The sequence below is a fragment of the Rattus rattus genome, chromosome 7, assembly GCF_011064425.1.
Source record: "Rattus rattus isolate New Zealand chromosome 7, Rrattus_CSIRO_v1, whole genome shotgun sequence".
Classification (NCBI taxonomy): domain Eukaryota; kingdom Metazoa; phylum Chordata; class Mammalia; order Rodentia; family Muridae; genus Rattus; species Rattus rattus.
In genome coordinates, this window is record NC_046160.1 from 40558759 (window position 1) to 40630847 (window position 72089).

Below are 72089 nucleotides of genomic sequence, written 5' to 3' on the forward strand. Positions count from 1 at the left end.
AGCAAGTTTGTTTGGGAAATTTAGAACTACCGTGTTTTGTGTGTTGTATTTACATCTTTTTAGTGAGCTTAAAATATTTCTTGGATCTAAAAAAAAATTTGGTGATGTTTTTGGATCTTTTTTCCTGAAAGTGTGAATAAATTCTTTTTTACTATTTCTAACCTTTACGTCCCTCACTTATGTTACTTCTGTAGCTAAGACTTCAAGAAGTATATGAACAAGAGTAGTAGGAGTGAAGCTCTCAGCTCAGTCTTGATTTTCAAGGAAATTCTTACAGTTTCTCCCAATTTAAAAAAAAATGCTGGCACTGGTGTCTAAAGTGTGGAGGTATGGCCTTTCTAGACATGGATTTTTAAAATGTCTTAAATGACATTTCCATGGTTCTTTAGCTGCAGAAATGTTACCAATATTTTGATGCCTGGTGGAGCCAAGAGAGAGTGCCCTGACTGCATGAAGCACATTGAATTCAATATTCCTCACTCCAGGACAGAATAAAGTAAGACACTGTTGTCCCCTTGGTTTGCTCATCCTGCCTTTCTAACACTGTAATTTTCTTTCCTTCATAGCAAGCACTTCCCATGTTGTTCTAAATGTTTCTGTTCTTAACAATCACAAAGTCCAGCAGCTGTACAATAATAAGCCATCAGGCACAGAGACTTCCTTTACTTCAAATACCCTCTAAAATGGAGGACTTTCACTCTCATTTTATTTTTCATTAATCGTTTTTTGAGATTAATTTGTCATGACCATCTTCCCTCCTCTGACCTTCCCTTCCCATCCCCACCCTGCCTCTGAAATTTATTATCTCTTTTATAATTACTGTTCATAGTGCTTGTTCCAACATAACGTAAGAGCACTTACCTCTCTCAGAAGACCATCTATAGTTCTTCATCTATGGGTAAGACCAAGCAGAATTTCCTCCCCCTGACACTAGTGTATCAACTGGTGGTATTATGTGTTGGTCTTGTTCACGAAATCTTGCCATAGCAATTTTAATAAAATCATGTCTGATACTGTGTCTGTGTTGGGCAAGTGAAATTTGGAAGTTTAGTGTACATGACATTTTGATATTTGTATGCACAGACCATAACCTGCTTAAATCAGACTAACTGATACACTGGCATGATTAGCTTTAATTTTACTTCTACTAGTGAAATTCAATGAGTACATGTTTCACGATTTAACAAAATTATACACTATTTTGTTTTAAGTCTTTGCCTTGACTTTTTAGCTATACCATTGCCTGGATTGTGTGTGTGTGTGTGTGTGTGTGTGTGTGTGTGTGTGTGTAAATCATGTAGATCTGCTATAATTAATAGAATCTTTGTTTACTATAAATAATTTTCTAAAGTTAAATTGCATCTACATAGTGCTATTAGGATTAGTCTCAATAGGATATTAAACATTCACTCAAGACTCATATTAATTCCTTTTGAAGAACCAACTTGAATTTTGCAAACCACAAAGCATCTTTGGTCCCTGCCCTGTAATGTTCCCTCCAAGTATAACAACTATCAACCCATATTACTATATGTAGCAGAGCTGTACTTTGTAACTGGGAAAAGAAAAAATATTCCAATAAAAGCACAAACTAAGGTATTTATGATTCCTAAGCTAGCAGAGGGGAAGATAATTGAAAGGAGCCTACACAAGGGAAGAAAAGACAAACAGATGCGTGAGATCACAAAAAGAATGAACAGGAACTGAACTAAACAAAATGAGGATGAGCAAGGTAACAAACATTTCACCCAAATATCAGTAATTAATATATAATTTTCAATAATAACTATAAATATCAATGGTTTAACTCCCCAACTAAAAGGCACAGACTAGCTGATTTCTTTTTTTGAAAAAAAGAGTAAAATAAATACAAAAGTCCACATGTTATATGAACTTATGTACATGCTGCCTTTAAGAAATGCACCTTACTGTCCGAAGCAAACAACCTAGGGCAGAAAATACAGAAAGATCCAAGAAAAGGGAACCAGACAAGAAGCAGTCATGGCTATAGTAGTAGATTTCAAACATCATTAATCAGAACATATAAAAGAAGGTCATATAATACTGGTTAAGGGAAAAATCTGTCAACAGAACATTATAAACCCAAATATATATGCACTGATCATTGGTGCACCAAAAATTTTGACTTGTTTTTAATTAATTAATTATGTGCATGAATATTTTGTGTGCATATATATCTTGAACCATGTGCATGAGTATTGCCTGAAGAGGCTAGAAGAGGGTGCTGGAACCTTAGAACTGAAATGTCTGATCATTGTGAACTACTGCGATGCTGAGGATAGATTCTGGATCCCCTGTAAGAAAAACCAGTGGTCTTAACCACTGAGAGATCTTTTCAGTTTGAAGTGTACCTAATTTTATAAAACAGACATTATTGGATATAAAAACACAGGTTGATATGTACACAATAGTAAGCAACTTCCATAGACCTTTCTTGGCAATAGCTCAGTCATCCAGACCACCCAAAAATCAACAAAGAAACATCAGACTTAAATGGCATTCTAGGTCAATGAGACTCAAGAAAAATATATAGACAAGTTTATCTACTCAAGAAAAGTAATGTACCCTCTATTTGGCTGTCCATAAAAATCTATAAGATACCTTTAGGATACTTAAGCTTGAATGTGGACTAGAAAATTGAAACAATTTTTAAGCTCTATCTGATCACAATGGGGTAGAACTTGAAATCAACCCTAAAGGAAGCTGTAAAATATAAAATGTCCTGAAATTAAAGGGCATACTTTTGAATAGTAAGTAGCCTCTGAATAAATCAAGAATGGATTTTCTAAAATCCTAGAGTCAAATTAAAATTCAAATGCCACATGTTAGAGCCTGAGGGTAGAATGACAGTGGTTCTACGGGGGAAGCTTATAGTTATAAAAAAAAATGAGTCAACAAATCAGAGAAATCTAAAATGTCATTTAAGGATGCACCCCAATATCTGTGAGAAAGAAGAATAAGCCAAATCCCAAATCAGTGAATGGAAAGGAATAATAAAAGATCAAAACAAAGCACAAGGAAATGAAGCCAAGCAGTACAAAGAATCAAGGAAATATAGGATATATCTTTGAGAAGATAAAAATGACCAACAAACCCTTAAACAAACTAACCAAAAGAAAGAGAGTAAATCCAAACTAACAAAATACTCTTGCCTTCACTGTTTTAGAGGATGGAGGGAAGTCAACAGGATGAAAGGGAGGATGAGAAGACAGGAAAGTTAAATAAAGTTTGGTGTATGGAAGATTGAGATTCATGGAGGATCATGGATTGGCCTGTTGAAGCAGCTCTGAGAGCCACATTGATCATTGACACCATCAAATTTCTGAGCAGCCAAGTAGAAAGAATGAGAGATTATTGTGCAGAAATAACAGCCAATGCCTTTCCAATCCATCAAACCTTTTCACTGTAGGAAAAGAAATGTTGTACAAGGAATGGATACAGAAAATGTAGTACATCTACACAATGGAATACTTCTCAGCTATCAAAAATAATGACTTTATGAATTTCTTTTATGAAATTCATAGGCAAATGATCTTGCTGCTGCTTGATAAGGACTGTTTCTCCCTAAAAGTTGTGTGAGCTAAACCTGAGCTTAGGTGTTGAGCCAAGGCAACCTCTCAATGGTTACACAAAGACATCAGTGAATTCTTAAGCCAGAGTGTGGTTACTATGCATTCAACTTAGTAACAGAGAACTATCTCTACTATCCAAATCACAATATCTCAGAACATAATAACATAGGGAAAAAAGAGAAATTAGCTACAGGAATGCTATTAAATGTACATTGGGAGCACTTATACTCACCAATAATAAGAAGGGAACACTGCTAAAGAGATGAGTTAGCAGTTAAGAGCATGCATTGCTTTTCCGGATGATGGGAGTCAGTTCCAAGCACACATGTTGGAAAGCTCATAACTGCCTGTAATTCCAGCTCCAAGAGATACCACAGTCTCTTCTATTGTTAGGCATAAACTCACACATACACATGTGCATGCATGTAAAATAAATTAAATCAAATGTCTTTAAAGCTTTAAGAGAGAAGGAAACACTAAACTAACACTATGTACATTCACGCAGACTGATGACCCAGGTAGAATCTTGGGTTTGTGAACTTGGTTCCTTTGGATGTCATTTTGAGGAGGAGTAGACACCATACATGTATGCACACTGCCAAAAGGCAGACATGGGCAACAGGAGTTGTGCTTACTGAAACCAGAGAAAAAGGTTCATGAAGAATCTATGAGGCTACAAGTGCGTATCTGGGCTGTTTGTGTCTCTGTAGAAAACACACTGGAAAATACACTTTGGAGGAAAATCATGAAGAAAAAGTCTTGTAAACTTAAGGCTTAATTACTTCTAAGTCTCACCCATATATCTGAGTGGTTAATACATGCACAGATGACTCGCACTTACTGTGCCCATCTCCCATATGTGACAGTTACTTAGGGAAGAGTTGAAGTGAGGGTAGGCAAACACTAAATGGTGATTCAATTAATTTTCCAAACAGCCTTTCAAAATAGACCAGCAAAGGATCAGCGTCGTGCCTGCTGCTCTAACACAACATTTGTTGTACTTGATTATTTCTGTCACACATCTTTCCAGGAGGGGTGGGCCTTAGGAATTTGAAGCTGCAGAAGCACAGTGTGATGGATCTGAATCCCATTCATGTTCTTGGCACAAATTCAACTCTAAAGTTTCCATCTCACCCTTCATTTCCCTTTCTGACACTCACTAATGCCAGGGTTCTTAAAGTATGACTTTACCAAATCCCCAAAATACATGTAAAGCAATAATCTGTGATGTATAAATGTATTAAACGGTAAGTATCTACAAGAGACTCAAGCCTGCAGCAAATCTGCTTTCCAAGGAAATAACATGGCTGTTATTTCCTTTGCTCATATCAACTAGTTTCAGATCTAGGTGGGGATGGAAAGTCCATACCCACAAATTAGAAAAAGAAGGTGAAAAAGAAGAAAGAAAGGAAAGGGGAAAGGAAGGAAGGAAGGAAGGAAGGAAGGACGGACGGAAGGAAGAAAGGAAGATTAATTTAATATGCTTAATTGAAAATAGCAGTGAGGTATTAGCAAGACACAAACCTCAGCCCCTCAAGACTTCTAAACTCAAACCTGCCTTTGCTACTCACAAGCTCTCTGATGTAGTTAAACTTAGAGTCTCGGATTCTCCCCAGAAAATATAAGTACATTGTGAATGTAAAACCAGACAATCAATGTGAAGTCCAGCCAAGAGCTTGGCTCACATGCAGGACACTGTCCCACTGTCCATGCCCTCGCCTAGATCTTATATGAGATGTGTAGGCTCCCACATTTCCAATTTCAAACCCAACTAAAAAACAACAAAAAAAAACCCTAAAACTAAACAAGCAAACAAAAAATGAGAAAGAGACCTAGAAATTAAACAGCAGGGAATTTATTACAGGTGACTCAATGGACTTCCTAGGCACCAGACAGACATGTTGCCAACATAGTCACACTCGAATCTCAGAGTTGCCCCTCAAGAGTCCTCCAATGAAAGGTTTGCATCTGTATTGCATCTGTAGGCAGACGGAGCTGAAGGTTTGTCCCATTCTGTCTCTAAAAGAGAGGGCAAAAAAGAGGCTGACTCTGTGCTTAATTTTATAAGGAATTCTCGAAAATAAAGATGAGATGTTCCTACTTCTTTCAGAGCATAAAGAAGAAGGGGTGGAAGAGTGGGAGAGCGGGAGAGCAGGTAGGTATGAGTCCGTGGATCTGGGTGTGACGAAAAGCAAAGGCTCATGCACCATGTCCCTGTTATATAAACAGAAATGCAGAACTAACTTTGCTTAGAGCAGGGCCTCCTTTAACCTGGCTTCTGCCAGCTCTGCTCTTACAGCCCCCTTGGTACCTCAGCACTCACACCATTGCTGGCTCCACTCACCCACTGTTTCCTGTGTGTCACCCTTCTGCTTTCCATTCTCTGCTCACAGTTAGCCTGATGTACCTGGATACCCAGTCTTGTCCCATTCTTCTATCCACTCCTCGTTTTTGTAACACCAATTCCCCTCCATTCCCATCAGTCAGATTTTAAAAATCCCTTGGAGTCAAGAGATGACTCAGAAGATTAAGGGACTTGTCATTCAAGCCTAGTCATCTGTATTTGATCTCCACAATCTAAGAAAAGGTAAGAGAAGAGTATTGACCCCGCCATGTTGTCTGCTGATTACCTAATGTGCACTGTGACATGTGTGCTCAACAATAGCACAATATAATTAATAATAATAATAATAATAATAATAATAATACAAACCTATCCATTTACTATTTTTCTTTACTTCATGGCCAAATCTAGTTTAAAATTAATCTGATAAAATTATGATTTATTCATAACAGCAGTGCAAAACAATGAGCCACCATACATTACAAGTTGACATTGGGTGTTATATTCAGTTGTTTTTGTTTTTGTTTTTTTTTGTTTTGATTTTGTGTTTGGCAGGTTCCTCTAAAAAGAAAAACTTTCATGTATCCTTGTCTGGCATCAGGATGGATTACCTTATATTTCTGATCTTCCTGCTTCCACCTCTCAAGTTTGTCAATAACGGGCACATTCTACCATGCCTGGCTAATATAGCATTGAAGTGGAATGTAGGATCTGGTAAATGATAGGTAAACACACTAGCAACTGAGCTACATTCTCTACCTCATATGCTAAATATTTTTACAAATGCTATTTCATGGATTTCCCAAACTTACCTAGAGTTTAAGAGTGTATTTTTATGTCTATACTGGGCTATCTAAGGCTTAGAAATGTTACTCCATCCAAGGTCATAGAAGTATGATCCCTAACTTGACCATAGCAACCGGGTAGTCTTGGATTAGCGAAACTTGTTTCTGATTCCCATCTGGACCTCACTCTTGCAAAGGAGTTAAACAATTGCTCAGAAAAACTGTGAGGACCTTACTTGCATGTCAGGCAGGTGACTAAATATCTATATTATCCAAGAATGCTGGGTAGAAGTGAAGAAACTGGAGATATACCTTGTGAATTTCTAAGACATTTCCTGTTGAATTTGGTCACTTGGATTATACTATGTGTAATACAATGTTTCCCCACAGTTACTTCTGTGAGACCCAGACAATTGTATTATGTCTTGTTTTGTTTTGCATTGTTTGTGTTATGAGATTAGTCTTGTACTCAGCTTCAAAATTAGCTAGTTTCAAGTTTGTCAAAATATAGATTTTGTGACACTTGGTTTTCTGATCCCTACCAAAAATAGGAAACAGGTTTATTTATACAAAAGAAGGGGGTGGCACAAATATTGAGAACACTATTAAACAGTTCTGTATGTGTCTGTTGCTCTCTGAGAATGATCAGGAACCAACAAGGCTGGAAGAAGGCATACAAGATGGGTTTCCGCACAGTTCAATGCTGACAAGGGGAGTACAGGGAGTCGTCTCTAAGGGCAGGCTCCACTCAGCTGTAAGACATTCTCTATGTGCTCTAATTTACGTAGATAAAGGATAAGTAAATTAATCTTCATTATCAACCCACTAGATAACAAGAGTCAAGCCTTTACCTCCACTCCCCTGGTGCAAGAAGGGAGCCACCTCCTTTGCAGAGTATGGGCTTCCTTACAGAGCCAGGTGCACCCCTGACAGGTTTGGCAGGGAGAATGATTTTCAGCCTGCAGGTTGCTTCTGCTTACATTTGCTCATGGCTCTTGACGAGGGGCAACTGCGATTAGACAAATCGCATTGTCTATAATCTGGTCCCCTTCCCCTTAGCCATGATTCATTCTGACAAGGAAAGTTTAAAAGCAACAGGTAAAATATGATAAACAGCATCCATCATTGCAGAGGGAAGCCAGGCTAAAAGCTTTCTGTCACTGCTAATAACGCTGTTTCGTTTTTCTGCCTCCCCTCGGGTTGCATTAGTGCCAAATGGGACCAACTGGAGTGGTGGACTTTCACAAAATGACTATCCATGTGATTTTGGGCTGTAACAGAAACTTCTCAGTACTGCCTTCGTCTTTGAAACTGCCAGATGTCATGTGAAAACTGATGGATACAGCAAAGACTCCATTAGTCAGTTTTTGTATCTGACTTATTTTACCTAAGCAGCCCTTGATGTTGTTCTTGAAAGCTAACCCGAGTCTTCCTGGCATCTGTTCTCATGTGGAATGTTCCCCTGGGTCACAAGACTGACTTTACTTTTCCCTTAGGATGTTGAATTCTTCTTTCACCCCTCTCCGTGTTCTAGATACCATGGGAAGAATGTTCCACCTGGACCTGTAGAAGCCCACCTCTAAACCCAGCAATGGGGTTTTACAAGACAATGGCAGTTACAGCCACCCTTAGAGAATTCTATAGCACATGAATTTTTTGTCTTCAATAAGAAAGGACCTTGCAGGTTATTTACTGGGTCTGTGCTGTCAATCTGCTGAGCATATGGGCTACCCATTTTTCATTTCTTCATTGAGGAAAGTCTCACTTATCACCAACAAACATTTCTGCTCTGTGAGGTTCCATTTAATCACTACTTTTGCATACAAGTTACTTTGCTTGCAAAACAATTAACACATAATTACTTGGTCCTATGGAGTGAGGAAATCACATCTAGACAACAGTGGCAAGGAATAAGTGCCTGGTCCTTTTTGATCCCACCCCACAGCTAAGGACACTTGCCAAGGACCAGTCTCAGCTTGGAGAGGGGTTCTGAGAGTAGGAGTTTCTAGGAACAGCAAAACAAATGACTGAAAGTCAAATCACGGATTTACAAGTTGATGACTTATGTTTAAGTTTCCAGAGCTCACTTGTTCTCTGTTGTTGGACTCAAAAACAGGTTTCTCTTGCTATTCTAAAAACTCTCTGATAGCTCATCTCTTGCAGAGCAGAAGCCCAATTTTTGTCTACATATCAATTGTGCCATTACCCCAGGGTCCCTTATGATTATCACATGAATCAGCATCCCATGACCCCAGCTCCTCTTTCTTAGAAAGAAACAGCAAGCACAAGCACAGACAATAAGATAGCAGGATGGGACCCACCCTGAAACTACTATTCCTACCATGCCTGGGTCTGGATCTCTGTCCCTCTGCCCCAGACTGACAATGAACTCAGAAATCTGCCTGCTTTTATATACATAAACAAAAAACATAACTGGGTGGGAACTTGCCCTGACACCACCACTCCCTAATTCTATTTATCTCCTTCCTTAGTATCTTTCTGACAAACTGTTCCTTTAGATCTGTTTAGCTCCTTATACAATTCATATTGCGTCCTTATATTTTGCACAGTTGATAAATCCTCATAGGTAGCAATGAATATCCTAGTAAATCATATATTTTTAATTCATGCTTTTACCATTTATTCCCACAACCTTAAGAGCTATAATGAAGGTCACGACTTTCTACCATTTTGCTGAGACATTAGCCACACCCTTGCCTCTCACACTCAAGCTGCCTTTTGGACTCATGCTGTCTCTGATTATCATGGAGGCATTAATGTTGGCAGAGAAGACATTTCTCCAAAGGAGGAACACCACACACACACATACACACACACACACACACACACACACACACACACACACACACGTATGTGTGTGTGCCTTACACCTATAGCAACCATCAGCACTCATGGAAGCCCACGCCCTGCTGGTTCTGTTCCAGGGACAGGAACCATGTCACATATCCCTTACACATGGCCAAGCAGGAGTCAACAGACACTGAAGACAAAGGACATAACATCAAGGCTAGCACTTTGTTTTCTCATTTTGCTAATGGATTCATTAAAGACTAAGACTATGAAAGATTCATCTGTTACCTCAGTATTAGAGGATGTCTTCTCGCCTTGGAGTTCTGTCCCTCAATTCTCATTTCAGGCTGCAGCTTCTTTTTGTAAGACCTTGACACTGGCTCCTTAACACCTCACTCAGGTGTCAGAGAGACAGTTTGGACTGGCCTAACTCACTTAGTGTGATTGTTTACTGAAGGCAATAAAATTCCAGGAGGCTAGATGTCCATAATGACAGGGAAAGCATGGTGAGAGGAGCAAGAGACAGCCCATCCCACACACTTCAACAACACACAGGAAGTAGAGAGCAACCAGGTATGTATGGAAGCTATGACTCTCAAATCCCACCCTCCAGTGGTGGACTTCCTCCAACAGGGCTCTACCTCCAAACAGTCCCACAATCTTCCCCAAACAGCATCACCCATTGGAGACCAATTGTTCAAGTGCATGAATCAATGAGGACATTGTTCACTCAAATAGCCACAGTCCCCATGTGGTGGTCCTATCTTAGGAGCTGTTGGAAGCTTCAGGGGTTAGGAAAAATTGGAAGAAGTAGATCATCAGAAAATGGTCCTTCACTGTCATTGAGATGGAACAGAAACCAACAGATTGGGAAAAGGTCTTTACCAATCCTACATTTGATAGAGGGCTAATATCCAAAATATACAAAGAACTCAAGAAGTTAGACTCCAGAGACCAAATAACACTATTTAAAATGGGGTACAGAGCTAAACAAAGCATTCTGAGCTGAGGAATATAAAGTGGCCGAAAAGCACCTAAAGAAATGTTCAACATCCTTAGTCATCAGGGAAATGCAAATCAAAACAACCTTGAGATTCCACCTTACACCAGTCAGAATGGCTAAGATAAAAACTCAAGTGACACCGGATGCTGGTCAGAATATGGAGAAAGAGAAACAATCCTCCATTGTTGGTGGGAATACAAATTGGTACAACCACTCTGGAAATCAGTCGGGAGGTTCCTCAGAAAATTGGACATTCCACTACCTGAGGACCCAGCTATACCACTCCTGGGCATATACCCAGAAGATGCTCCAACATACAACAAAGACACATGCTCCACTATGTTCATAGCAGCCTTATTTATAATAGCCAGAGCCTGGAAAGAACCCAGATGTCCCTCAACAGAGGAATGGATTCAAAAAATGTGGTACATCTACACAATGGAGTACTACTCAGCTATCAAAAACAATGACTTCATGAAATTCATAGGCAAATGGAATGAACTGGAAAATAGCATCCTGAGTGAGGTAACCCAATAACAGAAAAACACATTTGGTATTCACTCATTAATAAGTGGGTATTAGCCCAAAAGCTCGAATTTCCCAAGGTGCAATCCACAGACCACAGGAAGCTCAACAAGAAGGATGACGAAAATGTGGATGCTCCCACTCCTTCTTAAAAGGGAGAACAAAAATATCCATAGGGGGGATATAGAGGCAAAGATTAGAGCAAAGACTGAGGGAATGGTCATTTGGAACCTTCCCCACATGTGGCCCATATATATACAGCCACCAAAACTAGGTAAGATTGATGAAGCTAAAAAGTGCATGCTGAAAGGGACCGGATATAGATCTCTCCTGAGAGACACATCCAAGAGCATGTCCAATATAGAGGCCAATGCTAGCAGCAAACTACTGAACTGAGAACAGGACTCCCTTTGGGGGAATTACAGGTAGGATTGAAAGAGCTGAAGGAGCTTGCAACCCTATAAAAGCAGCAATGTCAACCAATCAGAGCTTCCATGGACTAACCACTACCCAAAGACTATACATGGACTGACCCAGGGCTCCAACTGCATATGTAGAAGAGAATAGCCTTGTTTGGGCACCAGTGGAATGGGAAGTTCTTGGTCCTGCCAAAGTTGGACTCCCAGTGCAGGGGAATGTTGGAGGAGGGCGGTAAGGGGGGTGGACGTATGGGGGAGGGGGAGGGAATGGGAGGCTTATGGACAGGAAACCAGGAAAGGGAATAACATTTGAAATGTAAATAGAGAAATATATCTAATGAAAAAAAGAAAAGAAAAGAAAATGATCCTTAAGGTTTGTGTCTTATCCTCAGGTCTTTCTCTGCCACCTTTTCTTGCAGCCATGATTTTTGGCTTTACCATATGCCCCAAACACAGAAATAATTGACCATGCACTGAAACCATAGGATAAATAAATAAATAAATAAATAATCCATTCGTTTAATTTGAGGTACTTTGATCACTGCTATGCAAAGTGTGACCAATACACTATTACATTAAAAAATATACTTACATTGTAAAAATGGAAGAATATTTGTGGATTAATCAGATATGGTACTTGTGGTTGTTGTTGTAGTAACACTAGACTTACCTCTGACACCTCAGTAGGTCTCCAATGTGGAAGCTTGTATTGCTCTTAACAAGATTATATGCTTTGCACTGTAATAGTCCCACTGGGGAAGGTGAAAGTGTTAAGATCTTTTGACAGCCTGCATGGGCAGGTGCTTCAACTTTTCCCATCTCCAAGAAAATTGATTTCTGGTCACAGCTGCTTAGTCTCTCTACCAGCTGTTTGAAACTACTAACAAATCACCCACAAACCCAGAGGCAAAAACAATAAACTTATTTCTCACACTTCCCTGGCAGTTACCAGTTTTTTCTGCCTCAGATTTGGTGTCTGTACAGTGCTTACATGATTTGTTTTTGAGAGAGAAAGGGCTGGTCCATGCCATCTCTATCCTTCACATACTAGTGAACATCTTCCTAAGGTCCTTCCTGGGACCCAAATGCAGAAAAAGGAGGCGAGAGCTAGGAGCAAGAAATTACTTTCACCATCGCATTTTCTAATGTGTTCTTGGTCAGAGTGAATCAGATGCTGAGCCCCAATGCAAGGGGCAGTGGTAGAGAAATCACATCTGTTCACAGTCCTGATGCCGGACTACTAAAATACACACACACACAAAATTACATAGTAAGTGTGAGCTTGCAAGATCAAGATTGCATAAAAGAGTTAGGTCCATCAAGATGGCTCAGTGGGATAAAAAAAAAAACACCTAGCCGAAAAGCCCAATGACGTGAGTTCTATCCTAGGGACCCACATGGTAGGAGACACCCAACTTCTGCAAGTTGTCTTCTAACCTACACACACACACACACACACACACACACACACATACACACACACACACACACACACACACAGAGAGAGAGAGAGAGAGAGAGAGAGATACACAATACAATCATGTGCACACACATTTGTGCACATATCCGTGTGTGTGTGTGTGTGTGTGTGTGTGTTCAGTGTCCCCTCCAGAAAACCATGATACAATTTGTGCTAAGGTTTGACCATGAACCTTACTTATCCCTCTAGATCCGCACAGAGATCAATGAAGGAAACTCCATCCTCCTTAGGCAAAGGCATGTTGGCAGAAGAGAGGCATCAGTAGCCAGCTGGAAGCTTGTCTAAGACTCAGAAGAGAAAGAAGCCCTCACTCCTTTGAAATAAGAACTGCCAGGATGATGAGGTGGAAGAAATCAGTGTAAAATAAGATCACAGCAGCAGTCAGGATCTTCCACCAGTCTGTTATGGGCATCTCCTGGGCATACCTACTGTACCTCAAACACGGTCACGGCCTTGGAAACTCATGCATCCCATGAAGTGGAATGGATGGTGGGATACTGCTGAAAAGTGAACAGGTCCTGAGGGATTTATTGTCACATCAGAGTTAATGATGTTCTCAGAAAACCAGTTCAATCCTGAGGAAGCCAGCAAATTCTTGCTGGACTGGCTTAGTTACAAAGTGTGGATTGTCAGAATGAGAGTCCACACCAGGTATTCTGTCTTTTCTGTACACACACACACACACACACACACACACACACACACACACAGAGAGAGAGAGAGAGAGAGAGAGAGAGAGAGAGAGAGAGAGAGAGAGAGGAGCTGCTCATATTCAAGACTATGCTACGAGATATCACACATTCAAAGACATCATCCTGGACTTCCCCTATAAATTACTCACCTCAAATATTCTTCCCAAACCAGAGGAAATAGAGTGGTACTTTCAAATGAAATACACCTTATCTCTTAATTAAATGAAGATATTAAAGGACATCATTGTTCAAAGTAACACTATTGAGAAATAAACCATGATGATGTGATTACATAAGGAATTTGGAGTCTGACTCTGTCACCCAAAGGGCACTATGACCCTAGTGACATTATAAGTCCTAAAGAGCAAAGTAGCCACAGTGACTTCTATACACATCCCAAAAATGAAATTTTGTGTGTGGACCTGAATCATTGACTTAACCCCGACTTTGGTTCTCCTGTGTGAATCAAATGTCTATAACAGACTTCGTGTCCTCCAACTTCAATTGTCATTATTCTTGTTACAACTTCTATTTTTTAGTAGAGGACCAGACAGAAGTTAGACTCTAGACATTTTCAGATCAGGATTCTCTGTTTCTAGGTGAAGCAGGCAGGACCTGCCATCAGCAGGTTGGGTCAAACTGAATTCAAGACCCTGAGTTAGGCAGCAAGATTCCACCTACTTTATGTAGACCACAGAGGCTATCCATGTCCCACAACACTGTCCTGACCTTCCAAAGCTCTGGAGTTTGTGTCTCATGGGAACTCACATGCTGTTTTCATGTCAGGTACCTATCACCCAGCAAGGTTAGAGTTTCAGGCCCATAGAACTTTGTTTTGTTTTGTTTTTCTTTATTTTTCTGTGTGTATCCTTCCATATAAGTGACAACTGAATGTCAAACCCTTTGAACTGGGAATTTGCAGGTGAAATTTTTGTTCCTTATTTATATAGAAGCCATGAATAATTTCTTGTAAGTTGATAATAAAAGAGGTTCCCACTAGTCTTGTTTGCTTATTTCCTTGTGTCAAGATGTCAAGCATAGATTGTCCTGTAACATAGATTGGTCCTATACTTAACTGCCATCGTACTGTCTTAACCTCCCGAGGGCTTGGCTTACATATCTGACTCAAGAATTTTAGTCCTTTTGAGTTGTGTTATCTGGATTAGAAACCTGGGTCTGGGTAGAATGTAAGAAATAGCCTATGAATGGTGACTGGGCTGCACAAGGACAAGCAGTTCATTACTTGTTATCATACTGCAAATTCCCAGGCAGCTGCCTGGCTTCATGCTGTAGGCATTGGAGAGATTTGGTGGCTTCCGAGGCTATAGCACTGAACAACCCACACTGACAACTACTACTTGGTTGAGGATTGGCCATTTTGGAGTTATACCACATCCTTGCTTTCAGTGTTTCCTGGATTCCTCCTCTTTGGCCTCTTTCCAGCCTGGTGCTCTGCACTCAGGTTCCAGCCACATGTGTCTTCGTTTGATAACACTGTCACATCCTAATGTATATCAGAGAAGTGAAACGTTGGGGCTTGCTTTGACATTAGGCTCGTGCAGTGTTTAAGAGACCGTGTCAAAGACAGTGCGTATAATTTAGGAGCTCTGAGGATGTCACAATGCCATTCAATTCTCATACAAATATAAAGTGAAGTCAGAGGCCTGTTGACATTCATGCTCCTTAAGGAAATCACCCCTTGCCTACTCAAGGAAGTAAAAGCCCCTTATAGAGACAGGATGCATGGATGGGGTTGTCCTTTAGCCAATGGGACAACAGTGTGCTTCCATGATAGTCATTAGGACTTCCTCTTAGGCCATTTCCTCCTAAAATGTCAACTGTGTCTGACTATAAACATGAAGATGCCTTATTTGTACCTCAGAGTCCTTTAGCCCAACAAGCACATAAGGTCTGTGTCCACCAGCTGTGTCAACAGATCAGGGATCAGACGGGGAGCAAGGAGTGTTGTGGAATTATGCTGCAGCTACTCAGGGTGTACCACAGAGCACCTTAGGGACTCACTGCGGAACACACCAAGGTGGAGGTTTAGTTGGTGCCCCTGAGTGTTGGCAGAGGGTCCTTGAAGATGACAATAAGTTTGCCCCGAAATCGAGAATAGATTTATTAGATTTGAGAAAAAATAGGTAACCCTGGTTTCAGGGCCAGGGGCAAGAGAATGAAAGTTCAACAGGTATGGGAACCTAGCCTAGAGATTGTAGAGGAACAAAGAACTTTGTGACTACAACCAAGACTTCTTTGGAAGCAAAAGAGAGGGGTGTGTTGGACACACAAAAAGAACTCAAAGCCTGTTCTGTACATTCTTAGAAAGACCTCTGTCCCCTTCTGAGGGCTGAAGAGGTTAACTCCTAAAGGTATAGTAAACAATGACTGACGATACCAATTTTATTTTGAGGAAATCCTTATGCAGGCTTGCATGGGCTTTTAGCATCTGCCTTTGTCAGCAGATATGGGTTGATGTAAGTGAATCTCTCTAAGAATTTGTTGAACAGCTTCCAGACAATGGGTCTAACTGGGGCAGACAGCCATTGGAAAAGAAAACCCCATATTCTCCTGAGTTGTTTGAAATACTTAATATTCTCATATTTTTCTACTTTTTTGAGACATAATTAAGTGCATGTATTGCTTATTTTGTAAATATTGACATCTGACATATTGGTTATAGAATCTGCTTAAGATAAATGGTGCCACAACTGTTGTGGGTAACACTTTATTACCAATCATTTTGCGTATGAGCCACAGTATAAATAAAAATGTTACAAGCCTTTCTGCCTAATTGATTATGCACACTGAATAGTTTTACATTGTTGGCTCAGTTTTCAAGTAAATTGTACCGGCTTCATGTATAAGTTTCTAGTCGTTCAGAACAGGATCTGTAAGCCCACAAAGATGAGTATGGATTTGAAGGACAGAGGACAAATTTGGGTATCATTCCTCACTCTCTGTCCTGCTTTCTTTTAAGACAGTCTCTGGAAAGCCTGGAACTCACAAGTAAGCTAGACTGGCAAGTAAGCTACCCTGTGGGTCCTGTGGGTTGGGATGATGTCTGAACAACATCACACCTTCCTTTCTCTTTTTAACATGGATTCTAAGGACCATATTCAGGTTCCTATCATTGCAAAGCAACCTCTTTACTCACTGAGCCATCTCTACCTTCCCTAATATGTAAATGAAGACAAGCCCTCCTCAGTGTGGCACATCCACACACACCTCCCTGGGCATAGGTGTGGTCAAGCCTACCAAGGTTACCCATCCTTGTCCACACTTGTACCTATGCACACCATTTTAAAATTTTGGTCTCCATTTGCATGATGCAAGCAGACTGATATCTATAGTGACAGAAGAGTAGATAAACAAGCAGACTAAAACATACTCTAAAATTGGGATTATGGTACATTATTTTTATAAAAATATTAATTTTTTTCTATTTTAACCTAGCACCACAAAGGCAGTTCATGGCATGGGCTACTCTCTCCCAAGTATTTTTGCACCAACAGATGTCTGCAGAACAGACTTTCAGTGTTCTAAACATGCTTATGTGAAACAGTCAATGGTTGCCACTGTCATGTTTCAATTTAAATCTTTGTCTCAATTTTACACAGAGTGGGTTTCCCATGTGGTGAACCTAATGAAGGAAACAGCATTAACACACACCCCTTCCTTGACGCCCGAGGTTGAAGTTATATTTAGTCTGCCCTACATTAAAGTTAAGTTCCGTTAAGTGTTTCCCCCCAAAGTGCCTCATTCCTTGTTGACTTCCATCTTTAGTCTTTATTCTGTGTGGGCATCTCTTACCCATATGGAACACTCACACATGCGCACCACCCTTAGTCTGGAAAAGGAGCCTGGGTCTCCTTGCCTCAGACTCTTATGGAGAGAGCCCTCTCTCTGTCCTCATGTAGTGCTCAGAAGCATTCTGTGGGTCACTGTGTCTTTGTGGATAAGTTAAATTTATTAAACAGGGATTTTTCTAAAGAGAACATATGGGGCTTCCTCTGCATCCTCTGCGCCCTTCGTCTTTAAGGGGTGTTCTTTTTATAGTAAGAACATTTTTTCCCTTGTTGGCCATGTAGTATTCCTGGCTCACTCTTTCTTCCTCTAAGAAATTAGTAGAAATGACTGTATCACCAGACTGCTGGCATCCAGGCGCATTGCTAGAAACAAACGTGAAGCAAGACTAATTTCACCACTCTTAGAGAGCAGGAGTTTCCTGCTCAGAGCACTAAAATAATTTTCTCGTCTCCTCTCTTCCCTCCCTCCCTCCCTCCTCCTGTTCTTTCTTCTTTTCTACTTTCTGAATGTCAAGTGCACACACCCAGATTGTAGATTCATCATCGAGGTTCGCAAGAGCACAGGGGTTCACACACAGACCATGTCATTTATTTGCCAAATTATTTATTTAGTGTCTTTTCATAAGTATGCATGCCATGAAGAACAGATGTTGGGACCTGGAACACAAGCCAGGTCTCACCATTCCATCTCCTGCTCCTGAGCTTTGAAGGCCCTGTGAAGGCAGCACTCGGGTGTCCGTGCTCCCTGTTCTTGGGGAGACTGGCCACAGGATTTTAATATGTAAATACTTTCGGGTGTTTTTATCTTATCGCTCCTAACTCACAATATGTGCCATACACAGCCTTTCAGGATTTCTGGGTCTGTTTAAAATGGTATTGCTAAGGTTTAGCCCCATGTCTGTGTAGCAATGATATTAACTCAGTTTGAGTGGTACAAAATGTATTGTGGTTCACTTGTCTTCTTCTTCAAGATTGTTGCCAGGGCATAGCCTGGTGATAGAGTGCTGGCTGGCATAATGGAAACTCAAGTCAGTAGAACTTTATATGTATATATAATCTTTTCCAGATTTTTGCATTATGAGAGTCCTGGTGCCAGTATACTCCTGTGATCTCTTTAGATCATAATAGAATGGGCAGGAGGTTTCTGTGTCTCTTGACTTAATGTTTTCTTGACCACTACAGACTTGCCTCCTGTCTTTGCAGACTTGTTCAATATCTTTCTTTCATCTTCTATCAGATCCTTCTTTGTTGTTCTGTTGAGCTTATGCCTTTCTTACCAGTTTTAGAATTTCCACACAAGTTCTAAATTATTATACTTTTTGTCAACTGCAATTAAAGAAAATCTCCCTTCCATGTTGAAACCTACTACTCAAATGTACATCAGTCTGAAAATTCTTTCTTTTTTCGGGGGGTGTGGTGTGGGTGGGTGGGTAAACTTAGCAAGATGTAGCAGGAAAAAATAAAATCAAGGAAGAAAAACTAGTTTGTAGGAACAGATTTAAATGAGTAAGAGAAATAGAAATCAAGACCTTGCAGTATAAACAATCAAAAGCTTTTACCCTCTTTTCTCTAGAATTAATACGAAATCCACAGTGAGGCAGTCAATGGGAGAGACAGGCTCACTGAATGGTGGAACCTGAGGATCCCTTGACTCTGAATATTGCAGTCCACGCCAACAGATGGTAGGACTGATGGTGAGGTCTGAGAAACAGTAGCATCTAGAGCTGAACAGTATCTCAGCTCCAGATTAAAAATGGAGGTCTGATTATCCCTTTGTCTGCCTTGCTACGTTGGTCCTCAGCACCTTGGATGATAACCATGCACACTCTACTGGGCTTACAGATTGAAGTACCAATCTCTACCAGGAGCAGACATACTCAGAGTAACGTTTATCCAGAGATCTAGACACCCATTACCCGTGCTGATACGTAAGTTTAACCATTACAGACATTAAATAGCCTGCTTTGTTTTAGGGGTTAATTTTGTTTTGCTTTCTTTTGTTGAGAGAAGGTCTCATGTAGCTCAGGCTAGCCTCAAACTCTCTGTGTAGCTAGCTGGTTGGCAATGTCTGAAGCTCTAGCACCTTCCAAGTACTGGGGTTACAGGTGACTGTTGCCACAACTACCATCTGCAGTGCAGTGCAGAAGGCTGAGCCAGGGCAAACACTCCACTCACTGAAATGTATTTTCAACCCACATTCAGTATTTTTTTCCTTTTTTTTTTTTTGTAGTCTTTTCTCATACGATTCGTCCTGATTACAGTTTCCCTTCCTCCACTCCTTCCAGTCACCCCTACCTCCCCTTTCTCCTAAATCCACTCCTACTCCATTTACCTTCAGAAATAAGCAGGCCTCCCAGTGATGTCAACTGAACATGGGGGAACAAGATGTAACAAGACTAGGCACAAACCCTCATATTAAGACTTGATGAGGCAACTTAGTAGAAGAAAGGGATCCCCAGAGTACACGGGAGTCAGAGACAACCCCCACTCCCATAGAACACCAAGCCATACAACAAACATATGTGCAGAGAACCTAGTATAGGCCCACACACGCTACTTCAGTCTCTGAGCCCTGACAAGCCCTGCTATATTGATTCTGTTAGCCCTGTTTTCTTCGTTTCCTCGATCCCTCCAACTCCTACAGTCATTCCTCCCTTTCTTCTACAGGATTCCCCTAGCTCCACCTAATGTTTGACTATGGGTCTCTACATCTACTCCCATCAGCTGCTGGCAGAAACCACTCTGGTGATAATTGGGCTAGGCACTGATCTCTGAGTATGGCGGAATATCATTAGGATTCTTAATATAGCTTTGAAATACAAATACCCAGTCTCATAAACACTAAATTGTAAGTTGAACAGAATCATCTGTCCCCTCATTTGATAGCAGATTAAAGATTGGGAACAAAGGGATCTGGATAAAGGTATCGGAAGGGACATACAAGAGTGGGCAGCTTGGAGACAGTTGTGGATCTCACAGAAAATACTTGGAAGACCAAATCAACTAAAGGCTCTTTCCAATTTACACAGTTAGTCGAGCCTCCAGGACCTTCCACATCAGCTCTTTCACATGGGCACATGGACAGAGGGACCATTAGGGAGCCCATAGTGGTCTAAGGGCTTTGCAGCACATGACACCTGTCCCAGAACAATCAAGGAATAGGTTAGAAAGATTTCAGGCAGACCCCTACACAGGTGACACTGGATTGTGAAGTCATATGTAATCTGGCCAGGCATGAGGCTTGCTTGAATCACTGTCAAGCCAGGGCTGTGTTACGTCATTGATATCACACAAGGCACTTTGGAGTTCTTCAGCATTGATACAGACAAATGCCTTATACAGCATGCATAGAGACCTATGAATGCCTTTATATTGCACGCGTGTGGACTCCTAAATGCCTTTTTACATCATGAATGTAGATCCAGGTACGCCTTTGGATAACATGCATATAGACCTACGTATGCCTTTGGATAGTATGCATGTCTGTCCTCAGCAAAAAGAGGAACTTAGCTCTTGGCAGAAATTTTGACACCTTCCAAAGGGACACAGGATTGCTTCTTGGTTCCTTTCTTCACAAAGTGTTAATTAGCCCCGGGGGATCTAAACCACGAAGTGGCTTACAGCTTAGGCAAGTAGTGCTTTGACTCTTCCTGTTGGCTAGAGTACTGATAAATGCTTTTAATTAGTCTTATGACTCTCTTATTGAAATATATGTCACTGATACTAAGTACCAATTGTCAGAGAGCCTCCGGTTCTCAAAGAAGGCTACTAGGGCACTGAGTTAAGACAAAGCTGCTTAGCCTACCAAGCAAAGCCTTCAACTTCCTGCTAATCCCTCTAGCTGACTCCCTGGTAGACTGACTTCACTTCCATTTCACTCTGCTGTGCAGACCTGGTAACAGTTCTTACACCATGTAGTCCCTACGATGCATGCCTTTATATTAGTAGTAGTTCTCAACCTTCACAATGCTGCGATCCTTTAATACAGTTCCGCATGTTGTTGTGACCCTCCCCAACCACAAAATTTATTTTCATTGCTACTTCATAATTGTAAATTTGCTACTGAATCAGAATGTAAATATGTGTGATTTCAACGGTCTTAAGCAAGCCCAGCAAAAGGGTCACAACCCAACAGGTTGAGAATTCCTTTTCTTATGCTTAGAAGCACATTTTCCCAAAACCCCTTCCAGAAGGAAGCCTAGTGTCCACCCCTCACCAGAGTACTCCAGAATTCATGGACAATAGTGATATCATCGTAAGCCTCAGACTTACACCCTCATCTGCCCACAGCAAGGATGCGAGAGTATATTAAAGAACCTACCACTGCCTTTTCTGCCAGTCCCCCCATGCAGCCTTGACATCGAGGGAAACAGGATCCTGAAAGTTAGGTAGGAAGTTTGTCTAAAACCCAGGACTGGGGTTAATTTGAAATATTAGGCAGTGTCTTGGAATCCTTTCTCTGTCTCCATTGTAGACCAAAGTGTTTATTCTTACTTTTGAGGAGTTTGGAATAAACCAGTGGTTAGAGTAAACCCAGTCTGCATTTCAACAGAAGTAGATTAGCTGTTGACACACTCTGTGGGGAGGTCAGCAAGTGCCCTAGGCTCTCCCTTCAAACCTTACTTCCTCTCTAAAGTGGAAACTGTACTGTGGTGAGTTTTACACAACTGTCTTCTGATAATAATTTGTGTCTGGTGTGATGCATACTTGTGATCCCAACACTCAGAAGCTCTTAACAGTCACACTCAGAGCCAGCTTCTGCTTTATAGTGAGGAGGAGGAAAGAGGGGGAAGAAGAGAACCAGGAAAGCACTCAGATGAAGAAAGGATGAATGAATAGAGGTATACAATGATTGACACAACAATAAGGATGAGCTGTCACTTATTCAACAAAATTAGTCAAATATCTGATAGTTCCGTTTCTTTTTTCTCTTTTTATGATGTTTCTCTTGGATGTGTACTAAGAATCATGCTTGTGTTTAACATTTTTATCTTTGAATGTTGCAATGAGTTTTATTTATTTTTATTTTTATTGCTTATTTATTTACATTTCAAATGTTATCCCCCTTCCCAGTTTTCCCTCCACAAGCCCCCTTTCCCCCCATACCTCCCTCTTGTCTCTATGAGGGTGCTTCCCACCCGCCCAACCACTCCTGCCTCAGCGGCCTAGTGTTCCCCTATCAAACCTCCACAGGACCAAGGGGCTCCCCTCCCAGTGATGCAAGATAAGGTCAACCTCTGCTACATATCTAGCTGGAGTCATGGATACCCACTGTGTACTCTTTGGTGATTTAGTTCATGGGAGCACTGGTGTGGGGAGTCTGGTTGGTTGATATGATTGTCCTTTCTATGAGGTTGCAAACCCCTTCAGCTCCTACAGTCCTTGCCCCATTGGGGTCCCCACACTCAGTCCAATATTTGGCTGTGTACATTTGCGTCTGTATTGGTCCAGCTCTGGCAGAGCCTCTAAGGAAACAGCTATACTGGGCTCCTGTGAGTAAGTACTTCTTAGCATCGGCAATAGTGACTGGGTTTAGTTATGGGATGGATCTCTAGGTGAAGCAGTCTCTGGATGGTCTTTCCTTCAGTCTCTGCTCCACTCTTTGTCCCTGCATTTCCTTTTGACAGGAACAATTTTGGATTAATATTTTTGAGGTGGATGGATAGCCCCACCCCTCAACTGGGGGCCATACCTATCCATTAAATATGATCTCTACAGGGTCTATCTCCCCTTTTTTGGGTAATTTGGTCAAATCCTCCCTGTTGGATCCTGGGAACCTCTTGGGTCCCTGGAATCTGGGACTTTCTAATGGCTACCTCCAATCCCCCCCTAATGCTAGACACCTACTGTCAAATTCCTGACCGGCTGTGCTTCTCCCCATCTCCTCCCATATTTCCCCCCTTTTGCCCTCCTCTCTACCACCCAGGTCCCCCTCTCCCTCTACTTCCTAGAGCTCATTCTCTTACCCCTACTGAGTAGTACTCTAGCATCCACACTTGATGTGATCTTCTTCCTTCTTGAGTTTCATACGGTCTGTGGTATTGTTGGTACTGCAAGCTTCTTTTTGGCTAATATCCATTTATCAGTGAATACATACCATGTGTGTTCTTTTTTGAGTGGTTATATTTTCAAGTTCCATCCATTTACCTGCAAATTTCATGAAATCATTGCTTTCAAAAGCTGAGTAGTACCCACTGTGTAAATTTACCACATTTTCTGCATCCATTCCTCTGTTGAGGGACATCTGGGCTCTTTCCAGCTTCTGACTATTATAAATAAGGCCGCTATGAACATAGTGGAGTATATGTCCTTTTACATGTTGGGGCATGTTTTGGGTATATGCCAAGGAGGCATATTGCTGAGTCCTCATATAGAACTATTTTCAATTTTCTGAGGAACCTCCAGACTGATTTCCAGAGTGGTGGTACCGGTTTGCAATCCCACCAACAATGGAGGAGTGTTCCTCTTTCTCCACATCCTCGCCAGCATCTGTTGTCAGCTGAGTTTTATCTTAGCCATTCTGACTGGTGTGAGGTGGAATCTCAGGGTTGTTTTAATTTGCATTTTCCTGGTGACTAAGAATGTTGAACATTTCTTAAAGTGCTTCTCAGCCATTTGCAATTCCTCTGTTGAGAATTCTCTGTTTAGCTCCGTACCCCATTTTTAATAGGGTGATTTAGCTCTCTGGAGTCTGTCTTCTTAAGTTCTTTGTATATTTTGGATATTTGCCCTCTATCGAATGTACGGTTGGTAAAGACTGTTTCCCCATTTGTGGATTGTCATTTTGTCCTATTGACAGTGTCCTTCACTTAACAGAAGCTTTTCAATATAAGATCCCATTTATCAATTCTTAATCTTAGAGCATAAGTCATTAGTGTTCTGTTTAGGTTTTAAATGATATTAGATTTCACTTTGAAATTAATACCATAGTGTCAAACAGCAAAGGAAGGCTGGCAGGAAGGTGGCTAGAGTTCAACTGGTAGACTTCCTGCCCAGCAAGCCCGCTTCCCTCCCCATCCCCAGCATGCGGGACACACCTGCAATCCTGGCCCTGAAGAAGTAAAGCTGGGATATAAAGCAAGATGGAGGCCAGGCTGGGTGACTTGAAACTGTCTAGAAAGCAATGGAATAAAAAAAGAAAAGAAGAGAAGCTAGAGGAGAGAAATGGGGAGGGGAGAAGGGGGGAGTGAGGTAGGGAATAGACCATGTTTATAGAAAAACCTGAATTCTAATCTTAGGTGTCAGGTTGGGGTCTTTGAAACGTAATCCAAGTCTCTGTTTTTTTGTTTGTTTGTTTGTTTGTTTGTTTTGTTTTTTGTTTTTTGTTTCTTTGTTTTTTCAGTATCATCATTAGAGAGACTAAGCTCCTGTGCTTATGCTGGGAAAAGCAGGCAACCAAGGTGCACCCCACTAAATCCCAGGACTAAGCTCTGTTAAACAGCATTTTCCTACTTGTTCACTTGTGTGAATGTGCGCGCGCGCGCGCACACACACACACACACACACACACACACACACACACACACACACACACACAAATGCACTGTTTCAGCACCTTGTTCCAGCCATGGAACTCCCACTACATGTATTTTTGTTACCTTTGTTTGCACACTGCCCACCTTTCATCATCCTAGCCCAACCCTTTCAGAAGGCTCTTATGTAATACTTACCAGTCTGAATTCCTTTTTCTATTGGCATCTGTATACTGGGTGTAGGCATTTTATAGCAAGTGGGACTAAACTCGTGGCTCTGGAGTCTGAGAAGTCACAGAGATCTACTTGGCATCTCACTGTGCTGTGACCGGATGTGGCAAGACAGAGCAAGCACACTATCTTTACTTTGAGACAGGATCTCATGAATCCTAAGCTTGTCTAGGTAGCCAGGGATGATAGCCCTGGAATTTTTTTTCTCCCGATCAAACTTCCTGGGTTTTGGGATTATGGGTTTACTGGGGTTCAAACTCTGAGTTTCTTACAAGGGGGCAGTGAATATTCTATCAGCTGAGCCACATGTCCAGCCCCACTGCTCTTCTTAAAACCTACTGGCACTGCCATGTTCACTACCTCTAGAACCACATCTAATCCCCATTTCCTCCCAGTGGTCCCTCTCTAAATACCATGAACATTTGCCGGCGGTGCCTGATAACAGCACATAATCTTTGGGAGTACACCTTGAAACCATTACCTTTCTCTGCCTTTAGATTCCCTGAAACATAAAAGGCATCTGCGTGTAATTCCTGCCTGGAATGGAGAGAAACATTTATTTCATGAATCTCAGTTCTCAGAATCTTCCTGTCTCCTTTTGATGCGAGCTCCCATCTTGACTCTTGCTGGGAGTAAATGGGCGCAGAGAAGGAAATCTTGTTTTCACATAAAACCCTTCGATGAGGAGAGGGCCGAGTGAAGGTTACCGGGAGAGGAATGGGAACTAGAAATTAACGTTGAAGGCTTTGTTTGATTCGAGGGAGGAGGGGTTGTTTTCGCTTGACTTGCCCAGCTGGTCAGGACACATTTTGAGATGGGAACTTCACTAGAAAGAAATACAGTTTAGCAAAGGGAAATTCTTACTCACCTTCATCCTCCACAAAGCTTGCCCCAAGCTGTGATCCCTCTGTAGGCAATTTCATGCCAATACATATGCAGCAAAGTAAGTACCACCCTGGGGAAGAGAGAGATTTCATTCCCTGGGGAAGCTGGAAGATGCTGAGCTGGGTAAACATTAGACCTCTTCATTTTTTTTCATTATTGTCTGAGGAAATGTCACCAAGAACCCCCCAATACCCCCCTCCTCCGAACTGTTTCATGTTTTTACTCTGCCATTTTGTACTTTATGTCTTTTATTTTTATTATTTTATCCTCATTTTATACGTTGGAGATCAGATTGCAGCAATAATAAGAAAATCTATTTATTCGGTCCTGGAGGCAAAATTCTGAATATATTTTCTTCCTTAGCAGACCCTAACCATATTGGTTCTTCCCAGTACCGGTTTGATTAGATTTCTTGGAAGGAAGCAGCAAAGATCTGCTGAATTATGTCTCTAAACTCAAGAGCAGACAGAGCAGCCGTGTGCTTACAGAGGATGTATGCATGCATAGATTCCATTTAATATACTTCGTGAGACCACCTCAAACCACATTTGAAAGGACAAGTCCAACAGAAAGCTCTGGAATATCTTAACCACTTGTTTGTATGGCTAGAATATATCAAATATTAACAGGGCATAAGTACATAGACTCACATGTGCCTACTTTTATCAGTCTCCAGGGGAAACCTTAGACAGGAAGGTCCCCAGACTCACAGATCAGGAATGTATTTCTTCCCAGTCACAGCTATGCCATATGTAAGTGTGTGATACGACACTGGGCTTGGAAATTCTGGATCTATAGGTTGTTCTGGATTTTGTTTATTTGTCCAAAGGTAGTCATATTGGAAATCTTTCTGAGATTCCTTGAATATCTGACCTAATTTTTTTTAAAAAAGAAAATTTCCTTTTGTGTGAACTTCTAAATACACATGTGGTGTTAATATCGACCAGCAACATCATGGGATGTGCAATGGCTTACTTGACAAACATCTCAGTCCCTGAAGGAATTTCTAGACTGGGTCAGCAGTGATTCAAAAACTCATTTCACATAAGCACCATCCTGTGGGCTGGGGTACCAGCATCCCCCTTTCTCTGCTTATGGAATATGATGCAACATGATCAGCTTCTTCATGCTGTCTCTCCTGCACTTCTCCTCCACCTCCATGATGAACTGCATGCTCAAATCGTGAGCCTAAGCAAACCCTTCTCTTTTTCTTTCCTAAGTTGCTTTCAGACATTTTCTGTTAAAGCATTGAAAACAACAAACCCAACAAAGGCATATATATTTTTTTTCCAAAGGTCTTCTTTGAGCATACCCTGTTTAAGTGGATTGTCATAAATCTGTTGGTATCACTAAGGCTATATCATTCTTCCTATTCCTCAGTGCCAACATACCAAATGTCCCAACTTTCACCAGCCTCTATAGACTGACATAACTATAGGACTGTGGAGGGATGTGACGAGGTAGGTGACATGGGGTACTGTAACATGGAGATGTGTAACTCAATGGAGTCCAGGAGGCCCAGACTTCTGCTAAGCCACTTGATTTCCTGTCTTTCATCTCTGAAGATGTTCCCTATGGAAAGGGAATCAGGTGAAACTAGAGATGGGGAAGGAACTTGTATCTTTACCATGGGTTCATTGTGATGATCTCATTTCAAAAGCCTTCTCCATCACCTTGTGTGCAGAAGAGCTCAGAGACCCTTCTGCAGGAAGCTGTACTGGGACTCTGCTAGCTAATGCTACCAACCACTTGTTGTCTCACTCATGGAAGGATGAGCAGAGGATTCCAGGAGACAGGCAGCAAAAAGGGAGCTGCATTGAGCAGAACACACAGGCCCTTACACTGAGGAGCAATCTTCTGAGCTCCTTTAGCAGAGAACCTCTTCAGACAATACCTTTAATATGCTGCCTTCTCCCAAGGACCCTTTGCCTCCCTTATGAACCAATGGTGGTACACACAAATAGGCTCCTCCCCACAACCTAACTGTCTTAGCTATGAGTCCAGCAGGGTCCTGCTGTTTCCCATTAACCTACTTTAACATCAACCCTCAGAAGTTGTGGGGTAGAGTAAGGTTAGCCTCAGGGGCCATCTGAATGCAATAGTAGGTCACTGAGCCCAAGAGAGCCTTGAACCCCTGGTCAGACCCAGACTCTGCAGCTCCTTTCTTTCTCTGGCCCTTCGCAGGTTCTGTATTGCCCCTTGCAGATTTTCCTCTATGTGTACCCCAAATTGCAGTGCTGTGTATCTGTTTGGAATACTGCAGCTGTAAGAGAATTTCTTAGCCAAAAAATATGCTAATGAAGATAAATCAATTAATATGAAATTAATCGTTATGTGCTATGCCAGTGTGTCGGCCCTCTAAGGACAATGGTATTTTAGTCAAAGGAATGAAGCTTTGTGATGGATCTGCATCTGCCCTGGAAGTAACAGGATGTTTCAGAACAATACCAGTACATTGCTCTGACCCATTGTTTCTGCTTGGTGTTTTGTTTCATTTTGTTTCTTCCCCCTCTGTTGGTTACTGTACTTACTTTATTTCATATTTTCTGCCCGTGTATATGTGTGTCCCCATGGGTTTAGGGTGCTGAGCCCAACATTCTGTCCTCCATCAGATTCTGCTATTCCTCCAGCATACACTATAATTGGGAGAATGTATAAAGATCTCTTCTTCTACCTACTGTGGCCCTCTGAACAGAAGAAAGACTCAGAGGAGGCAAGAGATCCTTCTAGGTGAGCTGCTGCCTGCCTGGTTTCTCAGATGTCATGCAAGACACCCCTACTGCGCACCTCACCATTTGCCACAAGTCTTACTCTGTAGTTCTTCTGAGATCCATTCCATAAATCTAGACCAATATGCCCACTCTTCTCAGACGACACAACTTTTGCACACTGTACTAGAAGACTTGGGAGCCCACTGTTCCCTGTTAACATTGCATTTTTGGCTCTGGGATACTTTTGTTTCTTTGAAAACAGCCTTCCTCACACTTGGAAGCCCATGTTGTCCATGTGCTCAGCCAGAGGCTCTCAGCTCCTCTGGAGTGGCCTGGGCTACAGACCACGTAAGGAACTAATGCCTCACAGGAGTAAGGAGGGGAGGCAGTGGAGGTCAAGGCAACTCCAGATCATCCACCATGTTTCCCCAGGCCTCATGTCCATTGGGACTCACTGTATTGTCTTTTCTCTGTTTCTCAGCTCTCATGCATATGCCCACATTTCCTAAGAATACCTAGAATTGATCCCTTTCTCTGGACCCTGTCACCATGTCACTTTAGAGCAAGCCATGGGGAAAGAGGCCTACGTTGAGAGTTTTCAGCATATGAAGTGTGCATATATTGGTGAACTACATATGGAGATGGAGCATTCTAGGTTGATTCATGTTTCACAGTTCTGTGCAAACTAAATTTCCAATACATGCAATTTTAAATAATAAAATTAAAAGTATTTGAAAACCTTATTGAATTCATTACCTTCAGATAGAAACCATGCACTTCCTTAGTTGATATTAAAATAAGAATTCCTGGAAAATTGCCAAAGTGATTTAATGAGGGGAAAAATTCATTCTTCGAACACATGTTCCTGGAACAGGTGGAAAAAAATAACCTCCACCCTTTCTTCCATTCCAATTGACTCAAGGGTATAAATAGGACGGTTGATATGAAAAAGCTTGGAGGTAGACAGAATGGGTCTTCATCATTTGAAGGGAAATAGAGGAGAACAAAGGGCAGAGGCAGAGAGATGGCACATCTTTAGGAAAACCATCAAATTTTGCTTGAACAGGAGTGCCATGGTTCGTATCTTGTAGCTTTTTGCTATAAAAGAAGAAAATTATAATCCTTTAAATATGCATTCATAATGCATGATTTGCATTTATAAAAATGCTCAGGCTAATTCACATTCTCAGGACTTTCTTGAAGAGAAATGAACATAAAAAAAGACCATTAGCATGCGTCCTCTTTGGTCTGAGCCCTACCCAGTTCCTCAGTATGCTACCATCATCTACTGTGTATGACTTTCACAACAGCCACATGCACACACAGGCTGAATACCCTGAGTACCGAGTACAATACCTACCTGGAGTAAGGGCTTAATATTTGGTGAACTGTGATGGATTGCTGGGAATAGCCATTGCTGTAATAGAATTTCATAGTTGGAAAGAATTAGGAAGATGTTGGCAAGTATTAAATCTTTGTCCAGGTTCAATTAGGTAGAAGAATGTGGCTTCAGGGAAATAGTATTTAGGAAAAGTGTTTGGAAGAGAAATTATGGAGAAATATGGGCTTCAATAAATACAAAGCATTATTTCACCATTATTCACAATGTTGAAAACTGTTCATAATGGCCTATATATGAAAACATAGCTCGCATGCAGGAAGGAGTGGCAAGGCCATGGAGTGAAGATGTGCAGTTAAGTATTAGTCACCCTTAAAGAAGGCAGAAAATCTGCCATCTGCAGCAACATGGATCAGCATAGAGGATTTTTTTTTATTAAGTGCAATGAACCACACAGAGATTGAAAAGACTACATGGAGATACATGAGAGATATCAACATCCATCATTAAACACATTAAAGTGTAGAGAAGGGTAGCTGCAAGGCTAGGATTAGAAGAAGATGGGGAGAGGGGGTCTTGCTGCTGTGTCAGATGACCAAGCCAAGACTGACAGCTTCCAGCCTATGGACTGTAGCTTTGGACCGAGCATCAAATACTGTGCATTCCTGTAACTGATGTGCACAACGGGAGACCATGTGATAGTACTGGCAGCCCCAGTCTTTGCTTGTCCTAGTGATTTCTTTATGTGTACCAAAAGCCTCCTTGTTTAACTCAAACATTTATATATTAATTAATTAATTAATTAATTAATTAAAAATTACTTTTAGAACCAAATACACATGCTCAGGGATACAGACTGTCTTTGGATGGAGTAACGTGTAAAGGCTAGGACACTGCTTCCATTCCAGAGTCTGAGCATGTTGTTATCAAACATAATTGAAAACTAGAAGAAGTAGGCTATCAGTGGACCATGGAAATTGTCCATTTCTACTCACCAGTTATCAGGAATGTTACTGAAAGCTAGCTGTATGTAAGACACTATGTCATAGTTAAGGCTTTTCTTGCTGCAACCCAACACCATGACCAAAAAGCAAGTTGGGGAAGAAAATGTAAACTAGGCTTATACTTCCACATCGCAGTTCATTATCAAGGGAAGTCAGGGTAGGAACTCAGTCATGGCAGGATCCTGGAGGCAGGAGCTGATGCAGAGGCTATGGAGGAGTGTTGTTTGCTGGCTTGCTCCCCATGACTTGCTCAGTTTGCTTCCTTATAGAACGCAGGACCACTGGCCCAGGGATGGCCCCATCCATAATGTACTGGCCCCTCTCTCATTAATAACTAAGAAAATACCTTGCAGCTGAATCTTGTACAGGTATTTTCCTCAATTAAGGTTCACCCCTTCCAGATTACTCTGTTTGTGTGTCAAATTCACATAAAACTGACAAGCACACTATACTAATGACTGAAAATTGCTGTATTTATATATTTATCAAAAATTGAAAGGACTGTGCCCTTTTCTACTAGGAACGTAAGTTATTTAGTTCACAGCCTCATGGAGTCCCTGCTTTAGACTCTGATATGGAGAGTTATAGTCATCGAATAAAGTGTGTGTTGAAGCAATATGAAAGCAAATATTCTGCCCAGACATCCCACTGGGCAGATGTCCATGAGAGACCTGAGGAAAAGACCTGAGAGTCTCTTGAGAGCCGGCTGCTGGGCCTCATGATCCACGTCTGTGCCCTGGGTGGGTAGATAAGGGGTCATTTCTTTGGTTAGGTGGGCAGGTGTCCTCAAGACCCTTCATGGTGGGAAAAACACGAAGCTCTCTGTTTTTGTGCTGTTTGGGGACCAAGTGTTGTATCAGAAAATTTGAATATACATAGTAACAGAATAATTATTTTACTCATAAAAATATCTTAAAAAACTAATAATGTCTTTTACAGTAAAAAAAAAAAAAGTTCAGGGTATATGTGGTTTAAATACATATTCTCTCATGATTTCCCTAATAAGAAACGGTATTTGGGTTTAAATGTGGACGTATCCTCAGTTTCTGTACAAAGTTCCTTTTGTGGACTAAAAAGCCATTTACACGAATGTTGGAACCATGGAATCAGACTTAGGAAAGCTTAGTAGAAAAAAAAATGAGGGAATAAAAATTAGCAATGAGATAAACCATAGAATGAAAGATGGTGTCTGGATTCTGTAGACTTAGAAGCTTAGGTTGGACTACATAGAGGAACTTGGGGGTGTATTTGTGTGTGTGTGTGTGTGTGTGTGTGTGTGTGTGTGTGTGTGTGTGTGTGTACATGGTGTGTACTCTCTGCCATGTGTGTATACATAGATTCACGAATGTGGGGGAATTGTTAGGGGGTGTTCCTGTTCATCTATAGATTCACATGTATGGAAGCTAAAAGACAACTTTGAGTGGCATACATACCTCAGAGTTTACGTTTGTTGCCCTCTTTTTTTTAACCCCCTGAGACAGTCTCTCTGTGTCCCAGAGCTCATCAAGGCTGACTGACAAGTGGAACCCAGACAGCAGTCTGCCCATCTCCATCTCCTCAGAGCTGAGGTTACAAGTGCCAACTCTGAGCACTTACTGTGAGTTCTGGGCACTGAACTCAGGTCTTCATGCTTGTAAGACCAACCCTTTGCCAACTGAGCTATTTCTCCAGCCATCCAATGAAGCTCTTAACTCAGAAGAGTTACCAAGTGACCAAGCCAAAGCCATTAGACAGAGCTGAGTCAGCTATCTAGTGTTCTTTCTCTATATAACAGAGAAGGAAACTCTCAGCCATCAGCTAAGTGCTCCTGACTCTACCTTATGTGAACCTACCAGGGAAACTGTTCCTGAAGTCACAAGTCCAATTCCCCTAGAGTGTCCTCCTGATAATGAGGGTTTCCTAGAATAGGGGGTTTTACCAGCAGACGTCTGATTCCTGATATAAATATCCAGGAATGGACAGCCATTCATTGCTGGTGGATGTGGCCTCGTCAAAATGGGTCACTTAGCAGACTCTCAGTAGGAAATCCAGCTTTCCCAGGTCAGAGAAATCATCCAGATTGCTGGCTGCTTGGCAGGTTGAGCAAAGCATCACACCCCAGCTGTCAGTCCAGGGAAGACTGGGGTGAGGAACCAATATGTACCCCAAGAGCACGTTCTCCATTAGCCAGATGGAGCTTCAAGCTGTTGCAGGCTCTTGCTGTCTTATACATGATGCTTGCTAGACAAAGAAATATTGATCACCAGTCTGGCCCTTGAAAGTTGAACAGCCCTACTGGTGCTGGCACACCACATAATCCAGAAAAGGAAGGAGGTCTGCAGAAGGGTTCGTGAGGCCATAACCAGGGCTTGTATCTTATATCTTACAGCCACCAGAATTCCTAAGAGGGTTGTAGAGCACATGGCAGTCATGGCCATGGATGAGCACACTGGCTCTGGCATTAGTGGTATGCTGGTAGCAGAAGGACACAGGGACAGCCTCTGGAAGGAAAACCAGCCAACAAAAATGCAACTGCCTTACATAAAGGCAGCAAGGTAAGTGATGTGGGGAATCTTCCGTGCTTCTTATTAGTGGGAAGCACTGGTCTAGAAGGGCCAGCAGGTGAGCCTCTCCAGAAAGGGCTACTCCTCTGCCTTCCTGTTCAGAGGAGCTGTAGCATTGTTATCATGCAGACCCAGAATTGTCCTGGCTCCCAGTACACATGTTACAAAGGCAGCTGAAGTTTCCAAGTGCCCCTCAGGACAGTCACATACCTGTCTGTCTTTTAGTCCTTCCCTGAACCCGCCTGTGCACCTACCTCCTTTCTCTAACCCCTCACTCTTACATTAATGCCTAATGAACCAATACCACTTCTACTCTGGTCATTCAACATGTCAGGCGTTGGCCCTGTCTGGCTAGTTGTATGTCACCTTGACACAAGCTATGAAAATGACTCCATAGGATCAGATTGTAGAGAAGCTTGTAGGACATTTTTTTAATTAATGATTGATATGGGAGTGCTCAGCCCAATGCGGGTGATGCCTGATGGCTGGAGGTCCTAATTGCTATGAGAAAGCAGGATGGGCAAGCCATGAGTAAGAAGCACCCCTCTATGGTCTCTGCATCAACCCCTTGTTTGAGTTTCTTCCCTGACTTCTTCCTTCAGTGACAAACAGTGATGCAGAAATAGAAGCCTTGTAAATAAATTTTCTCCTCCCAATGTTGCTTTGGTCATAGTGTTTCATCTCAGCAATAGTAACTGTTTTCTGTGTGTATGTAATAACTCTCTCTCTCTCTCTCTCTCTCTCTCTCTCTCTCTCTCTCTGTGTGTGTGTGTGTGTGTGTGTGTGTGTGGTGTGTGGGGGTGTGTGTATGTGTGCGTGCATGTGTACATGCATGCTCTCTTGTGTAAGTGCATTGCACATTGCACAATGTCGACATAGAAATAAATACTCTCTCTCTCTCTCTCTCTCTCTCTCTCTCTCTCTCTCTTTCTCTCTCTCTCCCTCTCCAACTCTTTATCAGCTACACCAACATAATGCTTTCAGGAAAACTGCTTTAAGCATTGGTATGAGTTTTTTTAATTGATTGTTTTATTTAATTACTTTACATCTCAACCATAGTTTCTCCTCTCTCCTCTCCTCTATTCCCACCCATTTCTCTTCCCTTTCTTTTCAAGAAAGGGGATGCCTCACATGGATATCAACCAGCTTGGGCATGTAAAGTTGCAATAAGACTAGGCACATCTTCTCCTCCTGAGGCTAAGAGGTAGCCCAGTTAAGCAACAGAGCCATAGATGGCTCCTGTTCCTGCTCTTAGGAGTCCCACATGAAGACCAAGCTACACAACTGTTACTAGGTCAGCCCCATGCATGCTCCCTGGTTGGAGGTGCAGTCCCTGTGGGCCCCAATAAGATTGGGTTAAATAATTTCTTATGATGTCCTGATCCTTCTGGCTCCTACAATCCTTCCTCCCCCGCTTCTGTAGGGTTACCCAAGCTCCGGTTAATGTTTGGCTCTGGGTCTCTGCATCTTTTCCATCAGTTGCTGGGTGAAGCCTTTCAGATGGCAGGCTCCTGTCTGCAAGTATAGCAGAATTATTAACAGTCTTAGGAGTGAACTCCTTCTCATGGGAGGGGTCTCAAGCAGAGTCAGTCATTGGTTGGTCATTCCCTTAATTTCTGCTCCATCTTCTGCTTCCACATCTTATAGGCAGGGCAAAATGTGGCTGGGTTGGTGTCCCAATCCCTCCATTGGAAGTCTCGTCTGGTTACAGGAGATGGCTGGTTCAGTTTCCATATTCCTTATTGCTCGGAGTCTTACTTGGGCTCACCCTCATAGGTTCCTTGGAGTTTCCATTGCCCTAGATTTCTAGCTTGTCCCAGAGATACCCCCATTGCTTCCAATGTTATCTCTCAGTACACTCTCCCTCTGTCCTCCCCCCAGCCTGATCTCTCCTGTTCCCACACCGATCCTGTACAGTCACAATGTCTATTCTATTTCCCTTTCTCAGTGAGATTCATGTGCCCCCTCTTGGGCCCTTCTTGTTCCTTAGTATCTTTGAGTCTGAAAATGTCAGTGTAGTTGTCCTTTAATTTATGGCTACTAGCCATTTGTAAGTGAGTACATACCATACGTGTCTTTCTGGCTCTGAGTTACCTCACCGAGGATGAATTTCCTCATTCCATCCATTTGCCTGCAAATTTCATGGTGTCATTGTTTTTAATAGCTGACTAATGCTCCTTTGTGTAAATACACAACATTTCTTTATCCACTCTTCACTTGAGGGACATCAAGTTTGTTTCTAGTGTCTGGCTATTATGAATAAAGCTTCTATGAACATAATTGAGCAAGTGTCCTTCTAGTATAGTTGAACATCCTTTGCGTATATGCCTAAGAGTTCCACCTTTTCTTTTGAGATAAAGTCTCTCAGTTAACCCAGAGCTCACCCATTGGCCTTCTCCAGTACTAGGATTACAGCTGCCTGTCCCTTCACTTGGCTTTTATATGGGTACAAGGGATATAGACTCAGATCTTCATGTTTACATGGTGGGCATTTTACCTACCAATGGCGTCATCTCTGCTGTCCCTTTGCCTTTCTTTTCCTATTTTACTGTGACTTTATTTTAAGCTTTAATGTTTGCAGAACAAGGAATTGCTAGATACTATTTAACAAGACAGGGGTGTCCAACCTTCTTAGCTCTGTTGCTTTAGTATCTCTCCATTTGACTGTCTCTGTACTCACACACGTACACACACACATACATACACACATATCACATACACACATGTACATGTACACACAAATACATACACACATATCACATACACACATGTACATGTACACATGTACACACACACACACACACACACACACACACACACACACATTTCCTGAGCATTTTAAAGGTAAGCTTCGGAGACAACATCCCTTTATCAGTAAAGCCTCATTCTGAATATGTGACCATACAACACATAAAGAGTTCTTTGTCATAAATACTGCCTAGGTAGCAGAACTAGAGAATCAGTGGTAATTTTATTATATAGTCAAGAGACCTTGATCTGATTTCACCAGTAGGCCAACTATTTATAGTCATACACAATCTGACTTTGCCTCTTCTCTCCCTGTGATGATAAAAGATGTTCTCTGTTGGACAGGAATACAGACTACACAAACGCATCATTCCCTCTGCATGCTATAGGGAGGCGCATGTCCCCGCTAGTTTCATCACTGAAGATCAGAGTGTCAGTCTTAACTTCCTTTGCCTAAGTGTAGCAGGCAACACCTTCAAAATTATCCTTCAAACACCTAAGCCAGTCAAAGGCAGTCTCCCATCCACTCAGAGACAGTCTAGGACAGTCATAGCTTCTCCTAATACTGTGCTTCTCTACTACTTACTTGTTGGTTTAATGTGCTTTGCATCAGGGAATATTTTCACTGCTCGGAGATCACCAATAGCTAGATAAAGGAGGCATCAATCAAACAGGCATTTATTCATTATCTAGAGTGGACTCACTACGTTTTTTTTTTTTTTTGCAGCCTTCTGTACCCTTATCCCTGTCCACACAGACTTGCCATCATTCTAAGACCCATTCTGAAAGTTCATGCCATTCCTCAGTCACAAGTTATTCTCTCTGATTAGTGTCTATTCACTTGTCAGGTGGTAGCACAAATGTGAAGTCTACTGTAAGGACACCCTAACTCCACAGGATGAGTTAGTTTCTCTCAACTGTGGCAGTTTGTGTGCAGCGTATAGTGTGCAGTACACAGCATAGTACTCCACAGCTAAATGTCACCTCAGCAAGGAGACTGCATGCCTTCAATCCCCGGAAAAACGGGAAATGCTCCCTACCTGATTACCCAAGATGCTTAGTGCATGACTTGCATGGTCATCAGGCCAAGGACCTGCTTTGAGCTTGGAAGGGAAACTCCTTGACCTCAGTTCTACCTGCATAATATCTGTCCATTCTGCCACTAAACAGGAAATTCCAGATAAGTCAGTTTCTGGCTTAAGATTTCCAAAATGACCCCCGGCCGCATACTTCTGAGTGCAATTTATTTTGAGCAAAGGTGCTAATGGACTAAACCGCACATTTGCCTTTCAGCAGGAACCAAATGCCTTCACGGCTAAACAATGTTAGCAGGGCACCATTAGGAAGGCAGAGAAATGAACTAAAAAAAAAAAATACAGAAAACAGACAAAGACAAAAAGCAACCTGAGAACACGCTCTACAGAGCTTCCTGCTAAACTCAGGAACAAATTGAACCTTCATCTCCTCTGCCTTGCTCTTCTAATGATAAAAATACAAAAACTAAATCAAAGTAGATAGAAAGAAGTATGAGAAATCATCGCACCACACTGTACCCTGTGTACTCTTCTCATCTTTGTCACCAATGGCAAGAGAATACTATAAGAAGCTTGTCTGTCTGTCTTGCCTCTGCTAAGAAGATCAAGCAGAGATCTGACTGCATGCTAGATGGAGGGAGAAGGGACAGGATAGCTCACATTGAAAAAAAAAATGAACACATGCAGATACAAGATGGCAATGACCCTTATGTGAGCTAGGTCAATCTGACGTACCTTGGCAAGCCTTCCTGGTGTTGGAGATTTGCTTCATCAAAGAATTCTGTGGAAGGACCCTCCGGAGACAGATGCATGTGGCAATCCCATGGCCTATCATGCCTGTATCTCTGTAGTCTAGTGTTGCAGGTCTTTCTTTACTGTAAGCTGAAGATGCATTGCCTTGCCATAGGAGAGGAAAACAGAACTGAGTGTTTTGGGTACCATTTCAAACCCATTAGAATATTCCAGAAGAACCTGCCAGCTGTGTGTGAATACAGAAAGAAAGGAGAAGTGAGAGTCAAGCTACAGAAAAGTAAGATGAATGAAGTACAGGCCACCTGGTTCACACCTCTGGACCCTCTTAGGAAAGGGGGAAGAGGAAGGGAAGAAGAGGGAAACAAAAGGAGAGGGAAGGGGAAGAGAAAGACAGGCAGACAGGCAGACAGACAGAGACAAAGACAGAGAATATTACTGAACAACTGCTATCTGTAACTTGGTATGACTCTGTCCCATCTGGGGACTCAGTCGAGCATGTAAATATGTTTGGATAATTAAAAAGTATGTCCTTTCTTGTTGTTTTATTGTAGCTTGAGGTGAACTGAGCAAAGTTCCCCTAATCCCGTCAAGCCCTCTGCAGGAAGGGTCAGAGGTCAGCAACTGCTCCTTAAAAATGCTCTGTGATTGATTCCAAGGGAACCTTCAGCCTCCCGAGCAGCTGATTAGAGACAACCTGGGGTCTGTCCCCCTGACATCAGGAGCAGGCAACTACCTCCTGAGTAGACTTTCTCGCCTCCCAGGCTCCAGAGTGGTAGAACATACAGTCACTTTGAAACAAAAGAGAGAATTTCGTTTCCAGTTGGAATTTAAATTCTTCACAAGCATGAAGAGATTTTCATTTCATTGTCTCGTGAAGGAGAGAAGAATTTAAAACTGGTTTGTCCAGATGTTGCTGTTTGAAAGAAAATTATGGATGTGGTTTCTGATCCAGTGGAAATTGTGGGGCTTGACAAACATGGGCATGGGGTGAACGGTTTCATGGACTGTCCTTCCAGAGGACACAGAGGGAGAATATTGGCCTTGTGGTCACGTGAGGATGCTGTGTGGGTGTATGCCAATCTAGCCTCACCCTGGAGATAGTATTGAGTGTCCTGTGCACGGCAGAGAACATCTCTGGGTAGAGCTATGCCCAAAAGTATATCAATCTTCAGTGTCCTTCTGTGTTGGGTTTAGTTGTTTAGAATCTGTTCAGATACATAGGAACAGTGCTCTGTATACACGTCTGAACACGTGTGTGCCCACAAACTCGGACCATATGGAGGAGTCTCGCCTTCCTGGCTGATGGGGGCAGCAGAAAAGCAAGAACCTATGGACCCTACATCCATCCATGTGGTTGGGAGAAGGGCCAGAGACTAGGTACAACTGCAAGGGGATTTTTTTTACCTAACTAATATGCATGATCATAAAATTGTAAACAAATAAAATGTAATTTTCACTTTTATTCTTAAGTATACATTCCAGGCTGGCCTCCAACTTGTGATCCTCCTGTCTCAGACTCCCAAGTACTGAGATTATAGGGGTGTACTACCATATTCAGGACTCAAAACTTAATTTGTGTTGTATTTTTTTCCTTGTCTATAATCTTTTCTATCCAGAAATAACTGCTTCATTCTCTGGCTTTATTGCTGTCTTCTTAACAGTGTTTCTCCTCTCTCTGCCCACTCTGCACTGCTATGAATTGTCCCAGAACAATGAAGGAAAAGAGCTCGTGCCAGCCCCCTTTATGGAGACACACTCTTTACAGACATTTGACCACAAACGGCATTTCTTATTTCTTATCCAGTCCTTTGTTTTCCAAAATATTTATTTTAAATTGATATTATTATTTTTCCTCTAAGTGATAAACAAAAAAAGCATTATTTTTTATTTAGAAAATATCAAGATTTATGGGACACATCACAGATCTACTGCCCTGACGCTTTCTGGGCATTTCCTGTCTCTGAATATTTAATACTAAAAATAATCCAAGCTTGATACCGACTTTGAGTGGTACGTAGTGAATTTTCTAGGTCGTTCTTGGTGGAAATCGTTCCTGGAAAAATAGGCACAACGTGTGTTTGGGCGATTTGCAATGACTGGAGAACCATTGCAACCGGAAACGTCTGGAATAATTGACAAGCTTTGATCATGAATTGTCAGGCAACAGTCGCAAGCTCTGATGTTTAACTTTCTGAATTGGACATTGCGGTGGTAGGAAAGTGTGCTCCCGTACTTGGGGAAAGATAAAGATTCATACTGTCTTTACTGTAGTATCAAACTGTTTAAAAGTGATGGGGTTGAGGGGTGTGGGGGGACTACAAACACTCAAAGAGGCTGGTGGAAAATGCCTCTGGGTCTGAGGGTACTCTGGTGAGATTTAAAACTCTCCTGCAAATTTAAAATTATGTTTTAATCTTTTTAACTAAAAAGATATCAAAAATAAAATCTATTTGACTACTAATATTTAATTCTGAGGAAGGACAGGCTACATCCTTTTATTTCCAAATCATATTTAAAACTTAAAGGAAATGGAGACACCCTGGCCTTCGGTGCCCTGCAGCGGGGCTCAGGGTGAGCAGCGCCTCTAGAGGGAGACCTGGTACTGCAGCTGTTTCTCAGTCAACTTCCAGACCCGACCCTGAAACACCCCCTCAACAAAACATTTCTTCTTCCTTTATTAAAAGCACTAATAAAATTATATGCTCTTGATTTAAAATGTGCTTTCTTTAGTACTCAAAATCTCCACACATCACTTTTCTCACGGGAGGAAATGCGAGGTGGCATTGGCTACAATGGGCCACTGTGAGGAATATTGAAGGAAAAAAACAGCCCCAGCCACTGCATTGGAAGGGAATGCCGGAGCAAGCTGGTCTGGCCCACCTCATAGCCCAGCACACCAAGAAAACGCTTTCTCTTTTTGACAGTTTCACGGGCACAAGGAAGCCTTGGTCTCTTAGGCCTACTGGCTTCAGGCTGTGTGTAAATTGCATTTTGTACGTGGTATTATTCAGAAAAAACAAACAACAACAAAAAAATTAAAGAAAAAAAAAACCTAGTCAACCAGCTTGCAGAAAAAGTCACAAGAAAATACGGGCTCTTCCCAACCTGCAGCTCCTATACCTGTCTGTGTAGCTTTGTTGTGCAACAGGACATCTAAACTGCATCTCTCAGAAATCTCAGAGAAGACTTCTCTGGAAGCCAAGAGGGGCCTGGCGGAGGGGCAATACGAAAAACAGAATACTGTGTTTGTTTTCTTTTCCTTGCCTTCCCCAGACCGGATCCCTACTTTTTCAAATAAATCCACCTTTTCTGCTTCAATTTCAAATCATTTTAAATCCAAGGAGGGCCCCTCTTCCTTGCACACCCTGGATATTTCAAAGCGAGCCCATCTTCACTGCAGGAGAGAGTTTATTCAGGTGTTATGAATCAGACAAGGGCTCACAGATGCAAACTGGGGCTGAGACAGGGCCCCTCGCGTCTGGTCCCCTCCCTCCTAAAGAAACATAACAAACCCCTAGAAAACAGTCCTCCAGTAATCTCCCTGCCTGCTCCAGGAATAGGGGTGACAGAAAGCTGCCCTCTCATTATAGTCCTGGTCTCAAGGTTAGAATTAGACCCTTAGGGTAAGGAGCTGTCAATTAGAGATAACTCCAGCCTGCTGTCTGCAACGGGGCTTATCTCCTAGCAACTCTCCTCATTCAGGCCACAGCCCTTGGCTCTGCCTGCAGCTCAAGAGCCATCTTGAAGACAACAAAATAACCTTCTCGTTTTGAGCAGATGCATAAAGAATTCTTCTCTGGGTCCTTGATGGAGTCTCGTCCTTGATGGAGCCCGGGTGACATTCGACTAGCAATGGGCTGAGGGGGATCTGCAAAGAATTATGATTGGGCTCCCTTCCAGCCGCAGATGTTTCCATGGGAAGAGCACATGGAAGGGTCTGGCCAAGCAATCAGAGAATCTAAATTCAATCTGAGACTGGATGCCTCCTTCTTCCAGATCAGAGCCTGTCATGTTTATGCAGGAGCCAGTGTAGTCTTGTTCTCCTGCCTACTTTCTGCTTAGGAAGAATTTGCCAGCAGTTGGGAGTGCAGTGGCTCTGGTTGCCACGGGAACTCGGCCTCTCCTTTATTCACCATGGCAGGGCATATAGAGAGAGCCAACAAGCGTAAATCGTATTAAGCGATGCACGGGGTTATCCACCGTGGATGTAGGCAACATCACAGAATTTACTACTGGACCATATACTTGGTGGGCAAAGAAAACGCATGCTACAAATTCCTTGGAGCTGTCTACTCATTAGAGCTAGGAATCGTGTTGTTGACTTTTCTAATCTCAAGCAGAGTTAAGGGTGGCAAAATGCTGGAAGGCTCCTAGGGGGTGGGGGTGAGGCAAGCCTTTGATTTTTCACTGGAGTGGAAAAACGATAACAAAGGGATAGCTAAGAAATGTAAAAAAAATAAGAGATGAGAAATGCCCAGTGCGCTGTGGGTGCAAATTAGATAGTGTTCTTGGAATTGAAGATTTGCCTTAACAAAACTCTTCTGTAGGACAACAACCTCCTTGCTTAAGGAAGAACACAGACCAAGGAGCAGGGGCCATTTTTACAGAGCGGTTCCTCCTAGTGCCCCTCCCCCACCGTCCCCCAGTCGATGCTGTTCACCGCTCTGCAGCAATGACTCTCCTATCCAGGCTTACCGGCTCCTCTCCTCTACATCAATGGAGTGATTCTCTGTTTTGTTTGGGTTGCTTTTATGTTTGTGAAGAAGCCAGCGCAATTTTTATCAAGCTAGTTGGGTCAGAGGGAAGAGGCGTGTATAGGGGTAAGGGAGACAGGAGAATGGCAGGCAGCTGCCTTGCCTGCTGCTAGGCACTGTGGACATGGAGCTTGGTTCGGCTTTGCCTGGCTTTCCTCCTACCCTCGCTCACACTCAATGCAGGCCTCATTAAGCTCCCCTGCTCCGTTTCCTATTAGAGGCTTGTCAATATCCCAAGATGCAGCATAGCTTCTGAAATAGGGGAGAGAAAGCTTGGGCAACTTGGAATAAATCTTTTCTGTGCTTGTCTGAGTGGGACCTAGCCACAACGTTGCGTCAAAATAGAGACTCTACATTATAATTTTAAAAAGCAGACGAATATATCACAAGATGTTCGGCATCTTAAAAATTAAGCGTCGTGCAGCTTGCAGAAATTAATATTTTCACGTTGCTGATGAAGAAGCTGGGAAAGTGAACCCCGTGTTATATTCTGAATTGTTCTCACTAAGCAAGCACACCTTAGGTGGGTCCTTTGGTGTTATTTTCTTATGCAATCGAATCAGTTGTGAATATGCACATAGCCCTGCATCTTTTAAAATAACATTTCTAATGGGCCCTTCTCAACAGTGTAGAGGCTGCCCCTGCACATATAGCATGCTGGTTGGCATTACATTTGAATATGGTAACGAAAAATGACTTATAAAAAGAAGAAATATCTCTAGCAATCAAAGTTTACTTTATTAAACAGCAGATTGGCAGTGTCCCCAGGATTCTTATGTGGACTGCCATTGCTGGTTGCCTAGGAGATGAGGGAACTTAACTGCTTCACTGCCAAAGGATTGCATGGATTCTTGCAGAGTGGTCTAGTAGAGCTCACAGAACAGTCCCCAGCTCGGTAATATGTGCCCACCAGCGTCACTTGCAAAAGCTTTAGGCCAGTAAATAGATTCCAAGACGGGGTTGCATCTGAATGCAAAATTGAATTTTCCCTCTGTTTCTGAATATTTTCTTAGCTGAGTTTTATTTGATTTTTGTACATATGAAATGGGGCTCTGCTAATTACCGTCACTGTTTCATTATTCTTTCCTATGGAGTGATTTTTGAAGAAATATGGGTGTCCTTATTTCTTTTAGATCTGGGTTTGAGAAAAGTGGTGCTTACTTTTTTGTGTGTAATATTCAGTTGTTTTTTTTTTTTTTTTCATGATGCTTTGAAATAATGTGCATTATTGTCACATGTGCCTTTGGTTTGTTTTCTGCCACCCGTCCTATTCTGGTTTCAACAAGACTGTCCCACCTTAGCTGCTGGGGAAAGCTGCCTTGCAACCAAGCATGGATCTGGGAGGGGAGGAGGCCAGATTCCCTGATCCTGTAGGCTGTGTGACCTTGGCGAGTCACACATTCCGGAGTTGAGCCTAGGGTTCTGCCTGTGGGGGGAAGAAAGGAATCAAATATTTAGAAGGGATACAAACTCTGATATGCAAATATGGCTCAGTCTCGCCATGCTTTCGCCTACATTTGGTGAGGCATTAGAAACTGTACAACTGATGTCATTCAATAGAACTGTCAGTCTTCAAAAGGCAGGAGATGCAGCATGAGGTTGGCTTTAATTGCTAGAAGGTTTAAATCTGACTGTCCTGTGCTTCCATCCAGCAGGAGTAAAAGCAGCCTTTATTGAAATAATTTTTTAATTTTGCAACTGGCATTTTATGCCCTATAGATGATTCTAACTCCAAGAAAGTGCCTGAGATTAAGAATATTATCTTATAGAGGAAAAAAAAAGGCTTCCTTTAAAAAATATTTTGTTTATTTAAACCACAGACCCCGGCCTTTTTTTTTTTTTTTTTTATCATCTTTGATAATGCTTTTTCTCAGCCAAGCTAGTAACATTCTCTTAACCTTGACAAGAGGTCCCAAGCCTGAGTAACTATTTTCACAGCCAGAAAAAGGATCTGGGATTTGACAAGATACAATGGACTAGGAAAATACAGCAAAGGAAGATGCTTGACCTCAAAGTATGGCTTAGACTTTGTCCCCCTTTCTAATTTCTTATTTGGAGAGAATTCTGTTCAGAGGATGTTTCTTCTATTCAAGACAAGGAAGAGACAGAAATTATAGTTTAAGGAATCAGGCTGGCTAGAATGGCTATTCTCTTGGGAAGCATACAAAAGATATATTATAAAAACATCAGCAACTTTAATTTATTCTTTATTCCTAGGAGAGGACTCAGGTTGAAACCTTGCATACAAACATAGACCCATACATACATATATACACACACATACATACATACACACCTATACATATACACACATACATACGCACATATGTATACATACGCACATATGTATACATACACATATATGTATACGCTATATACATGCATATGTACAAACATACACACACACACACACACACACACACACACACACACACACACACACACGGGGGAGAGGGCCAGCAAGCAGATTATCGGATCATAACAATGTCAACATTTCTTGAAAGTAGTTATCCAGACTCAATCTAAGACCTGAGAAATATGAAAGTTTACATATTCACCTAAATACACATCAAGCTCTAATGTTCTCTCATACCACATGACCCAATGATAGAGTATCTCTAAACAGATCCAACCCGAAGCTTTTGAGTCTGTGTCAATGCGCTAAAGCACATGTGTGATCCGATAGGAAGTCTAGAAATGGTGGCCAGGCCGCTCATCTAGTTTAGAAATGCTTCTGCCATGTAGATGGATGGAGCCAAGCCACCCAAGAACCTCCCAGCCTTCTATCATCGATGCCTTGGACTTACCACTGCACCAGAGACTTCTCTGTGAAGATCAATCCTGGTTTTGAATTCAGTGTGGGTGAGGGGGGCTGCTGACTCAGGGAGCCTGAGGGAACCAGGGCCTGCTGCTAAACAACAGCCCGTCCCCAGCAGGACAAACACACAGAAGGCAGAATGAATGGCCTCATCTACACGCCAGCTATTTGATATGCAGATCGGGCCGCAGGCCTCTTCAATAGCGGAGCACTCCGTAGGCAGCAGGTGCAGCCCAAGTGAGTGGCCTTCCCTCCTTGAAAGAGCTGGGCTGCCTCGCTCTCTCCCTCCAGCCCTTAACTGTTTCTGGAGCGCTATGATCTTCATCCTTTTTAAATTTAGACAATCCATTTACAGGCTGGCTAAACCTTCTACTCTTCACTCTGCCCCTATCCGTAAGCCTGGGCATGAAGCCACAGGAGTGACAAAGGAAGAAAATCTGCCAGGCTCTTCTTAATGATGGTACAGCAAGGCAGGAGAGCTGGGAGGTCAAGCCACAGGGCAGTCGCCATCCTCCACCAGCCACAGCCTGTGCCCATGTCTCCTCGACAATAGATACAGACTCTTATACCAGGGTTTTCTTTGCCATTTGTGCTGAAACTAGAAATCCAAGTCAAAGGGGTGTGTGTGTGTGTGTGTGTGTGTGTGTGTGTGTGTGTGTGTGTGTGTTTGAAAGAGACAGACACAGAGACAGAGAGACCAATTGCACATATGCCTGAAAGCCAGAGTAAAACCTTCAATGTGTTTCTTCAGGAGGTGGCTGCCTTTGTTTTTTTGCGTTAGGGGCTCTGACTGGCACTGGGCCCTGGCTTCTTCTAGACTAGGGTAGACTAGCTGGTCAGTGAGCCCTGGCGATACCCTGGCCTCTGCATCTCACGTGCTGGGATGACACACATGTACCACTGCACTCAGTATCTTGATCTGGACTCTGGGGATCAAACTCAGTTCTAACACGTGCAGATCAAGCACTTTACAAACAGAGCCACCTTCCAGCATCACCCACCTGCCCTCAGTGCCTGCCACCTCCACCCAGGATGGCTGATACGAACCTAGGAAGAAGTTGTTTTGCAGTTTGTCCAGTGCACCACTGATTTGCTGGACTCGGCCCCTCTCGGCTTGCTTTGCTGTTGTGTGCACATTACTATTATTATGGCTGACTGTGTTGTAGGTTATGTGCTGAGAGTCAACAATGCAGCTTTATAGCTGGTCTACAGCTGTCAGATAAGCAAAAGAGTTATTCGTTTCAGATCTGGAATCTGTATAGTGCCCACGCTTAAACTCTGTAGGATCTATTAGTATAGAACACATGAAGATATTAAAAAGGGAAAGATTAAATACACTAGTGCTTGGGAGTGGGCCAGAGAGAACCAAACCCACCCCATGGTATAAGAGTGGTAGCAGAAAAATCTACAACGAGATTTTATTCCTTCATTCCTTTTCTGCTGTTCGTTTGCCTTGTTTGTTTAAGACAGAACTTTGTGTAACCCAGGCTGGTCAGAACTTTGTACCCAGTGCAAGATGGCCTTGAACTACAGATCCTCAAGCATCCAGCCACCTACCGCTAGCCTAACAGAAGTGCACCACCACACACAGCTCTTGTGCTGCTGAGCATGCTAAGGGAGCACTCTATCAACTGAGCAATGGTTCGTTTTTGGAGGGAGCACGTCAGAGATCTGGAGTTAGACAGCTCTCTACCCACCCCAGAACCGGAACTGTGCCAGCATAGGCATTGCTCCATTGTCACGTGAGTGCTGTAGACTAAGTAAAGGGAGTGTGTGTTCAGTCCGGCATATTTTGTCAAGTGTTCTACACATGGAGAGGGATTCACAGAATGCCACTGAGAGGCAGAGGGGCCTGTGGAAGCAGAGAAATGCCGAGCGTGTGGCTCCAGCTTCTGGTTCCTCAACTCAGCCTTTGAGACACCCATTTCCTTTCCAATTGTTCATGCATTTGCTTGTTTCAATGCTTATGGTTTTTGCAGTTTTACAATTAAATATGTATGTGAGAAATCCTAGGTATGAGGCCTCTCGGCTTGGAGGTCATGCATTCTGCTCCGTATAATGACATGAGGTGCTTTTTCTGACCTTCATGTGTTTTGGTGAACATTTGCTGGTATTGAAAGTCACTGTTTGGGGAATGTCGACTCTAATATCTCTTCCTACAGGAACCTTAACCTCCAGGATGGCCTTATGGATAGAAAAGGCCTCTCAGAGGAAGTCCTTATGATTTATGTGCTCCAAAGGCTGGAGCCCTGACCTGGAAGGATCACCATTCTTTTAAGAAGAGCCACTGGGGCACCCCCTTCTCCTGTCACAACTCTGTTCTTCTACCAATAAACGGCTATGTGGAGACATCAGAAGAGCCCTCAGCAGAAACAAACAGAATCCACACATTAACTGTCTTGACCCAGGCTCCAGAGCTCCAAATATTTCCCATTAAACCCGAGAGTACATGTATAGTATATGGCACATTCTCATTTTTTTTTGAGCAGTTTGAAAACAACATGGGTACCTAAAAGAGTCTGTATATTTTAAAAGTCGATGGAAATGCTGAATTTTTCCCTATAATTACTATTCAACTAAATGCTTCAAGCCCACCTATAAATACTCCTGAAACCAGAGTCCTGATGCTTTTACATGCAGCTCCAGATACCCCAGAAGAAGGCTGAGGCAGGAGAATTCCTTGAGTCTCAAGTTTGAGATGTGCCTAGGCAAATAGCTGGATGGTATGACTCCATATTAAACATACTAGGATTAGCTTGCCTTAAACAAACAAACAAACAAAACCCACCACCATCACCAACAAAAACCATTGCTGTCTAAAGGAAGTGTGGAGAAGATCTTGGAGCCCAAATATCTGACCACTGAGTTGATTTTTTGAAATAAATGGGAGCAACTGAATATTAAAGAAGTGGACATAAAGTCAGGGTGGACTCTGACATGTTCCTCATATACACACAGAGTCTTATTATTCTAACACGTACAGTTACACTTAGAAATGAAGTTGGCTATTTCCATTTTACAGTTAAGTGAAGTTCAATATTTATTCGCCCATGTGAAGTTTTGCCATGTAAAATTACTCATCCATAATTACGCAGTAATACTGGAGAAAGGGGACTGTCAGGTGGCTCAATGGGTAAGGGCACTAGCTGCCAGGCTTAAGAGCCTGAGTTTAATCCCTGGAACAGGGTGTAAGAAGAGAACCAACTCCCACAGTTGTCCTCTAACCTTCACATGTGTAGCCTGGCAAGTGTACAAACGTGTGAACACAGACATGCACATGTAGGTGCATGAGTGTGTGCGCACCCTCAAAATGTAAAAATCAACAAGAACAAAAAACGAAACAAAACATAAAAAGGTCCTGAGTTTGGTTCCCAACGCCTATGTGAGAGAGCTTATCTCCAGCTCCAGGAAATTTAACTCCTTCTCCTGGCTTACATGGGCACACGCACTCATGTAGTATATATTTAAATAGACACCCACACATATACATATCCATAAAAAATAAAATCAACCTTAAAAACAAACAAACAAACAAACAAACAAACAAACAAAAAACCCTGAAGGGGTCATGGCCTACCTGAATCACTTTGCCATTCCAAGTAACACCCATTGGCTGCTCAGAATGTGGTGAAGCCTAGGTACTGGAGCATCCATATTAGTCATGGGTTGATTGGTTCCCCTGTCTGACTGAATCATTAAAAGGCTACAGAGAGCAATCAGTGAAAAACCTGAGAACAGCATCAAAGAGCTGGCTCTTCAGAGGTGGAGTAGGTAAGGAGGATCTATAAGCTTCTGAAAACCTAAGAACCCAGAAAGAGCGTGGTAGGAACAACACGTGTCTCTTGTCTTGGGGGAACAGGCCAAGTGCCTTGTTCCTAAGGAAAGCAGGGGTAGGGGTGCGCACCCTTGGGAGCATCTTTTACCTTAACTGCCTTAATTTTTTTTTCTTATTTTTGTATTTGTCCTTGAGTGAGAGGCTGTAGGCCTCTGAGTGGAGCCACAGCCCAAACATCCAAACCCACAGAAGTCTCATAGCACCTTGAAAGCCATGACACCAGGCGATGCACGTGTGTCTGGAGCAAGGTGGCAGACTCTGGGGCAGAAGCCAGGGCTCTTCTCTGTGAGCTGCATACCTGCCTCTGCCATGCCCTCTGTGTTCATGGGAGGCACTGAGAAAGCTTTGCTGAGCAAGGGTTAGAGGACCTGGGTATGAACCCAGCAAGGACAGATGTCCTCTGAGCAAATAGTGTGCAACTATGGAAACTGAGCTCTCCCTGCTTTGAAGGAACCCGAGGATGTGGGCGAATTAGGAGATGGTCAGTAATCCCTGGGAAAGAAAACTACCATTGACTAATTTAAACTGAAGGTCGTGTTTGTCATGGGCAACACACTGAAGCCAAAACATTGAACATGGCTTCTAATTTGACTGCAAGCACACAGCTATCTCCTAAAATCATGCCTCTATGCATGTAATTTATTTAAAATGAATGTATGAACCCAGAACCAAAACCCAAGGAAGGGGGTATATTCCTACATTAGGTGTGCCAGTGGAGAACATCAAAAAGAAAGAAACAAACAGTAGAAAAATGAAAATTGGAACTCAGACATGTAGCCAGCACTTGGGAGGTGGAGACAGAAGGATCAGATTCAAGTATATCCTTGCCTATTTAGTGAATTTGCTTGAAGCCATAAGGGGGTATGTGAGACACTCTCTATACAATAAAACAGAGCAGAGGAGCAGATAATAGGATGCATACCTGAATTTACACTCTAGAAAAAGTATTTAAGTCATTTCTGTTGCATCCAACATCTGTGATACGTTTGCTTCTTAATTTCTTCACTACTGGGAAAGTTCAGGCTGAAATAAACCAAGGGCCATGCTTGCAGATGTGCAGCACGCTGTCCAGCAGGAGTATCAGATGGTGAGAATCCCACTTTGAAGGATACAGTAGCCAGCTCCAGGTGAAAGCCGTCCAGGGTCTGAAGGTTCAAGGTGAGATCTGCTGGCCAGGTCTACCTCTCCTGCTCCCAGAAAGACAAGACACCATTCTTGTGCTGTCATTTAATCCAAACTCTTTTTACAAATTGGGCATAATCTCGAGGCATATTTTTTGCCAGCAGTTCTTTTTGTCTCTTTTCCTAAAAATCAACGCTGGTGAATTTTAATCATATTCATATACTCTCCTCATTTCTGACATTTCACTTCCCTCTCTGTTCTCCCTGTGGTTTGCTAGCTCCCTCTAGGTACAGATTATATCTTGAATGCTGATCTGTGGCAATGATAGGAGAGTGGACTGAAATTTTTACATGTTACCATTTTGTTTCTTTGTTTTTTTCTCAAATAACCCACTGAATCTAATTAGTACATAAGCACATGGATATGTGGCCATTAACTGATGCTTGTCCAAACACCAAGGGCCACATCCTTAAAGAAAACTGACCACCCACACCCAGGAGCCAGCAACTGTCAATTTCTGTGCTTCTCCCTTCCACCCCCACCCCAAATCCTTGCTGCAATGTGAACCTGCCCCATCTTGTACAGCTTTTGTTTAAGCAACCACAGCTGATATGAATTCCTGGCAGAGACTAGTGCTGGAAAAGTAGTCTTGCCCAGTTCTCTGACCTCTGGTTACAGTTTTTCTGTCCCCTCTTCCTCAATGTTCCCTGAGTCTCAGGAAAAAAAAGAAGGAAGGAAGGGATGGAGGGAGGAAGGGGAGAGAGAGAGGAGAGAGAGAGAGAGAGAGAGAGAGAGAGAGAGAGAGGGGGGAGGGGAGGAACGAAGGGAAGGAAGGGAAGGGAAGGAAGGAAAGGAATGTTGTGGTGGTGGCACTTGTTTGTAATCCTAGTATTTAGGAGGCTGAGGCTGGTGGACTGTGAATTCAAACCCCAACTCTAAAATAGATAAGAAAAATGCTTTATTTGGAGGAACTATGAGAAATAATTCTATATTAGATGGTTGAAGGGTTCTGTCCTCACTCCCTGAGGTAATATAATAACCAGGATGGGGCTCATGCAAGCTTGTGACAGGCAGTTACCATACTATACTGTTAAAATCTCTACCAGACATGATAAATAGTTCACCCATCTCCATTTTCTAGTGGCTTCACAGACAAAAATAAAAAGATACCTGCAGGACCATTCATGAGACCCCTTTCAAGAGCCACACTCCTCTGCCTGCTATTGAAAGACATAACCCCATCATCACATCATACCCATGTAACTAAGACAGTCCAAGTACAATGTGTGAAAATCTCCATTCCAGAATATCTCAGGGAAAATCTTTGCTTCTCTCTGAAGAAATAGGCTCTCATACCACCTCTATCTTTCCTGGATACTTCTGATATCCTAACAGGTAATATATACCTAAATCACTTGATACCTAGACCAATAGACTGGCAGAATCCTGGAGGGAGAACAGGAGAGAGAGAGAGAGAGAGAGAGAGAGAGAGAGAGAGAGAGAGAGAGAGAGAGAGAGAGAGAGAAATTAGACCCCTGCCTTTCTTAGGATTTTTTGCTGGATGGTCTACATAGTTGCTATGGAAAAGATGTTAAAAATGTTCTATTTGGTACTGCTACAATATCTTCCTGTCCTTCTCTGCCTAGGGAGCATAATTATTATTCTCTAGGTGCACAGGTAACACAGGTAACAGGTAACATATAGGAAGATGTTGGCAGTGTTTGAGAAGCTGATGCCACACAGAAAGAGCTGTGGATGGTGTCTGAGAATGTTTACTCTCTCCACTATCTCCTGGGTTGATGAAATTAAGGAGGCCATTGGGAAAATCATCACTGAATTCGAAAGCTTTGGGAAATCTCTGAGCGCATTCATATTTCTTCAAATGCTTTGAAGATTCACAGAGCTGTACCCCTTGCAGGAGACCTTATGTTAAGGACTTTGTGAGTTTCTTGTTCCCATCTCAAAAGACTAATGGGATCCCATGAGGGAAAAAGCCAGTCCTGAACAGGGAAGGAGACTTGAGTTGATCTACTTGTCCCCCAGCTGTACACAAGTTAAACACACTCATGGCACAAGGACAGGCTCCTGACGACATCGTGTGACTATAACAGCATAAAACCCACAGATATCCTAGAATCCATATTTACGTCTCAGAAGTGAATAACACACACACTCGTGTGTGATTACTACATGTGTTGGTTTTATATTTTTTCAGCTTGACAGGATCTAGAGTCACCATGGAAACAATCTCTGGGCATGTCTGTGGGAGGTTTTCTAGATTAAGTTAATTGAGGTGGTAATACCCAACTTAATTTGGAAGAGCACCAAGCCAAGAGCTGTGGTCCTGGACTTGATAAGAGAAAAAATTAACCCAGCACCCACATCCACCTTCTTCTGCTTCTCCAATATGGGTACAGACTCATGATAGTGGTATTTGTGCCCATGGGGACCTGCATTTAGGTTCATTCGCCTTGGCCCAACTCCAATATCCTTACATCTGTGACTGTGCCTCTCCCTGCTCCTACAGGTAGAGAACTGGAATGAGCAGGAAAGCGTGTATGTAGATGTGCAGCATCAAGAGAATTCATGAATTGCCTGGATCTGTGCTTCCGATGAACGCTCTAATTACCCACATGCTGTATCTCAAATGCGACTGTGATTTGTGTAGGTTGGTTTACATAGGAGTGACTTTCAATAAGGGAAATGTATTCCTCCATCTTTGATTTGCTTAACAAGCAGCTTTCAACTTCCAGTTTTATTAATTGCTCTGAAAACCTACAATTTAGGTAAAACTAATTACATTTGATTTTACTCAGTTGGTTAGCTCTTTTTTTATTATAAATGGGACTGAAAACAATCACTTTTATATATATGTGCTGTATATGATATGACAATGGAAAATGCAAGGAGACATCCATCTACTCCCTCAGAATTAGATCTAGCTTGATTTCTAATGAAGGGTTTGTTCTTGCAAAAAAAATTGCCTTGACAAGTCTTTTCTTCCCAGAATCAATATTTTTTCCTTGTTTCTTTTTAAAAGCACATTTATTTGCCTTCCGTTGGCTTTTTTCTTTTTAAATCTTCTAAGCAATGACCATATTTTAATTATACTATGGGTGCATGATTGATCAAGAGGAATCTTGTTACCCCCAGGAGATGACAAGACTTGGTAGAGACCGGTATTAATTTGAGAAGATTCATCTAAATTTGAGGGGTTTTAACAAGGAACCAATATTAGTTCAGTACCATGACAAGGCATCCCGCACCCTACCTGTTGAAAGACACAATCAAGAAGAGCAAAGACCACAACATTTATGGTCAAATTCTAAAACTGAAAGAAGTGTGAAGTGAAATGGAGTGGAGGGAAGGGAAGAGACCAGTTCCATGGAAGTTCCTTGAACTTTAAGCAGGTTGGCTTTTGTTGGCCTGGACTATAGAAGCTTGCTTCATGAGGTACTACAAAGGCTGCAGTGTCTCTGCTCACTGGTTATCACTTGTGAATGCTTACTTCATGATCAGACAATATAATGATACAATGGAATATTTTCCCACCCCACACCTATTTGGAGATAACATTTAACTACATTTATGTGGTAAAGAAGAGTTAGCTTTACCACCATAACTTGAGCTAAAAGGAGCCCCTTGCTCAAGGCTGTAGTAAATCAGCATCATGAGCCAGAATGAGGGCTCGAGTGTCTTCTGAGTCGTCTGCAGTCATGCCTTCAGGAGCGTGCCCCCATCCCTTTGTACAACAAGCTGCACATGGCACTGGTTAGTAGGTCTTAAATGTGGGTGATTGTCTCTTTTAAAGAGAATAACCTGATGTACAGCACACACATACATGTCAATAGAATTACTTTATCCCTTTATCTCTTTGGGGATTTCATCTCCAAAGAATATTTTCAAATCCTGGAGAACTATGAAAGAAGGAAACCAGCTGTTTCAGTGCCTCCTGCCTCTCTGACCGAGCAGAAAGCTCTATCTTGTGATAATCTGACTTGTGTGCCTATAGCATCACAATGCCTCACCTGACTCAAGCAAAGGATGCTCTTGGTGAGATATGACCATCCGCAGAGCCTGGTCTTTCTCTGCTGTATCTGAGTATCAGAGACCTTATAGGGATCAATACATAAATCTCAGATGGCAAGATTTGACTTAGTTGCTCTTCTCATGGCTGTAAACAACCCCTGACAGGGAACAGCTCAGGAGAGGAAGGGCTTACAGTTTGTGGTGTTACGTATTATATTATGGTGAGAATGTTATGACTGTGGAAGTGTAAAGCAGCTGTCCACATTGTATTTGAGCTCAAGACTCAGAGACAAATGCTGGTGCTCTGCTCATTTTATTTTTTTTGTTACTCCAGCTTGGAGAATAGTGGCACCCACATTTAGGGTAGGTCTTCCTGCCTAACTAAACTAATTGAGAAAAATCCTTTACAGAGACACTCATGATTTGTCTTTCCTAGATAATTCTAGGTCATATTGACAACCAGCATTATTTATCACAAGGTGGCTTACATTGAGTTTGAAGAAAAAATTTGTCTTAATTCTCTGATAGCATTATAATTCCTTCCAAGAGCTCCATTCAGCCTGTGGGATCACAAAAAATTGTCCATAAATTACTGCTGGAGCCTGTGCACAGGTCTGAGATATCTTTTCAATGACTCTACAAGAAAAGGGCATCTTATGAAATACAGTAGTCACATGGTATCCACCATCAGAAATGGAAAGATGTAAATGCTTGCAGCTGCTCAACTCCCTATTTCAACAGATACAGTCCAGGATTCCACAGGGAATGGTGCCACCCACAGTGGGCAGCCTTCCCACCATGATTATACAACAAAGGCAGTTTTCCTCTGGCACATCCACAGACTTATCTTCCAAGTGATTCTAGGTTCTGCCAAGTTGGCAACACTGACCCTCACAGTTGTTCTAGGGGCCTGTTTAGCGAATGATATTGCAAGTAGGACCTGTACGTGTATGTTGAGGAGTATGTGTTGATATGTATGTATCATGTACTTGTTTGGGGGTATCTGCATATGTGTGTGCCTGTTATATGTGTGTGAATGTGATGATACTTGTGTGTTGGTGTGTATTTGGGGTATCTATACATGTGTGCATTGCTATATGTGTATGTTGAGGTCTTGATGTGTGGGTGTGTTGGGTTGTGTGTGTACGTGCATGTATGTGTTGGGACATCTGTGTATGTATGAAAGTCTGTTAACATGTTGTTGATTGTTTGTATGTGTATGTACATGCATATATGTTAAAATATATGTATATGCTTGTGTATTATTGTGTATCTGCTGTGGTATGTGTGTATATGTGTGAGGGTGTATGTTTGGGTATATTTGTTCATGTGTGAGTATTGTATGTATGTGTGAAAGTGAATGCATGTTTTGGTGTGTATGTACATGTGTGTGTCTCTGTGTTGGAATGTGTGTGCTTATGCATGTGTTTGAGTGTGTGTATATATATGTGTTTAAATGTCTATGTGTATATGTTTGTATGTGTTGGTTGTGTGTTGAGTATGTGTACAGAAATAAGCTCTGGTACTATTCCTTAGGTGCCTTCCATTTCGACTTTAAGACAAAGTCTTTCACTGATCTGATTCTTTCTGATTTGGCTAGGTCAGTCAGCCAGGATGCCTAAAGGATATCCCCATCAGTGTCTAGCATACTATTGCAAGTCTCGTCCACCATGCCTAGCCTTTCACATGGACTCTGGGTGCAGAGTGAGCTTTTCTAAGCACTAATGAGACTACCTTAATAGTTGGTATTGTGGTAAAATAGCAGCTCATCCGGACAGATCACACCAGGCCAGTACAGTTCTACTGGAGAAGTTTATTGTGGGGGAAAGGATAAAGGAGGTAACAAAGAAGAAGAAAAAGAAGAAGAGGAGGGAGAGGAGGAGAAGGAGGAGGAGGAGGAAAAAGAGGAGGAGAAGGAGGAAGGAAGGAAGGAAGGAAGGAAGGAAGGAAGGAAGGAAGGAAGGAAGGGCGACAAGGTCACAGGACTCTGCCCTTTATTTGGACTGTAATGTAACTGCACACACAGCATGCAAGTAAAGGTTTGCAGGTGGACCAGGTGAATGCTGGAAATGTGTGGTGATTACCATGGCAACAGTCACACGGGTCTTTTTGTAGTCACTTAGGGGTGACATCACTGTCATAGCTGGATTTGGAGGTGACCTTAAAGCCAGTTCCTGACTGTAAAGCCAGTTCCTGAGGCCAACCGTTGGTGGTTTTGTGGAGATAGTAAACCTATCATGGAATATTTAAATATTCTCATTTCCATCAACACTCCTGTGCCAGAAAATGTACAGAAGTAAATGTCAGCAAAGCGTTAAAATATTTTATCAAGAACTGATGGAGACCCTGCAACTTTGTCAAGGCTCTGTTGGCCTCATTCACCTTCAACACTCTCAGGACCCAGCACGTCTGCATCACCCACAGACGTGGCTCAGATAGGCCCATTTACAGTCAAACCACATAGAAAAGCCAAAGGGAAGAGTCAATGCAATTAACCCGAAGTGAAATTCTGCTTCTAAAAAATTCTCCCACTCTATTCTTGGATGTATAGTACACGGTTTTCACTGTAATGGCTCTTGTAAATTAATTGCAGACACAGCCGTCCATGGGCATTCTCAGAATAAGTGGCAAGTAGTTAATTGCACCCCAAATTAGCCAATTCTGCCCATAATTAACCATTTGAAGACAATTAATTGAATGCATAATATTTGCACCTGCAACTAATTGGAGACCCGTGTATTGTTCCTTGAAGAAATAAATAAATAAATAAATAGTAACAACAACAAAAGAACCAGTGGCTACTCTTAAAACATAGCCTTTTATAGTCCCAGGTTCTAGAGAGCTAGAGAGAGAACAGAGCTCCGGAAATGCTCAACTAGCTGCAGCTGCCTGAGTAGAAAAGCAATTTTGAGCTCGAAGGTAAGAGCTGTGTGTGTTTCTGACACAAAACATAATGTTTCCTCTAACTCACACAGACATTATGCAAGGGCTAATGAAGGTAATTACATCATGCTCTACAAAAACCAGCAAGATTTGCAAGAAAGCTTTCTTTTTAACTGTTTTCCCTTTCTTTCCATTATTAATGCAAACTACCTACAGGTAACTTTTTTTAAAGCATTACTTTTTTTAACGTTTAAGACATACAACATTTGTTAATGTTAACAAATGTTAATTTTGATGTAATAATGTTATTCTATAGAAAAGGTCCATCACTCTTTTCTGCTGTTACTTCAACCCGTTGATTGCAAGTGTCCTTGCAAATGTAAAAAGCAGATATGTTCTCATGTTTACATAACATTAGAAGAATCACTACCTTTGTGTTGTTTCAGATGCAGCAGGACCCTGCATTGATGTAGTCCCTCTCTGCCCTCTTCACAAAACAAATGGTTAATAATAACAAGGAAAATAGTATTAGCATTTAATAAACATAACCCAACTTACATGGTCACATTTTTATGCCTGTTTTACAGATAAGAAAATTGTCAACAGAAACTATACTAACTTCCCAGTTTTACCCAAACAATAAGTCTTGAAAATGTAATTTAAAATTAGATAATATGATCCACTGGAAATGCGGGGCACAAAACCCAAGATTCGATGCTTGCTCTGCTAAGATCAGGCAACAGACACTTCCATCAGATTAAAGTCCTGTTGGCTCTCTTACTGAAGATGACTGAATGACCTGCAGATAGTGTGTCAAATGAATTATGTCTTAGTGTTCTAGGGGTCCCCGGCCCTGGAGCTCCATCTCCAAATAGAAAGATGCCATTTGTAACTTTATTTTAGAGATGACAAAATTAGGGTAAAACAATGAAGAATATGGCTACAGCAAAAGGTCACAGAAGAATCCTGTTTACTTATAATTACAGTCAATTTTCTTTGATACAGGAACCAAGAAAGGACACACCCCAGTGGACCATGGTGTAAAAAGTCATTACCCACATGCAAAACACAAGACATGAGTTGGATTTTTATCTCAGACTGTAGATAGAAGCCATCTCAAAACAGATTAGAGACATGAAGGTAAGGACTGAAGTTGTAAAAGTTTTGGAGGAGCACACAGATGAGAACTTCATGTCTTTGGTCTTTGAAGTCATATTTCAGATAGAATAACAACACATGAGTAACAAAACAAAAATTAACAGTTGAGACTGTCCTAAATGAAAATATTTGTAAACCACAAAATTCATACAATAATAACAGCAACAAAAACAGCAAAGACAAAAACAGAACACCAACAGAAAAGAAAAAAAGCAACAGCCACCATAAGCTAACTGGAGAAAGAGGACAGGATTCCCAAGTTCCCAATGTCATCAAGTGTGTAAAAATGAGCTCTTCAGCAGTGCTGGCAAGATGGGAATTTAAAGTCACTGTGAGCTGTAACCTCAGAGCCACTAGGATAAGCTGTTATCAAAAAGTCAAAAGGTCACTGCTGAGCATATATCCAAAAGATGCTCCAATATCCTGCAAAGACACTTGCTCAACCATGTTCACAGAAGCTTTATTCATAAAAGCCAGAAACTGAAAACAACCTATTGGAATAAGGAAAACGTCCAAGAATCAACGAGGTGACCTTAGCTGTGACTCACAACATTGGGGATATGGAACCTGAAGAGGCCACCTCCTGTAGCCAGACAGGAACCTTGGTGGAGTGATAGAGACACCAAGCCACGGATAAAACTTTCAACCCAAAATTTGCCTTGTCTACAATAGATGCAGGCACAGGGGATGGAAGGGAGACTGAGGGAATGACCCACCAATATCTGGCCCAGCTTGAGACCCATCCCATGGGCTAGCACAAATCCCTGAAATGATTAATGATACTGTGTTATGCTTGCAGACAGGAGTCTAGCATGGCTGTCCTCTAAGAGGCTCCACCCAGCAGCTGACTCAGACAGATACAGACACCCACAGCCAGAAAGTGGATGGAGCTTGGGGACTCTAATAGAAGAATAGGAGGAAGGATTGAAGGCCCTGAAGTGGATAGGAACTCCACAAGAAAACCAACAGAATCAACTAACCCTGACCCTTGGAGCCCTCAGAGTCTGAACCACCAACCATACAGGGTTGGACCTAGGCCTCCCCACTTATATGCAACAGATATGCATCTTGGTCTTCATGTGGGTGCTGAAAAATGGAAGCGGGGGCTATCCCCAAAGCTGTTGCCTGTATGTGGGATGTGTTCTTCTAGCTGGACTGCCTTGTCTGACCTCAGTGGGAGAGGAAGTGCCTAGGCTGACAGAGACTTGATGTGCAATGGTTGGGACATATCCAGGAGGTTTCTATTAGCTCAGAAGAGAAGGGGAGGGAAGAGGGAGGAAGATTATGGAAAGGGGTGACCAGGAAGGGGGGCGGTGAGCAGGATGTGAAGTATACAAGAAAAAAGTAAAACAACATTTTTTTAAAGAGTCAAAAGGGGAGAAAGGAAGTGAGAAAAGAGAACTTTACGTAGTTGGCGGGATTGCAAAGATACAGAGTCATTGTTGGAAGACAGAGGAAGGCCACTCAAGGCACACGTGTAGCAACTCCCACCGGCTCCAGGACACCTGCTTCCCAGCATGCTTTTGGAGAAAGTGAAATCAGTGTCTCAAAACATAAAGGTCTGTAGGCAAGTATCTATTACAGCATTGCTTACAATGGCCAAGATTTAGAAGCTCGAGTACTCATCGGTGACCAATAGCGAAAGAAATATATATCTCACAAAAGGAATACTCCATTGCTATTCAGCCTTTAAAAAGAAAAACATTTCACTCTTTGTGATGAATGGGGTGTCTGGAACACACTATAGTAAGTTTTAAAATAAATCCAAAGGAAACCAAAGTCTACATAATCTCAATTATGTGGAATCTAAACAAACTCAAAGTTATGGAGGTCACAGTGGTATTTCCCAGGAGCATCCTGTATGGTCCTGGGAATGATATGTGATAGCAACGCCTTTGACTGCAAATGAGTGAGTTTTTAAACAATAGAGTGAGCAACAAGGAAGAGAGGAGCAGCAGAGGGACAGTAGAACATTGAGGAGGTAGCAGCGTCCAACAGCAATGACTGGAGAAGCCGGATGGGTAGAATCAACAGAGGTGACGTCATCAAGTCTGGGCCTTATATCATCTGCAGGAAGAACTGGCTGTGAAAGAAGCATGCCGGGTTCCTAACTCAGAATCTTGTCAATGATGAGCCTCCCATTCGTTCCCACAGCCGGGGTCTCTACACCATGGGACAAGCCAGTTACCCCTGTTGGAAATGGCTCTTCTTCCAGTGTTTTCAACCCTGTTAGCTGCTTGTTGTTTTTCTCTCACCCTGTTACAGAGCCTTAGAGGCAGACTGGTCCAGGACAGGAGTGTTGTTGTTTTTAGACCTATTTATTTATTTTGTGTGAGTGTTTTTCCTACATGCATGTGTGCACACTATATGCATTCTTGGAGTCAAAGGATATTGGAAGAAGGCATGGTATCCCCTGGAACTGGAGTTACAGACCATTGTGAGCTGCCATGTGGGTGACAGGAATGGAACCCAAGTCCTCTGCAAAAACAGTTAAGTGCTCTTAACTACTGAACATTGACATTGAAAGAAAGACATTGACAGTTAGAAGTAACATTACCGGTGGCTCCAGGAGCCACTGAACCATGAGAAAAACACCCAAGAAATGACAGAAGATACATGGCAATGAGAGCTGGAACTGGAGGAGAGCTAGGACCAATTCCTCTACAAAGGAGGAGAGTCTGTGAAGGCGGCTGAAACTGGAGTCTGCCCAAGCAAGCAAGCCATACAGGGTGGAAAAGCTGCAATAGGTTCTGTAGTAGGGTACAGCGGGGCTCCACCATAGTCAGATAAGTCCATGTCATCAGAACATGGGTTCCTAATAAATATGAATAAAAGTAACTTTCTTTCATTGGAACAGACCATAACTATATCAAGCTGAAGAATGCCAAGGGTTAGTTTCCCAAATGGCTTCAGGAAGAATGAACTATGAGAACATTTGGGAATGGGAGAATATGTGAACTTTATTATGTGTCGGTAATAAAGGCTAAAAGCATCAAGAATTTATAGTCCTTTTCCCCCAAGGAGTAAACCTGAAGCACGGCATTGTCAAGCAAGCCACCGATAAAAACTTTGAACAGGACCAAACACACACAATGCCCTGGGGCACATACCCGGGTAGCTTCATCATCGGGGGACTTGAAGGCATTAATCAAAATATGCAGAGAAAGGATTTACTACAGAGACAAGATATGTTTCTGTGGCTTTATGTCTCCACCTAGTCTCTAGTACTCAGGCAGGCTGTGTGGGGACGCAGGACAGCACCCACACCCCTCCTCCTGGTGCTCACAGACGCACATGCTCACACGCCTCCCTTTTACTAGCACAGCTCCTAATCAACAGTCTCCCACTATGTAGTCATGGTCAGCCTCAAACTCTCAGCTATTCTCCTGCCTCAGATCACACAGTCCTGAGATTATAATTGCATTCTACATAAAAAAATAAAAAAAAAACAAACCTCTGAGTTCAGACTATGTCCCTCAGAAACACAAGTGGTAAATAATTCATTCTCTCTCTCTCTCTCTCTCTCTCTCTCTCTCTCTCTCTCTCTCTCTCTCTCTCTCTCTCTCTCTCTCGCTCTCTCTCTCTCCAGACTGTCTGCTTAACTAATCATACTAAGTTACTGGCTTTTTTGCCTCCAGAGATTATAAAAGCATGATTTTGATTTGATTTGATTTCCCTCTGCTGTGTAAGAGAAAAGCTGGTCCTGTGATATCTGATGGGTTTATATAATAACTGGGTTTCTTCCCCAGGAAGAAAGTCTTTTGGCATCCCTGGGAAGAGCAGAATATCCTGAGGACAATGTTTCAGCTCCTCTTCCCCAGTGCCTACCTCCCATATTCTGCCCCACATAACTGAGGGGCAGTTTCCCAGAGCTTGTTACAGAGCCTCCCTCACTGGAGGATTTGCGCATTTCTGTTACTCCACTCAGGAGACCAACTACTTCATAGATATCCTAGAAGCAGCTAACATTCTTTACAATTTTGGATCATGGTACCACCCATCTTGGGAACTGCAATGGACGTCTAGAGCTGCAGCAGTGGGCAGCAACATCTTCACCTTGCTCCAAGGCAGGGGTAGCTTTAGGTCTACAGTTATATCGGCTTTTTAATAGCCTCTTTCCTTCCCAGCGATTAAGTCTCCAGTCTGTCCTCCAAGAGAATCTCGGCACAATATAGCCATGCACTTTGTATTAATGATCGCCATCAAGGTTTTGCTGTGCGCTACCCTTTTCTATATGTACCCAAACTTGAATATAATACCCTATTTATAGTGTCTCCAGTCAGCCACAGTGAGGGGCAGTGGTTGGGCAAAAGAGGAGGGTTTGGAGCAGAGAGAGGAAGTAGAGAACAGCTAAGACACATGACTCAGCTTAGGTCTGGCTTCCAGGCTCACTAAGAGTCTGGCTTTCCCCTGAGATCTCTCTGTCCATATGCATTCTCACTCTTCACAGAAACCTCTCCATTCCCAGCTTTCCCTCAGCCGGCCCCTCCCCCCTTCCCTCCTCCCCTTCCCCCACAAAGGCACATCTTGCCTCCCGCACACCACGTGAGCAGGGACTCGCAGATGCATAATTTATACAGACACATACTGGCTGACGGATGCCACTCCTTTCAGCGTGTACAAAAGCAATGAGGAGAGTCACTCCTAGAATATGAGGCGAAAATCAGATGGCGGTGGGGCCCCCGTGTATTGTGGAGCATGTGCTGCTCTTAATGATGCTGAAATCTCCCTCAGCCTCCGTGAGGCTCACAGCACAGACACCAGCGGCTCAGCCTGCCTACTGTCTCTTCAGAGCCCAAGACGAGGCAGACTCTTTCCTCACATTATTTGCAAGTTGCTCACCTTGGGCTGTCTTCAAACATGACCTCATTGCCACCTGCCAGGCAGAGGATGGGTGTAAAATGCTACCCTATTATGTAGAAGACGGTGTGAACCCTGGAAGCCTCCTGTCCCAACAGCCAGCCTGAAAGGAGCAGATGGGAAGGAGGGGGTGGGGAAATGGACAGAGAAAGAACTGAGGATTCCTTTCTCATTCATTAGCAGGCCTCCTCACCCCAGCACACATTGAAAGGGAGAAAGAAAGAAAGAGAGAGAGAGAAAGAAAGAAAGAAAGAAAGAAAGAAAGAAAGAAAGAAAGAAAGAAAGAAAGAAGCAAGCCAGCTATTTTTAAAAAATGGTAAGGAACAAAAATGTTCGAGCTTCTTAAACAGCGAATGAATCCCAGACTCAGAGGCTTGCCTGGTCTTGGGTGTTTGGGAATAATTTTTCAACATTTGAGCTCTGTCTTGTCTTCACGACTTCCCCTACATTATGGCTGGGCTTTGGAGTGAGTCACTCACTGAAGACACACTTAATCAATGTCACACTGTTCCCCACCAAGGTTCCTGCTGCTTGGGCTTTAGTGATGAAATATTAATGAAAATGGGAGGGGACAGAGAAATGTGTGCTGAGTGGGCTGAAGATTTTTCATCGGAGAGTGTGACTGGGAGGGGTGGGAAAGGACAAATACTTCCTAGAGGGTCACTGGGAGGGACGGAGGACAAATAGCCCAAAATGCGGTTCAGGAATCCTGCATCTGACCTGGGAAATGGTGAGAAGTCACATTTTATATAAGAGAAGGCAAGGTAACAGGATGCCTAATGGATTAGAAGCAGTGTTTTATTTTACGGGCAATAAAAGTGCAAGGAGGGGGCTGGCAAAGTGGCTCATTTGGATCCTTAGAACCCTCCGCAGTTAGTGACTGCCATCCCAGCTCTGGCAGACCGAGCTGGGGGACCCCGGAGGATAGCTGGCTGGATAGTCCTGCCAAATCAGGGAGCCCAGGTCCAGTTAGAAACACTGTCTCAGTACCTAAGATGGTGGCTCGGGGGACAAGAACACTTGCTGCTCCTCCACAGGGCACTTTGGACTGCTCACAACTGCCTGTCCCTCCAACTCCAGGGCCACGGTGGTCTCCAGGGGAGGTGGATTCATGTGCAACACACACACACACACACACACACACACACACACACACACACTTAAAATCTTAAGAAAATGAGATGGAAAGCAATTGAGGACCTTGATGTTGACCTCTAACTTGATAACAATGTCACCCCTGTGCACGCACCCCCAACACACACTCCACAATGAATCAGGTGGGCAATAGCAACTACTCTATGGTTCCCTTCTGGGGATGGGGAATAGCAAACAAGCCAAACTATTAATGCCTAATTATTGCAATGTGTGCTCATGCTATGTGCCCTACAGCAAATTTCTGCCAATGAGACTTGAGTTCTGGAGTCCTGCCTGGCATCTGCAGCAGGAGTGTGAAAATGTGTCGCAGGCGCCCGCTGGTAAGAGCTGAGCGTTGGACTCAGCAGGAGGAAGCTCGGTTAGCATGCCCATGGCCCTGGGTTCCATTCTCAGAACCAGCAAAAGAAATTGCCAACCTTCTGCTTACAAATACTAGGGAATTCAGTGATTCAGCCGACTCTTATCTACAGGATATGGTGACTTTACAGACAAGGTATGTGATCACTTAGAAAACAAGTGGGTATTTCTAATTTTAAAAGAAGTCATGCTCTGAAAAATGCACATCATTTTTTCTTTCAGATTTCTTATAGGAATAACTTCTGACAATCTTGCTCTATATCTGGTTTGTCAAGTCTCTGTATTCTATGAGCTTACTTGTGTTCAGCCATAAAATTTGTAGGGCATGGGTTCAAGTAGGGCATGGCAGCATTACATGTGGAGGTGGTTTGATTCAGTGACCAGTGTGTGCAAGTCTCCCCTAGACATTGGGAGAATTATGAAATTAGCATTTTATCCTTTGTGGGCCATCATCACCACTCATTGCAAAACCAGTGTGGAGCTGTGTACTGCCTTCCCATGGTGGACCCCTCCTTGCCACTGAGTCCTGGGAAACATCTAATGGACAAAGACAAGGGTCAGAATAGGCAGGCAGCTCTTCAGTTTCTGAGACTAGGTGTCTGAGATCTTTGGTCCCTATATATCTTTACACTGTGCAGAGAAGGTCAGCACCAGCCGTGACCTCTGTTAATGCTGATGCAGTCAGAGGACTAGGAGTCTCTCTTCTTATCACTTCCAGGAACTTCCCTGTCACTAGAGGAAAGTGCCAGAAGCTTTGTATTTTCTCTCATTCACTCTTTTGTTGAGAATTTCATACACAAGTACTGAGTTTGCATCATTTCCACCCCTATCCTTCTTCCTACCCCGCCCCCCACCCCCACTGACCATATCCCCATTCCATCCCAGATTCATGACTCTTCTTTGCTGTAACAGATATTTATAGAGAAAGTGACTCCTGGCTCCTGCATGCCTTCCTGTCTAAGCATGTGGGCCTAGCACAGGGTGCACCCTGGCCTCTAGGAAACGAACAGATTCAGCTGAGTTAGTCGAACTTCAAGAAGGCCATTTGACGCTGAGGTGAAAAAATGAGCTACCCTTTCCTCTTTCCAAAGCCTGCTTTTTCTGTAGGCACAGAAGGTCACCTTCTCCCATGTGGTATCTGCCAGGTAAGTTTCAGAGAATCCTTTTCAGTGTGAAAGGCAAATTATAGGACATGGGAAGGAGGCCTGAAGATTATTGCCACTGAGGAAGGTTTTTATTGGATCAAAACAAACAACCTTTGTTGCCAAAGTAATATGATTAGCCACTAAATGAGGCAGTCGCCCTTAGGGGCCAACTCCTATGGTAATATGCCTTCAAATTTCCTTTCCTTTTGTTTTCAGTAAAACTTTATGACAAAGACATAGATTGCCCAGAGGTAGTCCTATTCACCACCCATATGACAAAAACTAACCATGCCCAAATGTCTTACTTTCCACCATTTTTAATGTTTTAAACATGTGCTTCTTGACTTGGGGCTGAGCATGCCTCCAAATGCAAATGGAATCTTTCTTTCTTTCCTTCCTTCCTTTCTTCTTTCTTTCCTTCTTTCCTTCCTTTTTTCTTTCTCTCTCTCTTTCTTTCTTTCATTATATCTATCTTATACATATATGTGAAAGCATGTGAGTGTGGGTTTCTGAGTGGGTGACCGTGTGTGTGTGTGTGTGTGTGTGTGTGTGTGTGTGTGTGTGTGCTTGCACACTCACATGCTACAGCACACTTTCAAAAGAATCAGAAGACAAGTTTTGTTTTCTCACCCTGTGGGTTTTTGGGGTCAAACTCAGAATGCTGGCTCCATTTTTCCTTCCTGAAGGATGGTCTAAAAATGTGCATGCTTAAAAATGTGTTCCCCTGCAAAACATGTTCTTGTGTTAGTAAATGCTTATAAAACCTCTGAAACTCAAGACAGATGATCATTTGCTGGAGAAGACAAAGATTAAACAGAGACTGAAGGAACCCCATTCAGAGCAGTGGACCCAATTAATGCCTGAATTTCCCTAGGAGCATGCTACAGGAAAGCCAGAATTTATCTCTGTTCTTACACAAACCACTTGAGAACGGGACCCCGTTGACTTCTTGGTTCATGCACCACAAGGTGTGACCTCACTGAACCCATTTATAACATGTCCATCCGGAGAAGAAGAACCACCCCCAGTGAACTAGACTGTTGGGGGGAGGCGCAATGGGGGAGGTGGGGAGGGAACCCCATGAGTTTGCCAAATGTACATAAAAATACTCAAGTTAATAAAAAAAAAAAAAAAAAAAAAAAAAAAAACCTCTAAGCTTCATTTGCTGGAGAAGGGCCTTTTGCAGTGGACACAATGCCTGAGTTTCCCTAGTTTATCTCTGTTTCATAAGCCACAACCTCAGGTTTCTTCTTAGTTGTTTGTTTTGGTTACTTTATCCATGCCCAGAGTAAACGAGTTACTTTTCTAGAGATCTTACAGAAATGGGGCCTAGGACTCAGCTATTTGAGACACAATTCACCCAGATTTTCAGACAGGGTTTGAGAGGAACATGATATCCGATGTTGATTTCTTTGTCACTGTCTAATGACATAGAAGGTAGACACGGTGATGCCCAAGGTGACGAGGAGGAGCAGGCATGTGGAGACAGAAGCTCCAGAAGGAGACTCCGGGTGTCCTCCACTCACAACTCTGCAGACTAGAGGCCTAAGCTAGTCTATCACCATCCCCTGTCCCAGCCCATTAGCTCACACACTGCCCAGGCTGCTTTCAACAATTTCAGTTACTTAGAGTGGAGGGGTTTGCAACCTAAACCTTGTGGCTTACAAAAGCAAAAATATTCGCTGTCTGCATCATCGTAGAACACATTTGTAGAGGCCTGCTGATAAGCAGGAGGAAGCTGTTAAGTTTTAGCTTCCATAAACATTCTGCAATTAACAACACAGGCCAGGAAGCAAAGGATAATTCTCGAGATCTTTAAAACTCTCCCAGGTCAATTCTTTGGAGTCTCTCCATTTTGTGAGAAAATTGTTTACTCACTGGGTAAGATGGTACACTCCCCATAATCCTACCATGTTTCCACATGGCTGAGGTTGGAAGATTCTGAGTTTATGGACAGCCTGGAATACATAGTAAGTCCTGGACTATGCTGGAAGGGCACAGAGAGACCCTATGAATAAATAATAAATAAATAAAATTGCTTATTCAATTAAAGGAGTTAAAACATAGTTCTTAGTCCATGGACTATCTTCTTTCTTGACCAGCACAATCAATTTCCTTCAGTAGGTTTCCATTTCTGATTCTTTATAAAATTCCTCTGGGAGATGTGATTGAAATAAGTCAGAAACAAACAGTTGAGTCAGAAGCAGAATGCTTAATTCCTCTGGCATGAATGACAGGATGCTGCCTCCCTTATACCTCCAAATTGTCAACTAAGGCTTTACGTTGTTTAAGGAGGTCTTTTCTATATCTTAACTCCTCAAAAATGTGAGCAAAGAAGCATTCCTGGGCCTTTGGATTTTGCTTAGGATGTGAATTTTCTCCCAAGGCTCAAATCTTTCATCACTTAATTCCAAGCTACGGGCACTGTTTTGGAAGCTTATAGAACTTTTAGGAAGTGGTGCTGGAGAATTTGGGTCACAGGAGATAGATAGGTCTTGAGACTTCTCTTGACCTCACCTCCTGTTCATATTCTACTTCCTCACTGCCCATGCAATGGGACCAGCTGCCTCAAGCTCATGACATCATGCCTTCCCCACATGATAGAATGATCCCTTTGAAATGCAAGCCCAAGTAAGCCCTTTCTCCCTTATGTTGCTTTGGTATTTTATTTTATGATAGCAACAAGGAAAATAACTAACAGTTATAAAACAAATACTATCGGGCTTCACGGAGTAAAAATGTGTGCCAGCTAGCCATGTAGCATTGATTTGGACTCGCAGAGAGCTAGGCCTGACCATTTAAATGAGAAGCTTGTTCTTCCGTCAAAGAGCTCAAGACTATGCTTAAAATAAAAAGAATTAGACTGAATGTTATGTATCATTGACTAAAGCCAAGGGGATTTCTTTGTCTCTTGGGCTTAGAGAGATCTCGTCCCTTTACTTGGAATTAAGGATTCAATGACTGTCCATGGTTAGAACAAAAACAAACAAGAAATCTGAACATGAGACAACATCCTTGGTTCTACTTATAACAGTCAACTTTGTTTTCCATTTTCGCCTTGCTTGGGGACCCTGATGAGCCCTGCTTGGATCCATCCACCAGAAGGTAAATTAGTGAATCCAGTAGGAACCACTGTCTCTGTCTCCTGTAGAATGGTCTATCCAGCCCACATAGACACCTGAACAGGGTTACTGTTTTCAGGTCTGGTTCAAACCAGGATTCACAGGAACCTGTATCTCTGGCTTCTCAGTCTTCCCTAGTTCAGTCCCAATGCAAATTGCTTCTAATTGGCGAATGTCTACTCTGCTGGTTTAGTTGTGGCTCACCCCTTTATTTTCCTACTTCAGAGTTGTAGGCTTGTCTCCTATTTGCTGTTATCTGACCTTGCAAGGCTTTGTATTTATAGATGGTGATATAAAAGCTGACCACGCTGTCATTTTAGGATGGTAACAAAACAGGGGCCCTGTTAAATCCGCCACAAGCAAGGTCAACTTTGTACCTTGGTTTCTGCTTTGACTTTTGTGGAAGGAGAATGGATGGGGTAACCATGGAGACTTTCTCTTCTTTTGATCTTGTTTCCTGCTAGTCTGTTCAGCACCATCTCTAATCCATCAGCAGGTGTCCCTCTGACCAGCCCAACTGGTCCATGAAGGGAACTGAAAGCAGCCACTGGAGGAGCCTCTCTCACCTTCAATGGATACAGACCAGGCTGGGAGCAAGCAATTGAACTGTTCTCTTTCAAAGAAATAAAGGACTTTGAGGATGAGATTATTATTTTTTTTAACAAAAGCAAGCCTTTCTAGTCATTATAACTGTATTAAAATTCACACTTTGCTATGTGCTTACTACGTAGTCTTTCAAGAGTCTCTGAAGCCCCATTGTTTTCACCTATACAATGAGGATTTATGAAAATTAATGGAAATAGTCATTGGCATGTAGGAACTCCTGAAAAACGCCATTAGGTTCTCCCTTGCAGTCTCATATACCCCTGCCTTCCTAAACAGAAACCATTTATACCAAGGTAAAGTATTAAATTCAAATAATTATATATGATTTTTTTTAAGCAACCCAAGCCTTGAATCCTGTGTTTGTTTGTTCCTTAATTTATGTGAGTAAATAAATATCTGGTAGAAATGATGACAAGGGGGAAGATTTATCTCAGCTCAGTGTTTTGGCAAGGAAGCTGTGGAGTTTGTGGTCACTGGGAGCCTGTTTGTTGTGATGGGTCTAGAGACAGGTACCATCTTGTTAGAAACCTGAATGTTGGGTCTGCTTCTGTCACACGGACCACAAGTCTGACAAAGTGGCTCCTCCTGTTGTGTCCCTGGTGTTCAAGCACAAGAGCCTGGAGAGAACATCCCACACCCAAACCATGACAGACACGAATAGAGAACATGGTATTTATTCAAGCAGTAAATAAAACAGATGTGTCAAGCAAAGAACTAAATCTAAAACTCCATTTTTGTTTTGAAGGCTATTTTGGTCATGAAGACCCAGAGGAAGCAAGAAAAAAAAAGGTTTTCAAAAATGTCCAATTCTAGGGCAAGGCATAGGAAAGCACTCATCTGGAAAAGACCAACATCTTTTTTTTTCCTTTTTGCTTTTATAACATTTACTTACGTGTTGTATGTGTGTGATAGTTGGAGTGTGGAGGTCAGTGGGCATTTTACATGATTCAGTTCTCCCTTCCGATAGGTAATGCAGGTTTTTAGGGCTCAAACTCAGGCAGTCAGACTTGGCAGCAAGCACCTTTACCTCCCTGAATCATCCTACCAACTCCAAAACTCATCTCTGAAGTAATTTGAGGGCCAAAATAATAACCCACTAATCAACATAAATACATAAATCCAAACTATTAAAATATGTGTCCACGGCAGTAATAGAGGCTCTGGCTTAAAGTCAAACTTTCAATGCTAAGTGAAGCTGAGTGCCAAGAATGCTAACCTATAAGGCGCGCCATTTCTCAACCACCACAGTGAATGCCATCTCTGCGATTGATCATTAATTGATTTTCAACTGGTGACGTTAATTTAATATGAACAGAATCCTTGTGTGCCCTCGAAGTGCCTCCCAGAGCTGTTGAAATAGATCAGTAAAAAGGTAAAGGTGCTTACTGCCAAGGCTGAGATGAAAGTTGAGTCCCTGGAACCCATGGTAGGAGAGATTGGATTCCCACAAGCTTTCTTTCAATAAACACACACACACACACAAACACACACCATACACATATACACATACCACACACACACACATACACAAACACACATACACACACACACACAAACACACATACACACACACACACAAACACACATACACACACACACACACACACACACAACACACATACACACACACACAGAGTTGGGGGGAGATACTCAATCGTGGTTGGGCTGGAAAACAGGAAGATAGAGATAGAATACATTTCTTTTAAAAGGCATTTTAAAAATTTTGTCTCTTCACAGATTGCTTTGTTAGTTGAGGAGAAAAGCTATCACTGTTCAGCTGGGAACATCAGCCATCTTGACACTGATCAGGATATGGGTCACATTGCTCTAAGTACAAGTTCCTGCCACAAGCACATGGTCACCTCTGCCACGTTGTAGTCAGAATGCATAAACCACTTACCCTAAAGAAGTGACACCAGGCAAGCCCCACGGAGCTAACTCTCTACTAGTATTTTACAAGTGTCATATTCTCCCAAAATGTCAGTGTCATAAAAGTCACAGGAGGGCATGTAAATCTTCTGAACTGAAAAAAAATTAAAGAGACAAAATACATACAAATGCAAT

The 72089-nt window shown here is 42.4% G+C and overlaps 1 long non-coding RNA gene across 1 annotated transcript; it reads right to left on the minus strand.

Moving 5' to 3' along the window:
• Positions 1 to 25938: 25938 nt before the first annotated feature.
• LOC116905658 lies at positions 25939 to 45831 on the minus strand. The gene is made up of 3 exons (XR_004388557.1): positions 45743 to 45831; positions 29517 to 29858; positions 25939 to 26119 (listed from the first exon to the last, which is right to left on the minus strand). It is a non-coding gene; the product is annotated as an uncharacterized LOC116905658 (long non-coding RNA).
• Between the last annotated feature and the right edge of the window lie 26258 nt (positions 45832 to 72089).